We start from the raw sequence: 72089 nt of genomic DNA on the forward strand, positions 1-72089 counted from the left end.
CTGAGCTGTCTGCTCCTCCCTGTAAAGGAGTAGCTAAGGAGTAGCCTATATATGTGCCTATTTAATAGACATTTGTATATTCTTGGAAGGCCATATTTAGAGAGACAACACAGGACAGGAGGGTTAAAAGAGCAATGCTGCTCCCAGATACAATTATTCTGCACTGTAATTTTGAGGCGTAAACGTTGCAGCTTCTGATGGTATTTGGTTTGCATCTTGATTGCTTTAATTGGGTGTGGACAGGCAGTGCACGTTCATGCTTTCTGATTAGTGTCCCAAATGTTTAAAACCGTTCTCAAAAACACTAATTGGGTCATTTTAAACAACCTTGAGAGCTTACTTTTTGGCTACCATCAGTCACATTTTCCACACGGCTGGCAAATTATTGGAACAAATAGGTCTTGTGGCTTTACAAGTGGCCCCCGCCATGTAACTCCAACTTGGTTTACATGGAGAAATTGATTCCAACTCTGGTGTGAAAATGTCAAATTAAATGAGGGCCAGATTAGGGTTGTAGAGCCTGGGGTTTAAAAATTCATTTGGCTTGTAATGGCATAAGGTGTTGACGTAACACTGATTTCACATAATGGCCACCTTTCCAGCCAAATACTTTCTAATGCACCCTGAATGATGGATGTTTTGAGAATATCCTCAGGCAGAAAATGGCATGTTCCCTGCTGATCACAGTGTCAATTGCATGTCTGCTTTTCACGTTTACAAGTCCAAATCTTACATCTGCAAACATGCAATCTGCTCCCTCAAGCCCTCCCTCCACCCTGCTGCAAGCGGTGTTTCATTTCTAACAAATAAACAGTTAATTGTCTGATAAAGCAGATGCCGTTCCTGCAAAAGGCTTGGAGCTAAATAGCTCTAGTCCTTCCAGGAGCAAACAAACGTAACGAATGCGAAGGAATAAAACCTTAATGACAAACACCCCTCTGTCGGAACAGGCCAAACCCACAAATTAACTCTCCTGGAAGCAGTGCGCGAGGAGAGTGAGCGATGGATGAACCAGCCAGTGCAGGGAAAGGAGAGCTTTGTTCCATTATTATCCACACAAAGTTTTCACGTCACAAGATCTACAAGCTCACAACGTGTCATAACGCAACAAGAGCTTGTAGATCTGCTACTGATGTGCTATCTTTTGTGTTTGCAAAATTGCAGGGTTCTTCAGGGTTTTTCAGGGCAAGGACCCCTTAGCTGAGAGAGAGAGAGTAAGCAGGTATACGGTACCTAACCTTTTCAGATTTCATACAGTAGCTTCATAGACTTGTTTTGATGTTGGATTCATGTTAATGTGTATTTAACAGTTAACATTTTAAACCCTCAATATTTGGTGAACTTGACCGTTGGCTGTGTACTTGATCTGTTCTTTGACTCTTTTCCCATCCATCTTCAACCGCTTATCCATAGTCGAGTTGCGGGGGCAACAGCTCCACCAGAGTGCTCCAGACTTCCCTCTCCAGAGCAACATTAATGACTTCCTCCTGGGGGATCCCGAGACCGAGAGGCATCCTAACCAGATGCCCGAACCACCTAAACTGGCTCCTTTCCAGGCGAAGGAGCATCGGTTCTATTTCGAGTCTCTCTCGTGTGACTGAACTTCTCACCCTATCGCTAAGGGAGATGCCGCCGGCCCGCCACGCATTTCGGCCGCTTGTATTCGCGACCTTATTCTTTCGGTCATGACCCACACTTCATGACCATAGCTGAGAGTAGGAACGAAGATTGCTCGGTAGACAGAGAGCTTTGCCTTCTGGCTCAACTCTCTTTTCGTCACAACAGTGCGGTACAGTGACTGTTCTTTTCCCCTCCACACAAAATCTCTGAAAATAGCCAATCTACAAGCTCACAATGCGTCACAGTGCGAGGCGTTGTGATCTCGTAGATCTGCTATTTTTGGCTTAAGTTTCCCATCACACAAAGATGTGTTGGCCCCCCTGTAGTTACTCTGAGGACCCCTTAGGGGTCCCGGATCCCCTAGATAATTAAAATGTGAAATTATCTTTACATTGTATGAGCTCACTGTTTCTTTTTTGTGTGTGTTGCACATACCTGAGGTTCCCATCATCACTGCAATGTAGATCGCAGTATCGCTGCACAGGCAGTCATGATATTAGTGAGGTTGTGATGTTGATATAATGTAGCCTATATGTAAAAATAAATCAGTGTTCTATAAATGCTACAAACTGTTGTGCTGTGGTGGTACAGCAAACAAAGAAATTACATGTCAGTCCAATCCAAAGAAAAATGCTATTTATTTTTTAAATATTAAGATGAAACAGAGCTGTCTGGAGGCTGTCAACAAATCACCATCATGTGTAGTTGGTGTAGCTCCAACATCACCATACCAGACCGGTCAGAAAGCCTCTGTGATTAATGGCGTGCTTCGACCCGTTGAAACACTTGTACAGCCGTGACATCCAGAGACCGTCTGTGATGGAGATATGGAAGCGAGTGAGTGAGTGAGAACAGAGGCTTGAGGCGAGGTAATTGGCAGATTAAGATAAAAGAGATGCTATTGATGGACTCCTGTGAATTTCCATTCTCCAGGGAAGGGCCTTGGCAAATGTTTAGGTAAGAGTTAACAGGGGTCACAGCAGGTAACATTAAGTTCAATTCGGAGGAAAAGGCAAACTTATATATCGGTTATAACTTGAGCAAATAAACTTGGCCCGACCTTAATTAAAGTGATTACATGACTGACTCATTCATAATGTGTTTGCACAAGCTGTTAGTAGAAGGTACTTCCCCCGTTAAATGAAAATAAACACAAATAAACAATAATTATACAGGTCTCTCTACCCCTGCATAGGTCTTGCTGCTCATGTCCTTTCGAATCACTACCTCAGATAAACCCCAAAAGAACATAGCTGGGGACCTCTGGGTTGCTGGCTCATGGGACTCATTACAGTCAATGAGAGGGTTCATCAGAAGTAAGCTGTGGTGGCATTCAAGTGGCATTTTATGAATGTTACCTCTGTTTATTGTGCAAACGATTATGAAGAACTCATGCTCTCTACATGAGTGCTGGTTCTCAAAAACTTTTTTTTATTATTTTTATTCAAGGACCCCCATAACTGAAAGTGTACGAAAATGGAACCAAATGTACCCATTACAGACCATTAATTTAAGGCGCCATTTGGGAACCCTGCTGTACCCCACTTTGCAAATTAGGATCACAATGGAAACAAGCTCCTATAGTGCTTTTTGTGTTATTCTTTTAGCGTCATTGTACTATTGTATGCAAGCTGTAAAAAAGTTGGCTATTTTGTATTGATATTTTAAAATCACTGAATATGGAGTAAATTAATAGTAAATTAAATTTGCAGTTTGCAGACAGTTTGCAGACAGGCAAAAGATGGCTATATGTTGAAACAAAGCTTTGCCATAGAGCGCATTGTGAATAATACCGAGGCGCTGCATGCATGCCACCTGTGCTATATATATTACGTATTGTCTGGACGTTAACGCATAACTCATGCGGATCCTCATGGTTTGCGAGAGAGGAGCTGTCAGACCTGGTCTTGTATCGCCGCTTATTGCTCAAGAACTAACCCCCCTTCCCTCCAAGAGTAATAGAATCCAAAATAAGTTGAGCCGAGCAGCACTAAACTGCCTCAGGTCCAATGCTGGACAGATGGAAGTTGTCCAGACCGGGAGGATTCTCATTCTACCTATACGCTGCAGCCAGAGTCGGGGAGGGAACACGCATTAAACATGAACTTTATGTTCGCAAGCTCGGGCCCTGTGCAAGGAAACATGAGAAGGGTGAGATATTCAGAGTCCCGGGTCCGGCTGAATAAAGAGGAGAGGCGAGCGTGGTGCGTGTTGGTTTGAGCTGAGGATCTCCGAACGGGAGCATGTGTGTGAGCAGGGAATGAGGAATACAGCAGAGAGACGCACGACTGGAGGGGCGCGCAACAGGTAGGAGTCTGAGAACAGGAATACAATATACAAATCGCCGTTACTTTTGTGTCGATGTTAAAATAACTTGTTCCAACGGAGGCGTCCGATTATCCGGTTATTATTGAATATTATATCCAGTATAACATTGTTAATAATTTGTTCCGTAAGGCACTTCAGTATAGGCTACCTATATCACAATGCTCGTACATATAAATATATCCCGTGATTGGAGTTAAACTCAGTCATGATGCAGGTTTAGGCTTATAGATGTTGTAAATGAAGGAGGAAACGCAGAGTTGTGCCGTGCATGGTAGCTCAGTAGCAACTGGTTGTTCGTATGAAAACATACTGTTGAGCAACCAAAATAAACTGTTTGGATGAGACAGAGATGTGTGTTTACTACATGTTTACGCTAGATATTTCAACCTGTGATGGAATGCGTCGCAGCTCCTCATTCAGACAATGTCATCATTCCGCACATGCAGTATAGCCTATGGGTGGACCATGCAGTATATTGCATTTTTACACTTTAACGGAATAATTCAGTGCACGGTGTTTATTCTTTCATGCAACCATGCAGTATTTGCCTGTGCCTTTGAATTGACATTATTACCTACTCATTGAGCGATTTAATAAATACATTAATGTTACTCGAGTAGGCTAAATGGCACTCATTTTCTGTAGAGTTCTCCGGTTACCATATACATGAGCTGTGCAATTGGTCCACTCTGCAGCGCTCTGTCAAGTGTGTTTATAATCTTATAATCAATAAAGACTGTAGGCTATAGTTGTTTAGGCTATTAAAATAACGCATCCTTATTCCACTTGCTTTCCCAGGACAGACACACCGTGGCAGCGTGAATGAGCGCGCTGTGAGTGAGTGACCGTCCTTTTTTTACGCAGCAGCTAGAAGAGAACACGAAGGATTCGGAATATCTATCTGTCCAAAGATGAATACAATTGTGTTCAACAAGTTAAGCAGCCAGGTCCTATTCGAGGAGAAGGCGAAGGAAGTCGAGAGGAGCAGCAGAAATTATCTAGAAGTAATAGAGGGGCAACATCCAGACCTGCTCTCCAGCAATCATCAAGTCATCAAAGACAACGCAGCCATCAGACACAGACGGTCAGGGTATGTGGATAATAATCAATTTACACACTGTCTGTGTCAGAATTAGGACAGCGTGTAGTGAAGTCAATTTAAACACTGCGTCATCAGACACAGAAGGACATGTCCTGATATATGTGGACGATTCCATTTAAAACGTGCACCGTGCAAGCTCAGTGTGGGGCAGGGTATAGCCTTATATGTGTGTGTCACCTTGCACCTGACAAAAGCTACAATACAACTTGTACTCTGATTGTGCTGTGCTGCGTACAGGCTAGACCCAAATTAGAATAATTCAATATCCACCTGAAATGCCATATAGCTAAAATTCAGGAATGACTTTCTCCATGAAACTGACTAAAATGATTATCAGTGATTTAGTAACCTGTGCGTAATGCCCTTTACGCACAACCATGCAATCTACAGTAACAGCAACGTTATCCACTTGTTTTGAATTCCGATGGAGTTAATTTGCAACATGGTTTCCTGTTCCAAAATTAAAGTATACGGAAATAAGTGATAAGGTAAATTAAGGTAAATTGATCAAAGCCGAGACTTGGAGTGTAATCTTTCTTGCTGCGCAATCTTATTTACTACTAAATAATTACATTCAGTTGTAACTTGTAACGCTCCCCATCCTCATGTGCGTGTTGATGATGTCCACGGCTCATCTAGGAATTAATAAGTGGGTCATCTGACTTTGTTGCTTTTTGAAGGTCGACTCCATCTGTTTCCAATAGGGACTACATTTGCCCCTGAGCTATATGTGTGGTCTAGTCAGTCATATAGACCCTCTATGTTATTCTTTATTCAGAGAAGGCTGTAGAAAACGGCATGTTATGGCGTTATTTGCGTATTTATTTTAGACTGTATAGTATACAGACCGTAGTCTACAGTAGTGCCTTTGCTCGAATGTGCAACAACATCGAATCAAACGGGATCCTGTGAAACGTAAGTCCACTTATGCAAACATAGGCTAACTCGGCTTGGAACGATTGAACTTGGTGTGTGTGCGTGTGTGCGCGCGCGCCGCCGTGATACCGGATAACACGGTGGCCGTAAGGTGCCACCTCAGGGGGAGTATCGGTGCTAATGAAGATTATTAAATTTAGAAGGGCGTGCGTGCGGTAGGCTGGCTGACTGTGAATGTGTGCGTGTTGCCAGGAGTCAGACGAACACGGGAGTCAAAATGTTCTTTAGGATGTTCATGCAGATCTAGATTACAAGGAAAATATTTGTAGAACACGAACCTCAGGCAGGCTTGAGGTTAGGAGAAAATATGTGACATCTGCAGCAGGAGCCTTTTTGGGTTAGATAGACGGAGAGAGTCAGCGCGGAGCATTACTGACATCTACAGGTTCACCAACTGGAGGCAGCAGGTGAAACTTAATAATAATAATAATATTAATAGTAATATATGCTAATAATCATAAATAATATTATTGACGATGTTAACTTTATAGAAGACTATGTTGGAAGTTTGTCTTTTTTTTTTAAGGCAAACGTGGTTACAAAGTGTTTTGCATCAGCATCCAAAAACTCAGCTCAAAATTGAATCTTTTATAGCTTGATAACCACAATCCTATCAATATCAAGAGGCATACACAAACACTATTTCATAGCACTCTGATAGACTAGTGCTGTGCCTATGCTGCATAATAGACCTACATTTAGAAGAACACAATATCCGGCTGAAAGGCATAGCTAAAATTCAGGGATTACTTTCCTCATGAAACTGACTAAAATGATTTGAGTGATTTGAAGAGCAGCTTAGCTCGGTGATTTTCACCATGCCCTTGTGTCTTTATGTGATCAAGTACAATGTTCTTGAGAGATTTGTGGGCTTGTTTATTTTTTTGTTTTTGTTTTTGCGATTTAACCAAAAAAAGAATTTGACCAAGAAGAAAGAAAATTGCCCCTAAACATAAATGTTTTGTTTGTCTGTTTCCTTGGGACGTGTTTCTGGTTTGTGGGACACATTGCGAAGAAAAGATGACATGCGACCATCTATTTCGCCACACACACACACACACACACACACACACACACACACACACACACACACACACACACACACACACACACACACACACACACAGTCTTTCAACTTAATTATAGCGTTTTTGGTGAGAAAATTGTATGGTGTAAGAATGTTAATTTAACGTACTGTATCATGACCCTGGCTTGACGGGTGAATTCTGAAAACATCCCACTTCACTTTGGTTCTGTACAACTTGGTTATGTTGAAAGTAGACTACTTCATTAAATGACCTGATCTTAACAGCCTTTAAAATATAACTTAAATATGTCATTTCTTTACAAAATGTTTAGCAGACTTTGATTGAAATATTTATTTGGCAAGCAGATCATAGCCTTTACAGTGAAGGCAAAGGCATTGCTAACAATTGTGTTGGCAAGATTTATAGAAAATAAATAGCCTACACAAAGGTTGACATTATAAAAGGCTGATTAGGTTGTAGCTGTGCTTATCTCAGACTTCAATTGAACAACAGCAGAGCTGGTGGAGAATAGTAAACACATTACAACATGTTATAGGTGCATACACCATGTAATAAAGGCATTACATTTTATGTTTCATGAATGACCTGATTCTATTAGTTATGTCGAAGTCTATATCTGACAGGTAATATGTCAAAAAGCAACCCTTTCCAGCCTCCCCTTAGTTGCTTTGAAGGGAATATGAATTTTATTAGACATTTACCCAATGAAATGGACAGGGTTTTAGTGTTTGTTTTGCCTGAAACACCTGTTCCTGTGTTCCAGGGGTCGTCCAAACAGTGGGAAAGTGCGACACAAGCGCCAGGCACTGCAGGACATGGCGCGGCCGTTGAAACAGTGGCTGTACAAGCACAGAGACAACCCGTACCCCACTAAAACAGAGAAAATACTGCTGGCCCTCGGCTCCCAAATGACCCTGGTCCAGGTAATGCCTAAAGTTTTACTTGCTCGCGTTGTGATTTGTAGACTGTCAGCATTCGAATCCATCATGTAACAAAGAATAAATCAGGCTTCTGTCTTCATCCCCAGCCTGCCCTTTCCAAATATTGTCTTCAGCCAGATCTGTTGTGACAATCTCTCTCTCTCTAGCTAACTGAAAACAGAATAGTGACAATGAACTCACACAATGCTTTTTGAATGGCTGAGGAATAAAAACACTGGTTTAATATTCTCTGTAAAGTTTACCTTTTTTCTTTAGACCTGTCTTATGTCATCTTTAATTGTTTGTACATTTCTCAAGTGTGCATAATTACTTTGAGGCATTGTTGATATTATTTAGATAATTGTTTACAACTTCATTCATAAAAAAGAGTAGTGTAGTGTGTGTGCTTGTCCTATAATGTTTAATGTTGAATTATTAGACATTAAAGCATTTTGGACAATATGTTCTTATACAAGCCCAAGAGCAAAATATGACCTGATTAAGCAATTGACATTCACAGCTACAGAAAGGGCGTGCGTGCGTGCGTGCGTGCGTGCATATCTATGTTCTGCCTGGCACATGCTGCTGCATACAAACAGTATCATCTGGCTGACGAGGTCAGTGATATGGCCAAGATGGCTCTGGCTGCTATTTCAGGCCACTGTGCCTAATCTGCTTCTCATTTTGGTCCTAATGAAGCCGTTTGTTTTGGTGAGGGTGAGCATAGTGTGGAGGAATGCTTTATACTGGACACCGGGATGCTGTCCTGTGTGCCAGTGTGTGTGCACGCACGCACGCACACACACACACACACACTGCATGCATAAATTCAGACATCACCACCAATCAATCAGCATAATACCAGCAAAGACCGTGTCGACACCGTGCAAAATAGTGTCGAAGGTCATGCTCAGTGGACGGTTTAGTTCAAACGGAGCTGGGACGATGCAAGACAGGCACCCCGTCTTCCGTCACATTTTCCCCAACAACTGGGAAGTGCTTGATCATTTGCGCTAACAGGTATGCGCCATGCCCGCTTCACCCTCGCTAAACACCACCACCGCCAGGCCACGCTGTAACGCCCCTGGCCTGTCTGCCAGACGCCGCCTCCATGCAGAACAGACTGGTTTGGCCCGCCAAGTCATCTTTTTTGATATCTGCGGGCGTCATGAGCAAGTGTTCCATTATTCCTCTCTCTCTCCCCCTCTTACAGTCTCCCTCAGTCACATTGACTGCCATCTTTCCTCCTGCCCTCCCTCATTAGCAGCACACGCTGTCCCTACGCCCGGCCCGGCTCGGCCTCTGCTCCCATCCAAGCCACATGTATTAGTGGGGGCGACCCCAGCCATGCAGCCTGCAGTGTGCTGCAGCTCCGGCCTGGGGACAAAGGGGACATGGGACTGTCTTGTTTCTTAATGAGAAACACAATATTGAAATGAGAGAATGGGACGGGGGGAAAGAATTAAGTACTGTAGCATGAGTGTCCCGTCTCGTCTCTTAACCCTTAACCCCCCCCCCCCCCCCCTTCTCCCTTCATAAGCCGCTTGAAGTCTATTGAGCATGAAAAGTTATTCTAGTATAACATCTAATGGTGTCCCTTCCCCAGCTCAAATGTCCTTTTTATTGCCTCTTGAAGACAGCGCGTGGAAAAAAAATATTATTGGAGGGAGGCTCTCCGCGTCCAGAGTAAGCACGGAGGGGACACACATCTCGGTCGGAACATTAGTTAATGAAACGTTGCGTTCGCCGGGCCATCCAGCCGGGCTGGTTTGCGGGGTGTTAAATGTTTCTGAATGTCTTTGTTGCAGACTGCATGCTATCTCCCGTCTCCCTCTCTGTCTGTCTCTCCTCCCACTCCCCCCTCCTTCTTTTTCTCCCTGTGTGTGTATGTTGTGTGTGAGTGTCTTTCTCTCTGTCTGTCTTCCTATCTGCCTCTCAGTTTCCCCCTCTCTCCCTCTGTGTGTGTGTGTGAGTGTCTCTCTCTCTCTCTCTGCCTGTCTCCCTCATCCTCTCTCTTTCTCCCTCTCTCTCTACAGTAGGAACCATTTCCACACAATACGTCTGGGATTGTTTCTTATAGCATTGACGTTCAGGGAGTTGGGTACAGCATCAGGGTATGCTCCTTGCTCACTTCTCTGTAATGTGACCTCTCTCTCTCTCTCTCTCTCTCTCTCTCTCTCTCTCTCTCTCTTGGTTGGGACCAGACATTTTTGTTTTGTCATGGGACGTACTGTAGAGGTGTTTGGAATCAAAACAGTAACAGCTGACCGTATTTGCTATGTATTCTCTTCCCCGCCTCTCTCCCTCTGTCTCCATCTCACACTCTCGCTCTATTTCTATCTCTTTTAACTCTCGCTCTATTTCCGTCTATTTCTGTCTATGTCTCTCTCTCTTTCTGTCTATCTCTATATATATCTCTACTATTCCCGTCTATTTCTGTCTATCTCGGCTTCTGTCTATCGTTTCACTCTCTCGCTTCACTTCTATTTCTCTTTCTATCTCCTTCACTCTGTTTCCATCTCTTTCTCTCTATTTCTGTATCTTTCTCTCTCTTTCACTCTGTTTCTACCGCTTTCTCTCTATTTCTGTATCTTTCTCTCTCTTTCACTCTGTTTCTATCTCTTTCTCTCTATTTCTGTATCTTTCTCTCTCTTTCACTCTGTTTCTATCTCTTTCTCTCTATTTCTGTATCTTTCTCTCTCTTTCACTCTGTTTCTATCTCTTTCTCTCTATTTCTGTATCTTTCTCTCTCTTGCTATTTCTCCCTCTCTCTGTCTCTCACTCGCACTCTCAGGTCTCCAACTGGTTTGCCAATGCACGGCGGCGGTTGAAGAACACGGTGAGGCAGCCTGACCTGAGCTGGGCGCTGAGGATCAAGCTGTACAACAAATACGTGCAGGGCAACGCCGAGAGGCTGAGCATCAGCAGCGACGACAGCTGCTCAGACGGTACGGCTCTGCATCCATGCTGACATGGCATATGATATGAATGTAATTACTTGTGCAAGCAGAGCGCGCAAATACTGTAATGAGCTGGGGATGTCAGTGGTGTCCACCGGCCAAAAGGGGACCACCGTTCTTGATGACGTAACTAAGGTACGTTTGGTGATTGGCTGGGTATGTGTGTCTCAGTTTAATAGACATTAGTTAGTAGCAGTACTTGCGCGCTCTGATTGTGTGCAAGGCGCAAGGTGGCACCTCGACAGAGTGCATTTCTAGTTAACTGTTGATCAGCTTTTATTATTGCAAGCAGAGCGCGCAAGTATTGTGGTCGGCTGAGAGGTTTGTGTGTGTGTGTGTGTGTGTGTGTGTGTGTGTGTGTGTGTGTGTGTGTGTGTGTGTGTGTGTGTGTGTGTGTGTGTGTGTGTGTGTGTGTGTGTGTGTGTGTGTGTGTGTGTGTGTGTGTGTGTGTGTAAGAATGGTGGTCCCTTATTGGCTGTTGATGGTGACGTAACTAAGGTACGCTTCTAGGTATGTAGGTATGTACAGTATGTAGGTAGGTATGTTTGGGTTGCGGACCAATTTATGCCCAGCTTTCCGGCTGGCTTGTGATTGGCTGATCACCTCATGGCGATGATTTGATTGGCTGAGAAAAGTACATATTGAAGATGAAAGTGAGGGCATTAAATTGAGGAAAAGTGATGGCGCAAAGATGGTATATGATGTAAATATCCCTTTTTTTCATGTCCTACTTTTTAAGAGCGTAAACAAAGCGTTTAAGAAGTAGTGAAAATAGCAGATTTACACGTGCACAATGTGACACATTTTGTGCTTATAAATCTGCTATATTCAGTAGTTAGTTTGGGTCCCCAGGCTGTGGCATGCAAATGAAGCATGCATTTAAATTAAAAATGAACAATTAGCCTATTAGGTTACACGTGGAATTCGTTAAACAGTTAATTATAGTTGTATAGCCTTAAGGTCCTTGCAGACTGCTGCATTTTCTTTTCTGCGTTTTTCGCAGGCCCATGCAGCAGTCTGCATGGACCTTTACTGTTTTCTCCTTCTCTTACAGTGGTTGATTGGCAGCATTTGGCGTAGATCCGGGTTGACGATTCACAGTGGAAAGCCAAATGTCAAATCCAAATTCCCGTCTCCCATAGCCTCCCTCCTTGCCTTGTTCCCATCTTTTCACTCAGCTCCCGTTAAGCATATGCAGTTCTTGTCCCTTTTATATCCATATATGGAGATCGCTGATTTGTTTGCTCCTGATGCATTACCGACACATTGATGTTAGACAACACACTCCATATTTGGGCATAGCTGCATTAGGAACTATAGTTATGGCTGAGTCATAGTGACATGAGCGTGACAACGTGGTTTGCGTTGTCCCTCCAGCCGACCTCCCTTAAGCCAATTTTAATATACTAGACCGGTGCCCGACTGTAGAGCACCGAGTCGGTAACGATGGAAGTTGGAGATCCATGCCCCACCCGGCTATGCAATACCTGTTGTACCCGTGTCAGAGTACCTGTTCCACCCATCTGTCTGTGTCCCTTTTATGCCCATATATGGAGATTTCTGTATCCCTTTATTCCTATATATGGAGTTCTGTGTCAGGCATGCCCAAATATGGAGTGTTGTGATGTCAGAACAGGCCAACTCCATATATGGAGCATGGGCAGGGGCCCTGTCCAGAGCCCGGGCAGAGGCCTTTTGTGGCGGTTCTGGACAACCGTGAGTCCGACCGACTCACCACCGGGCACTGCACTCCCTGTGGGGGTGTGGAACGCGTGTGTCGAATTTGAAGTCGGTGGGGCGAACGGTTCTCGAGTTACGTGCATTACAGCCGTACACACTTACATACAGACGTACAGAGACATGCAGTGCATTTATAGATAGATATTGTCACATTAGAAAGCATTCACAATTGCCCATGCAAACCTTTATGTCAAAGTAAAGATGAGAATGGCTTCGCTGTTCCGACTGCCAGGCGCCCTGACACAAACTTGTGACTAGTTCTGTCCATGCATCGTGACCTTGAAAAACTCCTTACAACACATTTCTGGCGATCCCATTTTATCCAGTCTTGTCACTGACAGCAGGCCAACTGCCTGTCCACCCTTTATCTCACACTCTGTCCATTCTTAGCATCCGGTGGTGCCTCCGAAGAAGGCTGCAGCTATGCAGGGCCACGCTCTGGGTTTATAAATGGAGCGTGTGTGTCCCAGCTGAGGAACACAGAGGCCCATGGGCTGTGACACGCTGTCATTAAGACACCCCGCTGGGCCAACCTCCGTCTCTCAGCCTGCAATTGGAAATGAGTGGCTCTCTGTCAGCTGTGTATTTATTGCAAACACGCAAACAAATTCTCAGGGAGCTTTTCCTCTCTCTCTCTCTCTCTCTCTCTCTCTCTCTCTCGCTCTGTCTCTATCTCTCTCTCTATCTCTCCTCACTCTCTCTCCCTCTTTCAATCTCTAACTCTGTCTCTATCTGAGCATAGGATGGGCTGGAGATTAAATATTCAGTCACACAACAACAGTGAGAGATAGAGAGATACAGAAAGAGTGATCGAGAAGAAGGAAGAGCACTGCGGTGTCACTCAATGCTCCCTAATTACGTTTTTGAGGAGGAGAGACAGGGAGTGTGGCCAGTAGAAGAATGTGTGCATGGTGCTTGCATTGTGTCCGTCACCATCCACCACACCACCGGAGGCGGTATATCTCCCTGACTCATCTCCCTGTCACATTGTGGCCGTGAGGCCGTCCGCAGCTTGCTCCCTGTCCTAACCTTTGCGCTGAAGACCCTCCATTATTTTTTTAAGACTATGTTTTAGCTCCACAAGCTCTTTACAGGGCCAAACCTGCATGACCCCAGTGAACTTTCCTCTCACTGTCCTGAAATGGTCCTGCAATGCACCGCACTACCTTGTCTGCAGCTCGCTCGTTGGCGGCAGCTACCTTGTCTGCAGCTCGTGTGTTGGCGGCAGCTCACTCGTTGGCTACAGTTCGCTCGTTGACATGCAGCTAGCTTGTTGTCTGCAGCTGGCACGTTGGCGGGAGCTTGCTCATTGTCTTTAGCTAGCTTGTTTGAAGCAGCTAGCTAGTTGGCGGGGGCTTGCTCATTGTCTTTCGCTAGCATCTTTGAAACAGCTAGCGTGTTGGCGGGAGATCGCTCATTGTCCGTAACTATCTTGTTTTCAGCAACGAGCTTGTTGTCTGCAGCTATCTGGTTGTCTGCAGCTATCTGGTCACTCGTTGGCGGCGTTTGACACGTTTGCGGGTCTGGAGGTCCCTGTGTTCAACCTGTCACTGTGGCTTAAAATGTGCATACGTCCTACAGAGCGAGGGTGCAGACCTGGATACAGTATTGCCCAATGACAGACATGAAGCAAAACATTGTCAAAGGATTTTAATGACAGATTTACTTTATTCTCTTTTCGTACATGTCACCGGGGAGGGGGTTAGTTGTGGTTTCACCAGAAGCGATATCCATTAAAAGGAATATCTACCTCAGACGGCAACTACATCCATGTGGTTCTGATATGTGGAAACTATATAATTATAATTTGGCCCGGGACAGAATCAAAAGCCCAACCTGCCCAAATTACCCAATTACAGTCTTGGCTGGGACAGTATCTACAATGAAGTTCCCCCTGATTTCCCTCCCCCCGGAGGATATCTGTTTTTTCAGCACCATGTTTTATCTTTCCCCCAGTTTCTTTCATCAGGTAGGGGCCAATGTTTTAATTCAATCTCTCCGGCCTCGTAGAGAGCTCCCTGGAAATGTTTCATTTCTGCAGAAGGATGGAGGCAGGGGGCAATGTGCTTTTGATGGAGAGGAAATGGGCTACCATCCGTTCTGGTTTGGTATTGTGTCCTCATCGGGCCTGCTGCTATGGCAGAGACGCCAACTGAAGGGCAGAGGGCCCGGAACTTCCCTATCCTGCCATTCAGTTGAAATATTTAAGTCTTGCAGCGCCTACAACTTTGACATTAATCCTCATGGGGAGATTGTTCTAGATTAGTGTAAGAAGAGTTCTACAATGCAAAATCCTGTCAGCTACAAGTGCAGCTATAAAAAAATGATATCTAGGGTCGACTTGCATGAATATAAATATTCCATTGTCTTTATTGAACTGACTGATTGATTTATTTTCTGTCCGTGGTGGGCACTTGCAGACGGCGACAACCCTCAGAGGACCCAGAGCAGCCCGGGAGAGTTCAGCAAGCCCATGATGTACCAGAGCGTCATCAAGAAGGAAGGCTCCGCCATGGTGGGCATGGCCATGGGCATGGGGATGGGCATGGGGATGGGCATGGGCATGGGAATGGGGATGGGCATGGGCATCGGGATGCCGGTCGGCCTTCGGACGGCCGCTGAGGCCGCCTCGTTGGCCGAGGACTACGTGTCTCCGCCCAAGTACAAGAGCAGCTTGCTGCACCGCTACCTGAACGACTCGCTACGCCACGTGATGGTCGCCAACGCCGTCATGGACGCCCGCAAGAGGAACCACTCGGGCTCGTTCAGCTCCAACGAGTACGACGACGAGCTGCTCTCGCCCTCGTCCTCCGAGGCCGAAGGGAACTTTGTTTACCGCGCCGGTAAGCCCAGAGCCACATGTCTCACATTCTTTCCCTTTAAAAGTCACACTTGCACTGCCTCTCTCTCTCTCTCTCTCTCTCTCTCTCTCTCTCTCTCTCTCTCTCTCTCTCTCTCTCTCTCTCGCCTTCTTCCCCCCCCCCCCCCCCCCCACACACACACACACTCACACACCCTTCCATCTGCACATTTTGTTTTAATTCCTGCATCTGGCCCCGTCATCTGTCTGTGTGTTCCACTGCTGCTGTCTGGTTGATCCCCTCCCTTGCACCTCATCCAGCATGTTTGCAGGTCAATGTGATACTCTCTCCTGAAACAGAGATCCAATATGAAGGGGCCTCAGTCCACTCAGTCCTTACAAAGACTCTTATATTAGATTTAAGACCCCTGTGTGCACACACACAAACACACTCTCTCCTTCCCTGTATCCAATACACACACACACACACATGGTTCATCTCGCTCAATCAAGCACAGAGAGGAATTCCCTCCAGTCTATCCAGGGTTTAACCGGCCAGACACAACAAGGCCATGTGTAACATGCTCTCTCTTTGACTACTGTTTGGCATGCCTTTGATCCTGCCATGAGGTCTAACTGAGACGTGTGTGTGTGTGTGTGTGTGTGTGTGTGTGTGTGTGTGTGTGTGTGTGTGTGTGTGTGTGTGTGTGTGTGTGTGTGTGTGTGTGTGTGTGTGTGTGTGTGTGTGTGTGTGTGTGTGTGTGTGTGTGTGTGTGTGTGTGTGTGTGTGTGTGCGTGCGTGCGTGCGTGCGTGCGTGCGTGCGTGCGTGCGTGCGTGCGTGCGTGCGTGCGTGCGTGCGTGCGTGCGTGCGTGCGTGCGTGCGTGCGTGCGTGCGTGCGTGCGTGCGTGCGTGCGTGCGTGCGTGCGTGCGTGCGTGCGTGCGTGCGTGCGTGCGTGCGTGCGTGCGTGCGTGCGTGCGTGCGTGCGTGCGTGCGTGCGTGTGCGTGCGTGCACACACATGTGTGTTTGCTGATATGAACTGCATATCTGATGCATGTATCTTATGGAAGCCCAAATGAGCCTCAAATAAGAAAAATCTAGTCTAACCAACTAGGCAGTGTAACGAGTCGAGAATGTTGTGTTCTTAGATAAGAAATCTCTATTCTTCGTACTTCAGGCAGGCAAAGTGAGTTGTACTTGAATTCTAAATAGTAAACAAAAGGCAAGGAAATAAATCTCTATAAATACTGTAAGTATCATCCAGTCTTCTAGATACGACGTGCAACACTAATGTTGCCCAATCTCCCATACTACCAGTCGGAACCCTGCTGGAAATCTCATGGAAAACAAGTTGAATTCTCTAGGTTCCCCTGCCTGGATTACCTTGTCCTCGCCCGTTTTTATTGCCTCTGGCCAGGACTCGTTGCTGTTGTAATGCGTGCCATTTCATACGCAACGTGCAGGTGCTGCGACCAAATCGGAGGGAGGTGGGGGGGGGGGGGGGGTCTAATCTCTCCGAGCTTGCTGTGAGAGTCCTTCCTAGGATACGAACACTAGGCCTTTGTTCAGCATGCAGGACTTCATAACTGGTTGTAATGTTTTCACTCTTTTCGCCTGTCTAGCACATATAGAAGTGCCTGGGGGGGCCGACAAGGAGGTTTTATGAGAGCGAGGTGGTGGAGTGATAGAAGTTTTTCATCAGGGCAAGACTAGAACGTTTTTCTTTTCTTTATTTTTTCTTATTATTGGTTCATTCAAAATTCTGCTTACAGACAAATGTGTTTTAAATTATGTGAGAAGATGAGGGAGAGGTGTTTTCACAAGCGCACTGGCGATCGTGACTGTTTACAATCATCCTCACGATCGAAAATCTTTAAAACCCTCCTCCGTGGCCGGGATTAAGATCTCTCCCCCGCCACACCTGGGGCCTGGCCGAGGAAGGGAGGGAAGGAGAGACAAAAATAGAGAGATTTAGAAAAAGAGAGAGGGATAGACCAAGAGAGGCTTAAAGCTCTTTCTCTATCCAGTTGAATAAGTGACCCCCCCCACACCCCCCTCTATGTCTAATCTCATTCCTTGGCACTGTCAACCCCTACTCTTAGATTTCTTGGAGCTCTGGCGTAGAGATGTACTGATACCATTTTTTCCTTCTCGATACCGATTCCGTTTACTTGCGTATCAGTCAATACCGAGTAGCCTACTGATCCAATACCACCGTGAAATTTAAACAAAACATTTAAACAGGACATTGGTTCGCAAAGTAGGGTCCAGGGACAATCTGGATTCTTTGATGGGGTTTAAAATGGAGCCTTACAGACCTTCGTCTGGATCCCGAAACGTTGTAATAAACTACTGCTGTAGGCTAAGTGTAGTACAGTACAGTATAGTACAGTTAGAGTATAAAGCAGTTCAAACTGAAGTATAAAGCATCAACTGAAGCAATCAAAATATTACTGTAAATTAAATATCGTGATACATTGCGTGGCATCGGATTGGCATATGGCATTACTCGCTGATACGGATACCAGCATTTTAGGCAGTATCGGCATCGGAACAACTCTACTCTGTCGTCTGCAGAGGACCTCTCTTGATTTCGCCGCGCAGAAAGTTATCTCAAGGCGTCGACACCAGGTGCTCACATGAACACCTGCCGAGGACCCCCCCCCCTCCCCCCAATCTTGGAGATAAAATAAAAGTAGAAAATTACCTTTTTGAATCAACTCATTGAGGTAGAGGACGGAGAGGAAGTCGTCAGGACGAAGAAAAATCACAACAGGACTTTTTAAGCTCAGGGCTTTGCATCATTTCCTGTCTGTACATTCCAGATATTTTTGTAGTGAACAAATTCCTCAGCCTTTTTACAATTACAGTGTCTGAAATTTCAGGCCCGAGTTGGACGAGAAAGAGAGAGAGACAGAGTCAGACAGACTCGTCAAAAGAGAGTGGGAAGGTGAGCGAGTGAGTGGGAGAAAGACACAGACAGACAGACAGACAGACAGAGGTGGGGGTGGACTGGACATAACAAGAGTGTGAACAGTGTCTCCCGGGTTCTTTTCTTTTTTTCCCGCATAAGCCCTAACTCTGCCTTGCTTGCGATTGGATTGGCTTAAGCACGAGTGGCGTGCCTGACGACCGCCAGCCCATTGGCTAAGCGTCCATTAATGGGACAATTGGCGATGGCTGCTCTGGCAGCGGCCAGAGCCCAGTGTTATCTCTGACTACAGAGGGCAGTCAGACGTGGCAGGAGATGCTGAGGGTAGATTTACCCAGTCCACACAGTGGAAAGTAAAACACGCGCACGCACACACACACACACACACACACACATGCACACACACACACACACACACACACACACACACACCTCTACTACACATGGTTGGAGTGTAGATACATGCCCTTTCACAACCACAGACACACTCACACACTCGCACTAGAGTCAAAACCCTGTGGGGAATTTCATTGAAAACAAGGAACAGTAGAATTCCAACGTACATGCCAGGGGTTTCATGCCAAATTACCCTTTAATGGGATATTAAATGGCAGGAATCTGGCTCCAGTGTTTTTCTTCTTGCTCGGTACCAGATTTCACCCCGTCCGATATGATATAGATCATTATACGCCAAATAATTCCAAACGTTTTTTGGGGACGGGAGAGCGCGAGATCTCAGGTTTAGACGTTTAACACAAGGCTGACAGTATGGCCCCCGTTTTCTCAGGTTCCCTATTTGACAGAGTCCAGCGCTGAGCTGAGTCCAGAGGGCCCTCAACAAATGAGTTATTATGGAGAGACTTTCCGAAGACTTATGCATCCACGCGTAAATGGAACTCGGCTTTCACATCAAAACAATTGATGAGTTAAAAGTACTGTTTGAGAGGCGAGCTGGTACGTTCCAGCAAGTTTTCCAAAGATTCGATTTTATGTGGCTTTCATTTTTAGAAAACGCATCTAGTAAACCAAGATAATGAACAGTTATTTCTCTCTGATGAAAGGACCCTCGCTTACTGTTTATTCCCCATGCAGTGTTTATTCAATATGTATTACTGCCTCAAATATCTTCCAGCTGTAGCCGAGCTAAAATACAGTTTATGTGTCTGTGATATTGTTCGGCTCCAGAATCACATAATTAAGGTTTTTTTTTCTTTGTCTTTGCGAACACTGTGTTCCACATCAGTTCCACACCACATAAGATATGCAGTACCTCGGCCACACAAGGCAGCAGAGCTCACCCCCACTGTGTAGCATTCAGCTTGTTGGGGGACATTTATTTATAATACGTTGTGTCGACTCAGGACGTATGCTAGTATAAGTGAAACCAGTAGTGTTTGACGGGGCCGCGGAGGACCGTAAGGGCCTTTTGAATTAGGTCACTGCGAGTGCCAGACAGCTATTGAATCCTGGAGAATTTTCGGGCCCGCTTAAAGAGAGCTCAGGAGTCATCCCCGGTAATTGGAAAGAGGTCTCTTACCCAAAAAAGTAATCTTAGAACGGAAAACTGCAAGTGTTTGTTTTTCTTGTCTTTAGCTAATTTCTCTCCGCGGTTTTCAACCCAAGGCTCCTAGACAGGTGGAGAGAGGGGAGATCTGTAGATGGTCAGTCGTGACTCAGAGATCACTATGGGAGCTGTTTCCATATTCTTTAGGCTATAACGTGCTTTATACTGAAACAGATTTCCTATACCGTTGATGCTGTCAATTTCCAGAGAGATAAACCCTCCTGGCTGGGCTGATTTATACATCGGTGCATGCGGCTGTGAGGTTGGAACCCAGCATTCTGATTTAAGACACCCGATGTCACAGCGTGGACTGGCCTGGCTGACCGACGAGGGACAGGGTGATTTACTGTAGCTCCTGTAGCCGGTAGGAAGGCCACAGCCCAGTGGGAAGACAATGCTTAACTGGGGCCCACTCGGTGACAACGAGCTACTCATGGACAGTGATGGATGAGGACTCCTCAATCCTCCACCCTAGGAATCCACAGCGTTTGGACCCGACTGGCCACAGGCCTCTGTTTCCACAGCTTCATAGGAAAGGGGAAGGGGGGGGACAGAGAAAGGGAGAGATGTTGTTCCAAGGGAAATGTCCTGGCCAAGACTCACTGGGCCCCAGCTTGGGCTTTAGGAACCAGTGTGGAAGGGATGAGAGGGAAGGGAGGTAGGGCCCCGCTCCCAGATCAAGGGATGTGTTTCTGTAGTGGTGGAGGGGGCCCGCTGGGAGAAGAAAAGAAACGCTGGTCACAATGAGTAAGAGACCGAGAGATCATGGCTGGAAGAAATGACTATAATTCCTATGTGTGTGTTTACATCAGGTACGGCATGTGTGTTCCTTCCTGCCTCTTTCTATTCAAGTGATGAAGATGTGACCCCTTCCCTATATATTCAACCTGATTTCACACACTCACCATTGCTGCCTAGAGATTTCTTGTACTTGAAAGTCGAAACATGTTGCAGGATTTAAAGCCAATTGTTTGTTTGTTTGTTTGCCTAAACAAATGTAGTAAAAATAGCTGTTTGGAGGTATTGTATCTATTCTTTTCCATTATACAGTGGTCTCCCTCCCCAATTGTATTTTTTGCATTGGATTCTTGCCTACTTGGGAACCCTAGGACTCTACTTCTTTGTGTGTGTGGCACCTTATTTAGTGAAACGTATTACATTCTATTCCTTATTGCACTCTGTCTCAGTGAAGCAGAGTCTGCCGTGATGATAATCCAGGACGCTTGTATGTATGTGTCTCTTTGGGTGCGGCTGCTGGTACCATGGTGGGAACGGCTTGGAAGTTGGCAGAAGTGAAGTATAATAATCCTGGCAATCACACACTGTGGTGATGCTTCATGCGAATGGAAAAGGTGGGATGTGAGAGACGCTGCACGAGAGGCACGGCAGACAACCCCGATGGCTGCAGGGTATTCCCATTCAAAGATAGGACAGTTTCCGTGGCCTGTGAGCGTGACCACTAAAAACAGAGGCTGGCTGTGTGAGGTCAAATGGAGAAGCAGAGGGTGTTCATTCAAACCGTGACTCTGTGGAGTGTTAACATCGGCTCAGACGCTGTTTACAAAACAGCTGCCTAACATAGAATGGGGAGAGTGCAGAATAATGAGCGAGGCTCGTTCTCAACCTGATCGTTTTAAAATCGTCGGCAGGCCGGGTTTTTTTTCACAGGCACGCTTGAGCACACACGCACGTACACACACGAGACAATCAGCTCATCAGATTCAGAAAACACAGCTGTCCTGCCTAGGCTAGTAAGGGAAACCGAGGCGCTCGCTCGGGCACGCACTACATAAAACACAAATGGTTTCCATTTTAAAAAGTCAAGCCGCGTCTAGAACAATGGGCTGCCATTGTGTTCCCACGGGATAAAGGCGGGTGCACACAGTGAGAGAGGTTTAATGAGAGACCAGAGGTGTGACCTAGCAAAGGCGGTCAAGTGCCTCGCTCACACACGCGTGCACTTGCGCGCGCGCACACACACACACACACACACACAGCACACAGCACACACACACACAGCACACACAGAACCCCCACCGCCACCATGTGTGGGAGAGGGTGATTCAACCTACCAACATAATGATGCAGTGCAGCACAAACATGTTATTTGGCCTCTGAAGCCAGAAAAGGGATATTTTTGGTCCAAATTATGTTTACCCAAGGTTTGCACTTTCATTCTAATGCGTGCTCTTGCATATAAGACTAACACGAAACGATGGCCATCGGTCCTCTGGAAATACACTAGGAAATGGCAATGGAGCGTTTTCTTCTTGTTAACTTATTTTTCTTGTTCTTGTACATGTTGTGTCAAAGCAGGGACAACAGGGAGACAAGCCGGCATGTGATGGAATAGGTTAGCCCCGGGTCACTGTGAAGTCCACCATTATACACCGTCAGCGTATAATGTGACACACAGCCATGAGATTGCCTTGAAATACGTTCACTGATCTCAGATACTAATACAAATTAGTCTCACTCTTGAAACCGAGACTCTTGTCTCCCTCTTTGTCTCTTGTTTGTCTCTCCCTCTCGTTGTATCTGTCTCTCTCGTTTGTCCTTTCCATCCATCTCTTCCTCTGTGTGCTCTTTTCACGTTCCTCTCTTTCAGTCGCTCTTCTTTACGTTTCCATGCCAACCATCTGCGGAGGACATGTTTAAAGCTTTGTCACGCCAAACTCAAACCAAGGCCCCTGATTCGTTGTCATCCAAAATGACTTGCAGAAGAGATTTCCTTCTCTCTCTCTCTCTCTCTCCCTCTCTCTCTCTCTCTCTCTCTCTCTCTCTCTCTCGCCCCGTGATGCACAGACGCACGCTTAGAAAGAGCAGATGAGCCTCAGCCCCTTAACAGCATTATTTATGCTTTCTACACGAGAAGCTCCTCTCATTTCGGGGTGATTTACAGGGTCCCTGATTAGCGTGTGTTTACAGCCACTCGTAAACACAGCGGCCCCGGCCATGTTTAAACGGTCTGAAGCGTCTGTTATTATTTCTTCATCTCCCGGGATGCCAAACGTGATCCTCGTTTCTGGATCCTTATTATCTTTCCTCACCCAGTGGCTGTGGTGCAGACACGCCACCGCGTCATCTGCCCAGCAGACGGCCCGGAAAGAACAAATGGTGTGAATTGGGAAGGGGGAGAAGCAATGGTACAATGCTTCTGTGTGTGTGTGTGTGTGTGTGTGTGTGTGTGTGTGTGTGTGTGTGTGTGTGTGTGTGTGTGTGTGTGTGTGTGTGTGTGTGTGTGTGTGTGTGTGTGTGTGTGTGTGTGTGTGTGTGTGTGTGTGTGTGTGTGTACACTTCCACACAGCGTTGAAGTTCATTATCCATTCCTTCTCTTTATTTTCCGATCTGAAGTGATGACACATACTTGTCACTGAACAGACAGATCTGTGACGTCTTTGACAGTGTTGACGTAGGAATGTCAGTTTGGGTCTTCCAAGGACCCAGAGTCTTAACTTTCTCTCTCACCACCCATAGAGTGGAAGAGAGAGAGAGAGAGAGTGTGTGTCGGAGAAAGTCAAGCGAGACAGAAAGTAGACTTGAAACGGCTGGGAGGGGCGGTCTAAAGCTGGGGTTGGCAGAGTGGGAGTTCGGAGTGTGCCAAGGCATCTCTTAACTTCATTCACAGACTCTCCTTGCCATTATAAAAAGCACAGGTCGTTAAATTAAAAAAATAATGTGAAAAATAGGAGCCGCAGGCAAAGCCAAGACCAAGAGTGCAAGTGATAGTTCTGTGTCAGGGCTGGTTTCAAATGAAAGATAGCATCAGTAGACATCGTAATATATGGTGGTTGGAGGAATTAGTCATTTCCTGATCGTTGAAACCAAAGACGCTTTGGCAGAAAGTAACCTGTAACCTGTCCAACTTTATATCTGCCCATTGAGCTGTTTTGTCACGAGTGTATATCCGGTAAGCTATGTGTCATAATATACGTTTTGCTGGATCTTTAAATTTTCCCGCGTGTAAACGGTTTTATGGTCTGACGCAGCGTTTTGACTCATCTGGGGCTGACTGTAAACCCCTTGAGTCATCGGCCCGAATTGGTCCTCAGCGGACGGCAAGGGTCACATGTCGTTACGGTGACGCCACCATATCCTCGTCCGGATTGGCTGGTGTACCCGCGTCGTCTTGTCATCGCCGTAGGATTCACTGACGAGCAACTTGTCACATCTGCCATGTTGAATTCTCTTTGGCTTCAGGCTTCAGGAGTTAAGTGAGGAAATAGGCTTAGCTCATTCCCTTTACTGCATCGGTACGTGTCTGTCTATGCAGGTGTGTGTGTGTGTGTGTGTGTGTGTGTGTGTGTGTGTGTGTGTGTGTGTGTGTGTGTGTGTGTGTGTGTGTGTGTGTGTGTGTGTGTGTGTGTGTGTGTGTGTGTGTGTGTGTGTGTGTGTGTGTGTGTGTGTGTGTGTGTGTGTGTGTGTGTGTGTGTGTGTGTGTGTGTGTGTGTGTGTGTGTGTTTATTTGCCTCTTAATTCGGCCCAGCCTTTGGTTTGTGCAACAGGGCCTGCCGTGTTTATTGTTGTGTGTTGCTAGCAACAGCTCCAGATGGTAATAATGATAGTCAGTCACTCATCTCCTCTCTCCACGTCCCACTCTTGAGCAGGTGTACCCAATTCCCCTGTCTCATTTGTCAGCTCCCGCTTGTTTTGCCTTGTTTTTCCCCATGTGTTGTTTTTGCAAGTGTTTTTTTTCTTTTTCTCTCTCTCGCTCTCATCTTTTCTGTGTTCACTTGCTTCCCCCATCACCCCCCCATCACCCCGCGGTGACGTTAAGTGAGCTAGTATTTTCGGCCTTTCAACGCGACGCCAGAAACCATCAGACTTCTTAGCTTTCCCCTTTGGCGGTCCATGAAAACCCACTGTCAGCGGAGCCCGAAGGCAAACAGCGAAATTGACTGACTTTCAGTAGCAAAAAGTAGTAAAGACAAAAAAATTAAAAAGCAAAAGGGGGAAAAAAACGAATGAGAAAATAATAAAAGGCCCCGCTATGATTTATCGATGATTTATAGTTACTTTGGCATGGGCCTTGTTTTAAAAAATCTGAGTTTTAGATGTTTTAGGCACAGGGCTTTGGAAATAAGGGTTTTTCTTGCGTGCGGTGGTTCGATTCCAGATCATGGGGTCCACCGGTCCCTAGAGCGGGGTGGGGGGGGGGGGGGGGCATTTCTGGCCATGGCCACGCCTCCACCTGCGGGAGCCCTCACACAAACTCAGTCTTTATGGGCCTGAATGGAGCATCTGGACGGTGGCTGCAGCGAAATGCTGGCAACACTGGAACTGTGGGTGGAAACGCTATCAGTACTGATGCTGCACTCTCACTTGTCGTTACCTCACAAGACTTACAACCAGTAAGGACTCATTGATACCACAGTGTAGAAATAGCCTAGATCAGGGGTGCCCAAAAGGTAGATCGCGATCTACCAGTAGATCACACAGGCTGTGCAGGTAGATCACATGACATGACCCTTTTATATTTCATGTAAATATAAAAATATAAATATTTTTTGGATCTGACCACTTGAATTAAGGTGACTTGATTGTTTGACATCAAAAGGGCCTGTCAGCTCAAATCCACAATGCAATACTTTGTTTTCAAGAGTGTTGCTGTGCACAAAAACGTCTGTAGCATTACAAATTAAATACAAAAAAACCCTATACCTATTCAATTTCTCCCCCTCTATTTCCCATTCCAAGAGCATTTGTCTTATATGTAATGCCAGCTCCATTATTCCAAAGCCCCCTCAGGTACATATTTAAACTATTTTCAGCAATGGTATAATAATTGCGGTAGGTAGATCCTGTTGAGCTTCTCATTTTGAAAGTAGCTCTCAAGTCAAAAATGTGTGGGCACCCCTGGCCTAGATACTCTGTTACAAGTAAAAGTGCTGAAGTGGTTAATGCATGTACTGTATGTTTTGTAATAATACAAAAGATCTTCAAGTAACTGGAAACTAAAGTTTTCAAATAAATGTAGTAGAGTAAAGTATTGGAAATTGGAAGTAGTCCAGTAAAGTAAAAATACCTCAAAATTGTACTGAATTACCGTGCTTGAGTATGTGTAGCCTACTTTATACCACTGACTACAACAAAGAACATGTCTGCAGATCACAGTATTATCATCCTCAGTGTTGCCCTCCTCATTGTTGTCCTTGCACTAATATCCAGACAAATAATGAAATAATATATACCATTACAACAACACAGCACATGAAAGCACTGCAATTAGGAAGAAACGATTACTCCTGACATTTAACAGACGCGGTTTTCGTCCTCGTAAGAAAGGGGGAAAGAGTGAAAACAGTGCATTTGTTTTGGCCGCACAGCATGAGAGCGGTCAGTCTTGCGTACCTGAATCTCAGGGTATATTAACGGCAAATCACTCAATGAGAGAGGTGAATGGGAGGAGGGGAGATGGGATGACAGGGCCGATAAGGCGATGGGGAGGGTAAAAACAGGGGGTGAGGACTCCTAGATAAGAACCTCGATAATGTCTAACGGAAAGATAAGGGAGAGGAGGCAGAGACAGGAGAGGAGAGCGTGGTGATTTAGCTGGAATGCTTTGGTGGAACAGAACCTTGAAATCTCAACATGGCAGTTTGTTCTACACGGCTATCACATCCTCATCGCTTACTTTTCTATCACACACACACACACACACACACACACACACACACACACACACACACACACACACACACACACACACACACACACACACACGTGAGCAGAGCACGCTCAAACACACAACCTTGAGAGAAGGCTCATATAGTAAGCACAGACTTGCTTAACTTTTGCTTCCTTCTGCAAACGATGAGCAAGAAGTTAATTGGGGAGAGCAAGGTCCATCTCCCTCTGCAGAGTATCCAGCGATTAGAGAGCAAATGGGAAACAGCAGGAAGCATCATAATCAGGCTCCGCGTCGCCCCAGGGCCACGCACGGAGCCCAGGTACTGTCAGCAGAGGTCACACAGCGGTGTATGCAAAAGTTTTTTTGGAAAACAGGGGGGGCGTTGGGAATTAATTAACCCTACTTGTTGCGCCTTGCACAACGTCTGGACGTGCCGGATCCCGTTTTTTCCGGAAGGACATGGGTGAGAGGCGATGACGCGTGGCGCCACAATCCGTCTGGGTTGTCCGCAGAGAGAGAGGCCGGGGGCAGGGAGGGATGGGGAGGGGGGGTTTTGGGAGTCCAGGGGAGGCAGAGCCGTGACGGGGTTTTCTTTTTCTTTTTTTCGCAGCTGCACTTTACCTCACGTGCACCGCCGTGTCCCTGTCCAACCCCACCCATCACTTCTAACAAGTGTGGGAATTAAATTCCAGTGGAAATAAAAGACAAACATGGCGAGTTCATTTTCATTAGTGGGAAGGGGAAGTGGCAGTGTGTTGCGGCGGCTGCGAGCGGCAGCTCATTAAAAGAACCAACCGTTAAACCTTCAGACGTGTGCTTTTATTGGATGTCTGTCGTGTGGGCCGGGCCGGGCCGAGCCGAGCAGGAGAAGTTGGAGTACCCAGAGATGTGCACGGGGCAGTGTTTCTGTGGCGGGACGTCTGGGAGGGATAGTCGGCCCAATATGAAAGCATCGGACCCTGGCTTCAATCAGGGCACCGGAGGTCCAGTGTTTCTGACCGACCGCAAAACAGATGCCACTTCAAGGGCACGAAGTGGCAGGTTGCATTATTGCACGTTCAAACCAGTAAACACAGACGCGAATTATTCTCTGTGTACTCGTGGCTTTTTTGGAAAACGGGAATTGTCAATGGCGCAGGGTCCTCTATACCTGCTTGAGGCTGCCTTCTTATAAGCTTATATGGGGCCTTAACTGTGTGTTTAGCTAACTTAAAGGGTGTGCCTGGAGACTTTATGGCCTAATCCAGATGCTCTGGTCTCTTTTAATGCCTCGCGGGCTGCCAAGCTTGTGTCATCATCTTTACTGTGGAGTAAAACTCACCTAGAGTCGGAGCCGAGACACAAGACAGGTCCTAAACAACGCTGTGCAACACGCCCACACACACGCATACTGTTGTTACTGTCTGCCCGTGAGCTCAGTCCACAGCATGGAGTAAACAGTGTGGGTAAACACGGCGGTTGGCCTGAAGAGAAGTCGGTTTCATCGTTTAATGACTGCTATTCTTCTCTAATGTTTTACATATGAGCAGCATAGAGGTTTGCTCCCATTTGAACAGAAAGAGAGCAGAGCTCAGCAGACATCACTCTTTTGCGGCCTGACTCACTCCGTGCGTTTCTTTCTCCCATCGAATTTTCTATGCTCGCTCGCAGTTTTTTTCTTCTCTTTGCGGACAACTCACTTTTGTTCTCCGGACAACTCAATTACGTTGGCGGGGCCCCATTTGTTTTTGAACAAAATATTGGAGAATGGAGCTTATGAGTCATATGAAACATCTTTCAGTTCGATACGATTAGTCACCTTGTTCCTTGAAGACCACTCACAGTAGTGTGTCCATTTATCTAGCATCTGAATCAAGAGGGAAAGCAGAGCAGCACATGTTTGCTATGGAGTGGGTGTTCCGACCTCACACAAGTATTTATCCATATGCGGAATATGTGCACACGTGCATACATACGCGCACACACGCATAAACATGAACACACACAAATACTCCATTTCTCATGCAGACATGAGCAAACACACACACACACACACACACACACACACACACACACACACACACACACACACACACACCCCCCTCCGGAGCTTTAAAGTGTGACAGGTCTTAATTAATCCTCATTGACCCCATAGAGCTTTGGAAAATTAACCTCTCTCTCTCTCTCTCTCTCTCTCATGCCTTCAGAGACCAGGGACCATGGTTCAAGTAAATGTGACAAGTGAGTATTCCATGTTTTTTTTTTTTTACTACACGCCATGCACCCCTTAATGTGCAGTGCACTCCTTAATTACATACAGTAAACATAGTGTGATCTACAAGCTCATAATGTGTCCATTGTGTGTTGTGTTAAGAGTAGCTATTTTCACCATTTGTTGAATGAAGACATTTATAGATCCCACATACTCTTAACTCAATGTTCTGTGTGTGTGTGTGTGTGTGTGTGTGTGTGTGTGCGTGTGTACGTGTGATCATCAGTGTGAGTGTCGGCGGCATGCAGAAGGTGAAGGGCAAGGACGAGACGTACTGGAGGGAGATCAACGCCGCCATGGCCCTGACCAACTTGGCACAGGGAAAGGACAGCCCCTCCGGGACCACCAGCTGCATCATACAGAAGTCCTCCCATATAGCAGAGATTAAGACTGTCAAAGTGCCGATGATGCAGAAGTATTAAGGCTCATTCATAGTCTGGATTTTCGGTGGTGAGGTGACCACCGAACTACAACATGACGTCACGGAGCCGCGGTGAAGAGCAAACCACCACCACCGCCCCAGCCCTTCTCTCTGTTTTTACTCACCACCGCTCCACGTTATTTCAGCTACGGTGGTCACCTCACAACCAGAGCGGCGGTCACCTCACCACCGAAAATCTAGACTATGAATGGGCCTTTAGTCCCCTCGCTGCCATGATGCCATCCTCCCCCCCACCCCCCACTCTATGCAAACAAACAAACAACAAAGAACTAAACAAGACACAAACAGTCCAGTTTGTATCCGAGAGTGGTTTGTGTCCCTGGGAGACTGACATTTTTTTGGGGGGGAGGGGCGGCGTTGAGAGGAATAATGGAACAGAAAGTGAACTTTCTTTCGTTTTTATTTTTTTTATTTTTTTTATCTGTGTCTGTAAAAGTGCGAAAGAGTACTTGAGCATCCTATATATCTTTTTTTTTTTCTTGACTTGTTGGCCTGCACACATAGCAGTCAAATGTTGATGACCGCTTCGCTGCAGTATTGCCCGAACGAGACACTTTTGTAATGTTAAATTATTTTGATGACTGATTTGTTTCTTATTGACTTTTTTTTTAAATTGTATACACCATATATATGTTATATTTATATGTATCGTCTTGGTCGGGTGGAAACCTCATATGTCCAAAACGGTTACTTTTCAGGATTCAAATTCAAAAACGGCAAAAGTTTTGCTGATGTTCTACTTTTGCTGCTTTTGTGTAACGCAGTAGTATGTATCAAATAGGGCGTTCGTTTACGAAAATCGCAAAAAGTTTGAATGTTGAGATAAGAGGTTTCTGCCCGACATTGACGACATAACATATATATGTATATATGTACGTATATATTCAACGAAATCTTTATTTTTGCCAAAGTGCCTTGATTTTTCAAATGAACCACACACACACACACACACACACACACACACACACACACACACACACGTACTGAAGTTAATGCAAAGTACAGATATACTATCGTGCCTCTTTGGAATTTGTGAAGGATTGTTTAACTAAAAGGCTACAAACAGAGAGTCCTGGGCGTGATTCAGGAAAAACTATGAGAGAACTCCCCCATGCATCGTGTGCCTTACCAAGAGAAAGAGCTCACCGTCTGCGCCACGAATGAACTCTAATAGCTTACACACACACGCACATGCACACACACACACACACACACACACAGTCACAGTCACACACACACACACACACACATGCCCAGCAATATTTTCCCTGATGGCATTGCGCTCTGTTTTGTCTGACGTCTTCATTTTGACTGTAAATTGAACAGTGTTATGTCTCAGTCGGACGCACACTGCCGTCTAGCCAACAATAACGGTGAACACACACGTGACACGTGAGTTCACTCCGGGACCAGCGTTGGCGTTAATGTGAGCAGTGGATCGATAAGCAGCCAGCGCTTCTCAGCTCGGCTCCAACAGACTTTTCCTTGCCACGGCTTAAAGATTTCAATCTTTTTCCAGGAAAGGACTCGGTGCTTTTAGGCAGTGAACTTCACCTCAGCTGTTCAGCTGGGACCCGAGTGAAGGTTAAGTCACACACGCATGCACGCACGCATGTGCACACCCACACACACACACACACACACACACACACACACACACACACACACACACACACACGTTAAGGTTGTGTAAGGTATTTCGTGTAACCACTTCAGCCCTTATGCCTTCGTTGTGCGGCAAATAGTGAAAGTAGTCGATCTACAAAGCTCACAACGTGTTGTGAGCTTGTAGTTGTAGATGTGATATTTTTGAAAATGTTTGAAACTGTTTCGGCCTATACACTGACATGCCCAAAATAATAGGGTCACCAGGGTTAAAGTGGTTAAACACAAGGTCGTGTCTAACAGTAAAAGGGATGTTGTTCTGTTTGCCTTATCAGTGTTATGTTACGTGGACAGCTTGTGTTTGCACTCAGAACAAGGTGGTGCATTGAAGACAACCACGCCACTATACCAGCTCACCAACCCGCTCCTTTGATCCTCTCGCTTCTCAGCTGTTTAGAATTACATTCAAATTGTTGTTTACAAGAAGCTTGCAGAGGACAGACGTAAAAGTTTGACTTTCTCTCCTAACTTTATTTTCCTTTTCCTCTTTTTTTTTTTTTTGTTATTCCGAAATTGCCTTTCAGTATTATCTCTCTGTCGGCCAGCAAGTGTTTCAAAGTGTTTGTTATTGTCAGTTTGTATATGTGCGGTCATTCCGTTTTTTAATCAGTTTGTACTTGGTTTTACTTAACTGCACCGCATTAAGAACTCTTGGTGATCCAATGGAAAGAAATCTTCCTTTGAACGCCTATAAAGTATGTACAGCGCATATGTTATTTACATTGTAGCGTCCTATGCCAAGTACACAACTGAGAAAAATCAACTTGGACTTTTGGGAATAACCGAAGTTGGCTGTCTTTGTATGAATATCTTCAAGGTACTGTTTGTGCGTGTCAAAATGTACACGCTTTGCTCAACGACCAGTTTTGCCTGTATGTTTGACAACCCAGAATGTGCTTGTGGTCAAGGACTTATGGAGGCAAGCTGCACAGTGACTTTTCGATCTGTGATTATTTTCTTTTTGTGTGTCCTGAATTTGCAAACTGTAAGAAAAAACGAAACGACAAAAACTAAAAAAGCTGCACTTACACACAGCCTCTTGAAAATGTGTAGGACAGAAGAGGGGGGCTTTAAAACACAATTTGTTGATTTTTTACAAAAGGTGAACCTAAAAGGAGAAAAAAAGAAGGAAACCCCTATATTATTCCTGTTAGCGTGCCTATGGAAGCATAATAAAAGAAATCGCACTGGCCAATCCCCAGGCGCTATTTGCTTATGTGGGGGTAGGTATGAGGGGGTGGGCAGTGGGCGGTGGGCTCCACATGTGTTTTTTATACACATTATCCAGGCTGGCTAGCTGCAGGGTAGGCTAAAACGTGCTCCTCGTGTTTCTAATAGCCGTCCTGAACCCCTGGACCACTTTGAGCCCTCACACCTCACACGGAACCCGCTTTGCCGAGAGGAGAGAAGGAGAAGGAGAGACGGGAACATGGTGAAGAAAGCTTCAAAAGCACAGAGCTACCATTGTTGTTCCTACCTGCAGCGTTTGTTCCAGAGCCAGTCCATGGACAAATACCACACTGATAGAAGAACTGGGTTTCTGCTGCCAAAATGTAGGTACTGTACATTTGTCAGCACAAACCCTGCTTTCACACGGAAAGCAAATTACTTTTTTTGACACGTTATGAAATTATAAATTATTGTGGAGTGTAAAAAACTAAACGCGGTGACTAGTTTTTTTTTATTATTGTTTATTAAGTTATATGAATTGAGACCTTTTTTTTGATAGAGACTGGATTTTTATCCAATGACCAAATGCATATCTCATTATATTGTCTGATTTCATTTGTTTTTTGTTTTTTTTAAACATTGCTACTTCCTCAAAACAATGAATAAACCTTTGAATGAATGCATTTGATTTGTTTCTTTTTTCTTACAATAGACTTAACCTTTTTAAGGGTTTGTTAAACTTAAATTGTTCAGTCAGTAGCCTATCTTCCAATTCACTAAGAAAAAAACCTTTCAACCACCTCAGCATCTGAGGTTCCTCCCACACCTTGTTTGATGGATAACCAGCAACAGTGTGGAAAGATATTGACTCGCTCCGAAATGCTGTCCAATTTGGGGAAAAATACATTGAACATTTGAAATTCATCTTTCAGCATTTGAAATACCCAGTTGATTCAATTAGGGGAAAGAAAATACATTAATAGTGAATCAAAATGTCGGGTTGCTTTCAGAGCACATGTTTTTCGAGTGATGCAAGTCTCCAGTAAGGTAGATCTTCCTTTAATCTGGCATCTGTCCGATTCCATCAAATTCAAACCAAAGATTTTCTTCTGAAAAATGTGAATACAGACATACAGTTAAACATAACAGTAGGCCTATAAAAATATAGGCCTAAAGACAATAATGAATTTGCCAATAAACATAAGTAGGCCTAAAGACAATAATTAATTGCGAGAATTTGCGACTCATCTTTAAAATGTTGCTTTTGCTGTCTGTAGACACTTTTAACTTCATTTAAAAAATAATTCCATTGTTGTGCTGTTTTTCTGCTTGTGGCTATTTTTAACTTCATTTCTGCAACCAGCAATTTTGAAACACAAAGAGCAATGTAATTTGCTTTGAACTAAATATATGTCACTGCTAAGCCCTTCACTTTGCGCATAGGTCGATCTGTCGACACTGATCGCAATGTGGGAGATGTTTATTTGCGATACACAAGGCGCGGTGGTTTCTAAGAGCTAAACAAGCAAATCAAGACAAGCATTTGGAACAGCTGAATGTATACAGTACATCAGTGGGGCCTGCATCAGCCACAAACCACACATTAGTGGTCTGGGTCTGGGCCTCAGAGTTTACTATCTCCTGTGTATTTTTGCTACCTTCAGTAGGATGTTTGGCATTTCACTTTATTTTCCTGACCTGCAGTTAACCGGGATGAGCTCGGGCCTAGATGTCAGAGATGGTGGCGGCAAGTGATAAATGCATCTAAGAAAATAAATAATTGTCATAAAGTTGGGGTTCACGTATCCGCTGCTCTAATGTGGAAATAGATATAGTCTGGAATTTCACACATTCAGTCAAACACTTAGGGTATTAAGGTAGTGTGTGATACTGTCTATACTAGACAACTGAGCCATTGTGCAGTATGAGTTTGTCTGAGGAGGAAGAGTGAATTCATGGCTCATAGACTCTAGGTGTGTCCTTGTATCCGCGGGGCTTGGGCTTAGCGTCCGCGGCCCACTCCCTTCGTCCATGCGTCTAGTAATGGCTCTACCATGCCACGGCTAGTCCCGAACCTGAGCTGTGCCACAGAGCTGAGGCCAAAGCCCTTCTCACGCCAAGAAGAAAGAGAGGAGAGGTGGTGCAAGAGAGGGGAAAGCGAGAGAGGAACAGCATGAGAGGAACAAAGAGGGAGACAGCAGGCTTTATCCCCGGCCAATATCAGCGAACACCACAAGCTGCTGGTGCTGCCCGGGCGCTGGACGGCCCAGGGCCATGTGTTTCCATGTGTCAGTCGGAACCAATCAGGTTGCAGATTGCTGAACGGCCAAAGGTCTGACGGGAGGAGGTTGCGGTGGATCCGCCGGCTGCATGCCCGAGTGGATCTCAAATGTGGCCCTGTGAGATACCTCACCCTGACACTTCCCAAAATAATCCTATCAGGTTTGACCCCGGCCCGTTCCTCCTGTCCCTCATTTCACTGAGCTCGCATTGAGCCATATTTTCCATTGAAAAACTTAAGTGATATTCCATACAGTTGGGCTCACTCCCCCCCCCCCCTCCCCCCCCCCCCCCAAACTTCATTTGTGCCTCCTCACTGTTCCGCTGAAAGATTCAAAAAGGGGTCGTGGAACCACACTGTTATCTCGGTGCAGGAGACGGACAAGTGGAGATCCTCGCTTGGCGCGGCGCACGGCTTGACAGACTCCAGACTTCACCTTGGCCATTTGGGCCCCGCCAAGGAACTCGACTGTGCCGCTGCAGTTCGAAAAACGCACGGAACGAAATCCAAGAGTGCAGATCGCTCTGAAAATCATTTCCCATTTGATGAGGGAACACGACTCCCGTGGCATGCTGAAGTAATTAGCCGCTTTGCCGTGAAGGATGCTCCTGAGGGCCCGGTTCATTAGAGCCAGGACTTTGTCTTCTGCCGATTCCTGCCCTTGGACACAAATAACGAGGCCTAATTGTTAGATTCCTGAAAGAATTGACTGATTAAAACTCAGCCTGGCCTTGCAATCATCTCAGGTCCAGGGCTGTTTTGGATCAGCGGGAACTTCATGGCTGTTGGGAGTGGAGGAGACGATGTGCGCGCAGGCGCAGACCGAGGCTAATCACACGGGAGTCGAAGGGTCACAGACGTGTTATTCTATTGCACAGACAAATTCCACCCAAAGATTAGCATATTGCCCTTGCAGACACGTCTCTATAGATGAGTGCAGTTTGAGCTTTGCTTGACAGCAGGAGCTTTTCATTGGCCCTTTGGACTAATACAGTGGATGAATTGCAGCAAGCATGCCTTGAGACGTTGCTGAACAGATAAATTAGTTCAATAAAGCTGTTATGCAATGTGTACAAAGTGTTATTTCAGTGTTAGCATTCGCTTCTGAACTTCTACCAAGGAATACTAAAACACTTGGATATACATGTGTCTGGAAAACCGAGAACGTGTTGATTGAAGCCATTTTAATCTGAAATTAGAATTAGATGATTCATTTATATGACTATACCACTGGTGCTACAGTTGGGATACGTTTGTTGTTTTAAACCTTTGTTTCATAATGGATTGTTTCCTTAACCATTGCTCATGCTAATTCTAAATTGTAGGATAAATCCTGCCATTGTTCCACTTTCTTTATTCTGTTATAAAGCTGCGTTTGTTCAACTCTGTTCTTGGACTCTTTGGATTTTGTCCACTCCTTGCACTGCTAACCTAAGGCAGTTGAAAAATATTTCCTGCATTCATTCCTCATCATAATAAACTTCCCCCCAAACCACCAGAAACAGAGTTGCGGGAAGGCTGCGCTTACAAGAAAGAAACCACAAGAAAATGCTCAGTTTGGCCAAATGAGGACATGCTGGGTGTTATTCCAGGTGGACATCATCTTCTCGAATGGGCCTCTGTCTTTAAGCACTGGGGGAAAATGTGACACATGCCAGCATTAAACAAAAAGGGTCAATTGCACTTATAGGAACAGTATGTGGAGGCATGCACATTGTTCTGACTTGAGCAATTTGGGAAAATGGACAACTGTGGATGGATCGAGAACACTCCATTAAAGACATCTTGCCATGGGAAAAATCTTCTCACAAAAAAGCGAGAACCACTTTCCATAATGAAACGAGAATGGTTAGGGTGGAGTCGAAACAGACAAAGCAGGAAATATCTGCTTTGGTACCTGGCATATAAAGTTTTGATTTTCGTGTACATGATTTCATCGACCGCATTATGCTCGTACATGCCCTGTGCCTTGTTCTCGGTCAGACAAAAGTATACACGGACTCCAGCCACTCAACATTTCCTCCTCTCTGTCATAACCTGACATAATCCTTCTTACGATCTCACCACAATGCCTTGTAGCACAAAGGGCCTCGTACAGTTCACTCTGCGGGGTGTGTAGTCCACGGCCAACATGTAAACAGGCCTGCTGTGTACAGCCAAACGCAGTGCATCACTCTGGTTGTTTACTGGAGGATAATGCCTGTTAATTTCTCCCTCGATCCCACATCTCAACCAGGCCAAGAATCACAGCGGACCAGTGGCTGACACGCACGCACGCACGCACGCACGCACGCACGCACGCACGCACGCACGCACGCACGCACGCACGCAGAGTGAGATTGGTGGACAAGGAGACAGTCTAGCTGCTTGCTTCTCAGCTGTAAACAGACCTTAGTAATTGGCCTTTCTCTAGGCTCCTGAGACGGAGGGATAAACAGCTGCTACAGACAAAGACCACGCGCGTCCAGTGGGACAATGAGTCTGAGCCCAGGCCATGGCTGCCAGCATGGGGATGAAGACAAAAGTAGAAAAACCAGTCGACTCCAGATTGTGACGGGCGAAAGCCGGGAAGTCAGGGCTCCGATGCCGCAGCCGTCGCTTGTGGCAGTTTGTTGATGTTCTGCTGGTGCGAGCAAAATACACAACGGCTCCCTTGTGTGTAGTTAGGGATCGAAACGCTACAATGCTGGCATGTTCTCCCATGAGTCTTTTGGCTGAGCGAGTTTTCTAAAACCCTAACGTTCTTTCTCAATCAGCAACCAGCTCCATCATGGTCATTGGTTGGAACGCTAACACTGGGAGCCGTCTATAGATTTGGCCCATGGAAGTGTGGTGCCATGTTTGGTTTCGGGCTGGAGCCCCCGACATTGAAAAGACACCATGGTCCTATCATCAACTTTTGCAGGATGAGCTTGGGAGGGGGTTCCTCGGTTTCAGCCGGCTGACGCGGCAGAATTCAAAAATAACAATCACTGTATAGCGCTGCTGCATGCCACGGTCAGACACATGATTGTTGTTTTTGAATCCTGCGGCGTCACCGCGCCACTCCACCCTGTGTGGTTCGTACTCTAAAGCTGATAAACCTGCCTGCCATTCTCCCGGAGCTAAACTGTCAGCTTTAGCCCAAGAGATTGGACCGAAAAATGTAATGCGATCTCGTGAGGTTTTGCAATATACACTGACGGTGCCACTCTGACAATTGCGCTCCCTTCTATCCTCACTATAGTATTTCTCAGTTTCCATCTCAAAACGGCCTACCCACCGCGCCTCTCCCCTCTACTTTCAAACCATATTTGGCATTCCACGTCCACATTATGACATGGTTGTCCTGTGAGGTCATAACATACCGCCTTTCTTCACCGGCGGCGGTGGTTGTAAGTAGCGTCAGCGACAGCGTTGGGCAGGACCCAGAGCAGAACAGAAGCTACAGCCTCTCATAACATAATGACAGCCGGGGGATCACAAATAAGACGTAGTGGTGCGCCGGGGGCCCTGTGTAGAGCTGTGTAATATTTCATCAGAGAAAAAGCTAAATAAATTCCTCAGTACAGTGAAGCAAAACCACGTCAATGCTGCAGATGTAAGAAATGGCAGCTGCCGGAGGAATGCGGTTTGGCAGCAGACGGTGCGGGGCTGCGAGGAGGCTGGAAGGTCCTCTCACGTTAACACTGCGTTTGGGAACACAAAGATACATTGTTGACGGATGGAGCAGGCTTCATTCGCATGTCTGCCTGCGCTGGAGGGTAGAAGATCACTCTGACCGGTGCATGGAAAAACCATGCACAAAGCTGTCCATGTGCAAGCCCACTGAAACTCACAGTTCATACTTTAAAGGGATTGTGTTAAGGGAACATTAGTGGTATTAAAGAGGAAATGTGAACATAGAAATAACTACACACGCACACGCACGCGCATGCGCACGCACACACACACACACACACACACACACACACACACACACACACACACACACACACGCACACGCACACACACACACAAGAAACACTTCACTCCTGTAAAGACCATGATATATTAACCACACAGGATCCGTCTGAAAGGAGAGAACGAGAAAGACAAAGTGAGAGAGAAAGACAAAGTGAGAGAGAAAGATAAACTGAGAGAGAGAGAGAGAGAGAGTAGGGGACAATCTGACCCATGGCTGGCAGACAGTACGGCACACGTGTGGCAGCCATTTTTCAGGGCCAGCAAATAAATACACCTCACATTGCTCCAGCCTGAAGCCACGGCCAAAACTGTAATGTTACCATAAATCTGGAATCAAATGGGCACAGGCAGCCAGCGCGCGAGCCCATTCCTCCAGATGTTGGCCATGGGACTCCCTTATTTATGTATTTTCTTCTCCTCCTCCGATAAATATATACATGTGTCCCGTGTAAAACAGTGCGGTAGAGACGTCTGGATTCATCATCCCTCTATGGGAGATTCACAGTGCGAAGCCTCGTTCTGACGCTATACAACGGCCCTCAGCCGCAGCCTGTACTCTAGGAGCTCATCATCCACTCGTACATCACATCCTTTTCAATGGAGGAATCCCGAGGAGCTATACTGTAGTGTAGATCAATGTTTCCCAAACAACGTTTTATGGGTCGTGACCCATAAAGATTTTCTTTTCCTACATTTAAACAAATATATATTTTTTTCTATATTTTTTAAAGATTTGTGTACATTAACAAATAATAACTAGTGAAAATAGCCTCTCTACAGAGGGATCTACAAGCTCACAACCTATAGGCCAGGTAGCTAATCAGTGCTGCAGTGTAAAACTGCGCTTAATGGTACACCGCCTGCAGCTATGGCCGTGGATTCACCTATAGTTAACACAGCTAAAGTGTTTTGGACTGGTATATCGAGTTGAAGCCTATAGTTTGGCATGTTAAGCCAATTAAGGCATTGGGAGTGAGGTGAGGAAGTACACGGCAATCTCAAGTGTTTTTGTTTTGATTGGCTGTAGCAAATGTTTGTTATGTGAGGCTAAAAGCTAGCCATCGTAGATGCTTTGGCCTCTCTATCTGTCTCTCTCTGTCTCTGCCCCCCCCCCCCCCCCCCCCTTTCTCTTTCCAGTTGCAGACTCTGGCTCTTCATCTTCTTCCATGCTTGCCCCCCTCCCCCTATCTCTCTCTCTCTCTCTCTCTATCACACCCCCCCTTCCTCTCCAGTGGTAGTCTCTGGCTCTTCATCATCTTCCATGGCTCATCTGCCTCGGCAGAGACCACAGGACTGTGTACAGTAGCGCTACACCGCCTGCTGCATGACTCCATGCAGGACCATTAGCCTATACCACAGGGAACTCTGTAAACCCTTTAACACAGTCAGTTCACTACATGCAGAGAACACACTGCCCTACTTCTGATCTTCAGAGAAAAATAACAAGAAAAAAAAAACATAATAAAACAAATGAAATCAACTTAAAGAAAAGGCGATGGGTACGTGATAAGTTAACAGGTAGAATGGATAGGGTATATACCTGTGACATTTTGACAACACTATGCTATTTTTATGGTCTGGCTGCACGTGGTGCTGTATAGTAGCCATCTAGGAGAGAGAGAGAGAGAGAGAGAGAGAGAGAGAGAGAGAGAGAGAGAGGTCAAAGCATGGAAGACAGACAGACAGACAGACAGACAGACAGACAGATAAACAGATAGGCAAAGGATAGAAGTATCCGTTTAAGTCAACACTTTTGACTGTATCTCTCTATGGGCAGTATTATGCGTGTCTTAAGTACCAGGTCTTATTACTTAACTTAAGACCTGGAGGCGTGGTCAATGCTGTTTGGCCACTCAGAATAGCCAAATGGCATTGATCACGCCTCCAGGTCTTAAGTTAAGTAATAAGACCTGGTACTTAAGACACGCATAATACTGCCCTATGTCTCTACGGTGGAGGTGGTATAAGCAGGCGATGCACTCACCCAAGCATTTATTATGTGCTGCTGTTTGATTGGATGAATGTAAATATTTGAGCATTGAGCATGCCGCCCTCTGTGATGCCATGCCAAAGCATCCATGAGCATGGGAGCCTCTCTCTCTCCCGCCGGGGCCTGTGGTTGAGGAAGCCAATGTTGGGCCCCATTGGGAAGCAGAACCACGCTATAGCCACACACTGCTGTTACTGTATCTGTTCTCTGCCCCAGGGGGGCCCTGCCGAGGACAGATGGGAGACTCAGGTCTTTTATTACAGAGCCGCTCCTGTGGCCATGGTGTTAGTGAAAGCTGATGTAAAGCGAGATCGAGATGGGGAGAGTGTTTTGGAGCCAGTGCCACTGTTAAGCGAGGTTTGAGCCCAGCAGGATAATAACCTGGGCCATATTGACACACAATGTGGGACCGGGGTGTAGACAAAATAGCCACCACACACACACACACACACACACACACACACACCCCCCGCTGCCTCCACACACACACACCCCGCTACCTCCACACACAACCCACAGTATATACACCCGCTTGTCTGGTTGGCAAATCAAAACCATTTGCAGGTGTCAGTTAAAACTGCCACATCTGTCACAAACACATTAAAATAAAACATTTCTCTTGTTGTCTAAAGCAGTGGTTCCCAAACTGTGGTGCGTGCACCCCTTGTGGTGTGCAAACGCCCTCTAGGGGGCATGAAAAGGGTAATGGCGGTTTTATGGTGTTATTTTACACAAACTGCAAAATCTGGTAAACACTGTTATAAGGAGAGCAGCTGTGTGAGTATACAGCAGTAGTGTGTCTCTCAATGCAGTGATATTCTGTGATTATTTGGCATAATCATATTAATAAATGTATAATTTTCGGCCAAATGTAACGAGATTGAGCGTTGGGGTGGTGCGTTAGCTAGGTCAGAAGGTAACGGGGTGCACGGCCAAAAGAGTTTGGGGACCGCTGGTCTAAAGTAACATGGTAAACTGTCTCAGCACTGCGAACTACAGAATCATAATGGAATGTTGGTGCTAGATAAATTAATAGAACTATGTATTATACTAGTAAGACGCCTGAGAAGCGACCTCGCCCTAAAGGGCGCCTCCGCCTGGGTGACAGCAGACTGCTGGGCGAGCGCTGGCGCTTTGGAATGGGGGGTCAGATCAACATATCCTCCTGGGTGACAGCAGACTGCTTTGGCATGGTGGGCCTGTTGAGAACTCTAGTTTTTCGCCGGCTGCCGGGCGAGGCTGCACTAATAACTTTGGGGCAGACCCGTCTAGAGTTTGAATGGACAGGTATCAGGCCAAAGGGAAACATTGAAGAGGAAGGATCGATGGGGAAGGAAGGATCAATATGGAATGTCAGAACAGGTCAGCTTCTTATAACACAGATATGCTTTAACTAAGCTATTCATGTCAACATGCTCTCTGAGTCTCAATAATAAGTAACTGCTGTTTAATGTAGCAGAAGAGGCAATTAATTGAACACAGTTTGGCACAATTTTAACATCCCAGATCGATTGAAATATGAATCTACTGTGCTGACTATAGCAGGTCCGTAGCCCTAATGCCAGAGCTAGACTACACCATGATATATTAAATAACTTTGCATTGTGAATAAAAAGGTAGCCACAGTGTGGTTGCAGTGTAATGCTAAAGGTTTAATCACAGGGCTGTCTGCTTCATGTATTATGATTAAAAGTGCATTCTGGTATTATTGTGAAAAACATCAGAGGGGTTTGAACCATAGAGTATATATATAATAGAGACTGAACTAGCGCGAAGCTCCGCCCCCCCAGCTATTCATGTCAGTGGAAGTTGCTCAGTGGCGTTTTGAAGCACCCGGAAGACTGCCGGAAGTCCCTCCCAGGACCTCAACTTTGAGGTCCTGAGTGACGTAGGGCAACTGAGCGCTCAACGTTAAAGCCCAGCTGCACGGGGTTTCCCGGTCATGAATCCACGGGTCCGCCTGTAGTCCCTCCTCGTACCACTAGGACCCAGAGCTTCAACGTTGGAAAGCCTGCCTGCCCCCTTGGTTTGAACCAATGAAATTACAAAGTTCAGATTCAAAGTTGGATGTCTAGACCGCTAGACCACTGAGGACACTGCCACGTTGGGGACCAATGTCTGTATTGACTATTTAAGCTGTGACGTAACCACTTCCGGGTCTTACTCAGGGTCTTACTCAGGGAAGCTTCCACATCATATATTTTCTTTTACTTGTATAGTTAGATTAATAATTCTACTCGGGTTGGAAGCATTAAGACCCATTTTAACCATCAATGGCTTCCTTTCTGAAAAATAACGTCATTGTAAAAAGATTCACGCGTTGCGCTAGTATCAATGAGAAGCGGACGGGAGCTGGTGCCTACTAGTACCCGGATGTAACGTAGTAGGACTACAAATGACTACAACAAACGCGCGGGAAAAACTCAAACTCGCGGGGAAAACTCGTGGGCGGAGCCTCACACCGGAAGGAAGTGACGCCCCCCCTCAAATACGACGCAGACGCAGCGATGCGGGTTTGGTTTGATCACAGTTTGTTGAAAGTGCCACGTCACACATCGTGCTCGTCGTCTGCAGGTAAATAATTAATGTTACTTTAATGCTGTTTTTGTTGTTGTTACTTGTTATGTTGTTTATATATATACAATTTGTCCACCATTTAAAACATGTTCCTGTAGTGGACTGGTTAGAATCCCCGCTTTGTAAACAACAAGGCCGGGGTTCACGTCCCGGTCGAGGCATTAGTCTTTTTGCTTTTTACCAACCAAACAAACGAAATACATTTCACATCTGGTCAAAAGGTCCATTGTATTCAGCATTTGAGCCACGGACAACCCATTTGATGACATTTAAAGACTCACAATGGTGGTCAGTGGCTCAAATGGGTATGATGTTTGTTTGGTTGGTAAAAAGGAAAAACACGTATGCCTCGACGGCGACAAGAACTCAGACCCTGTGTTTGCAAGGCACTGACTCTAACCATTCGACTATAAGAGTAGTATAAGAAATATCACAATTAGACAATCTAGAAGAATTTGTGTGTAATCTGCCGAATTAGTTTATGTTACTGTACGATTTGTTAGTGTCGGCGGTCTATTTACATGAGGACCCGGGATCGATTCCCGCCAATTAAATTGCTCTGTATTGTGACAGTAATCATTGCTATTGATTGATTGATTGAAGAATTTATTAACAGTTTGCAGAATTACAGTACATTTCAAGCACAAACTCAATACAAAGGATGTTAACTGTGAGTGGACGACCCAATTAAGCATTACACTTGTTTCCAATAGGGTCCACCATGTTCAAATCATCAAAACATTTAGAGACGTACAAATAGACACTTCTATAGACAGAACAGGAATTCATCATAAAGGAGGTAAAAAAGGAAAAGAAACATAAACAGTGAGGGGGAAAAAAAGGGGTGGGCGGTGGGGGGGGTTCACGTTCAGCTCCGTTAATTTGTTTGTTTTCCTTGGAGGAGCTGCGTTGGGTCCCCAAGTCGGCTCCGTGGCCGTACCTTGAGTTGGCTGTGTGGCCGTGACCGTCTCTTGTGTTGTCCTTGCGTTGGGTCCCCAAGTCGGCTCAGTGGCCATACCTTGAGTTGGCTGTGTGGCCGCGACCGTCTCTTGTGTTGTCCTTGCGTTCGTGTTTGAGGGATTCCGATTTTACAGGGGCCAGTTTCGAATTGCAGCCGTCCGTAGGTGCCCTTTGAGAGCGGTTTTGAAAGAGTCAAGGGATTCGCATGCTATAGTAAATGGTAAATGGTAAATGGTGCATTTATATAGCGCCTTTATCCAAGGCGCTTTACATAGATTGTGCATTACATTCACCCATTCACACACATTCATACACCGATTGCGGCGGAAGCCATGCAAGGTACCAACCAGCACATCGGGAGCAATTTGGGGTTCAGTGGCTTGCCCAAGGACACTTCGACATGTAGCCAGGAGGAGCCGGGATTCGAACCGCCGACCCATGGATCATTGGACGACCTGCTCTACCTCTTGAGCCACAGTCGATAGTGTGTGACTGTGTGTTCAGTAACAGTGTTAAATAGCTCTATAGTGTGACCATAATCATTGCATCATGAACGCAGTCAGGATACAGATTAAACAAGTGGAATTGTAATGTAACATACAAAATGAGAACTGGAACATTAAGCTCATAAATAGCTACTTGCTCCTGATTTTTGTCACCAGGTTTTTTTTTAACCCTTTTCTATTTATTAAAGAGCTGGAGAGACAGGAATATTCCTGTTACTGAACACACACTATAGCAATGATTACTGTCACAATATAGAGCTATTTAACACTGTTACTGAACACACTCTATAGCAATGATTACTGTCACAATATAGAGCTATTTAACACTGTTACTGAACACACTCTATAGCAATGATTACTGTCACAATATAAAGCTATTTAACACTGTTACTGAACACACACTCTATAGCAATGATTACTGTCACAATATCTATTTAACACTGTTACATTTGAGCTGACAGGCCTTTTTTATGTCAATCAATCAAGTCACCTTAATTCAAGTGATAGATTATATACAGGGGTAGCCTGGCTAATAAGCCAGACTAATATCACACAACACTGTCGCGGTATATCAGTCTGGGCTGGCTCCACATGGATTTCATTTCCCGGGGAACATTTTCTCTTTGACGCAATTGGTCAGAGTGAAGTATAAAAACTCCAAAGAGAGACTGCTTTTCTCTCTATAAAGCCCATGAACAAACCTCTAATACTTAGGCAAAAGTACTCAGGATAAACGCGGAGGCAGACAGATGAATGAAGGTTTCAGAGTCCAGGTTTATTTTCAGAGTTCAATACAGCATCAGATGCATGGCCGGAGCCATGCATGCACCCAGCCTGACGGCAGGACACACTACCACAGATTCAACATTTGAGTGGAGTTTTATACAAGCTCAAATCCCAATACACATTTGAAACAGACAGTCGTTAACACCCAAACCAAATTGTCTGGACAGGTCACAGGAAGCACAACAGGAGACCTCTGGTCTGAATGCTCCTGCATCAAAGTAGGCCTAGCTATTTAGCATAGGTGCCAGCTGTGAAGAATGGTGACTGAATGTCTAGTCTTTTGGTCCTGTAGGTGAGACCTCCTAGTATTATCAGGCTTACTTAATTTTAGATGTGAATTTAGTCTGTCTAGTGACATGATTTAGGCTATATTGATGAAATGTGGTTCCACCAGATACCACATTCCTCCCTGGATAAACGTACTACACGTTTATCACAAAATAAAAGGAACCACATTTGGACCTCCTCCCTTGACACTAAGAAAAGATAAAAATAAAAACAACAGATAGGCCTAAGACAAACAAACAATTACATTAGAATTCAAATGGTTACAGAGACAAACGGAATCAAGGTTACATAACTTCTTCAGGCGATCCTCATTACACACTTTACACATAACTAAATTTCGGTTCAGCCTAAGTAGAATCTTTTAGTGTTCTATTAAAATCTAATCTGAAATGTTGATACTAGATACATTACATACTAGACACCACTATAAAGCGAAAAAACATCCTCACTGCTTAATTTAGGACATGCTATAACATATACGTTTATAATGCTTTAAATAAAACTCTGCTCCACTAAGGCAGTTCAGGTATAAATACGTTAACAGGCCAGAGTCTAAGCAATACTCAACTAATATTCTCTACACGTCTCTAGGAAATTACCTCATTGTTCCATAAGTAGGCTACTCATGACTCAACTTATCAAATTATACGACAAAAACATACAATCAACATAATGCCTACTAATTCATGTTGAAAACAATATACTTTTCTCTTCCAATTTGTCTAGTATGCAATTAAAAATCACTTTCACAACAATACCTATAACCTCTCTGTCCATCAGTCACCACGCACGGGCAGTCAAGGCTGCAGATCCTCGACGCGCCGCCACGGAGATGTCTTTTTTCGGCCCGTGCCGTGCACAATGTGTGATCAGTACATTGCATACTACACGGCCGCTGTTTGACACTGTCCTCTTGTCCATTTCGAAATGAATTCTACACACCTCCTCCTCCCTTCAGTCATGAATCACAGCACATGACTGACAAAACGAATTCACGAGAACCGCAGATGGTCACCAAAGCAGACCGGAGCGAGCCCGTATAAGCTGCCTCGCCTCGCCGTCGCCGAGCAGAGCAGATGAAGCGGGTCCTCCGCCTCCCTCCGACCGCTGATCGCCGAGTAGATGAAGCCAAGGATCCCCCTCGAATCGCCGCCGAGCATCGCCGCTCCTCGGGTTGGAGATCCGCTGCTCCCCGCCGAGACGTGAAGAGAAGCACGGTCCCCGTTGACGCGCTGTGGAGGGCCTCTCCCTCCAGCTGTAGACGAACGCCGCATCGCCAAAAAATCAAACCAACCACCAACCGCCAAAATTAGACTGAAATATCCAAAAAGCCCCGCCGGTTCTCTTCTGCCTGACGCAAAAAAATGCATCAAAGACACCGGTTACGACGCACCAATTGAAGTATAAAAACTCCAAAGAGAGACTGCTTTTCTCTCTATAAAGCCCATGAACAAACCTCTAATACTTAGGCAAAAGTACTCAGGATAAACGCGGAGGCAGACAGATGAATGAAGGTTTCGGAGTCCAGGTTTATTTTCAGAGTTCAATACAGCATCAGATGCATGGCCGGAGCCATGCATGCACCCAGCCTGACGGCAGGACACACTACCACAGATTCAACATTTGAGTGGAGTTTTATACAAGCTCAAATCCCAATACACATTTGAAACAGACAGTCGTTAACACCCAAACCAAATTGTCTGGACAGGTCACAGGAAGCACAACAGGAGACCTCTGGTCTGAATGCTCCTGCATCAAAGTAGGCCTAGCTATTTAGCATAGGTGCCAGCTGTGAAGAATGGTGACTGAATGTCTAGCCTTTTGGTCCTGTAGGTGAGACCTCCTAGTATTATCAGGCTTACTTAATTTTAGATGTGAATTTAGTCTGTCTAGTGACATGATTTAGGCTATATTGATGAAATGTGGTTCCACCAGATACCACAAGAGCTACTGTCAGTCAAAGGTCTCAAGCATTGAACGTCACTGTACCAAAGCCCGCCTATATTGCATACCGTGTCCCGATTGGTCCGACCTGTTCTCTGCTGTAGGAAAGAGGCGTGCTACTGAGCCTCGCCAGACCGTAATCCGCTGGTAGGCAACTTTTTTTTGCCAACGGCTGATTCGGTCTGGTTTATTAACCAGGCTAATACAGGGGCATGCCATGTGGTCTACCTGCACAGCCTTTGTGATCTACTGGTAGATCACAATGTACCTTTTGGGCACCTGCAATACAGGATTCCTGTCCAGAATTGTTTTATTAAATATAGAGGGTTTAAGTCGAATTTATGTGTGTTTCTTTTTCTGTCTTTCTTTCTTAGGACGGAGATCAAGGTAGACGCCGTTGGAAGGCTCTAGCCAGCAAGCCCGCTCAGTCAGCCAACGCAGCCAGCCAGCCCCGCCAGTCAGCCAGTGTAGAAAGTCAGGCTGCCAAGCCAGCGCACTTCAGCCATTGCAGTCAGCCATTGCAGCCAAGGGTTAGGGTTAGTCAGCTCAGCCAGGCCTCTCTGTCTGCCTGGCCTGGTCTGCCCCGCCCTGCCTTGCAGCAACAGAACCAGCCCGCCTGGCAAGCCAGCCAGCTCAGAATGCGAGCCCCAGCAAGCCAGCACAGCGAACATTTTTACAAGCCTTGCCTGCTTGCCTCAGTCTGCCACAAACTGTCTGTCCTGCCTGTCTGAAACTGGCTTGCCTGACTGCGTGCTTGCCTGCCTGCGTTCTTGCCTGTGGGCTTGCCTGACTGCTTGCCTCATGCCTCAGCTGCCTGCGTGCTTGCCTCGCCTCTGCCTGCTTGCGTGCCTGCCCCTGCCTGGCTGCCTGCCTCGGCCGTCCTACCTGCGTGCCTGCGTCGGCCTGCTTGCTTGCTTGCCTGTCTCGTCCTGCCTGCCTGTCTCGTCCTGCCTGCCTGCCTGCCTGCATGCATGCCTGCATGCCTGCAAGCCTGCCTGACTGCCTGCCTGCAACTTGAATGAGGTGTGTAAACATTTATTTCACGGGTGTGGGTGTTGACCTTGGCTTTTGTGTTCTCCAGGGTGTCCTGTCCAGTGTAACTCCAAGTTACATGGGGTGGGTATGGTTGGAGAGGTTGTGACCATCCCAAGTACGCTCAGTTCTTTTTTCGCGTCTCGGTTCCTCAGGTGGAAGCTGCATAGTTGGGTTTTTGATGGGTTGGGTTTCAGGTGGTTGTATTGTAGTAGCTTGACATTTCTTGGAGGGCACTTTCAAGGACAGACTCAATCTTCTGGAAGTCTGCTTGTTGGATGGTAATGCAGAGGTCGTCGGCATGGATGAAACGCTGGCATTCTGTGGGTAGTGGCTGGTCGTTTGTGTAGATATTGAAAAGGAGAGGGGCTTTCCATTTACTCCTCTGGTCATTTAACTGGACATAGAAGCGTGTTGGACAGTGTCATAGGCAGCAGAGAGATCTCTGAATGCTGCTCCAGTTATTTGTTTTCCCTCAAACCCATCCTCAATGTGTTGGGTGAGGTTGAGCTCTGTCCAGCACAGGAGCGGCCGGGACGGAAACCAGCTTGGTCTTTAGTCAGCTTGGTGTCTGAGTGGCATGAGGTGTTGGAGTAGCAGCCTCTCATAGAGCTTGTAGGTGATGCAGAGGAGGGAAATGGGTCGGTAGCTCTTTGGGGATGATGGGTCTTTGCCAGGGTTGTGGCTTGTAACCACTCTGGCCTTTCTCCAGACAGAAGGGATGGTTTTCTGTGCCATGCATGTGTTCAGCATCCCCACGAGGCAGGTCTTTGCGTTAGGTCCCAGGTGCTGTATCATTTCTGCCAGTATGTCATCAATCCCTGCTGCTTTTCCGGGTTTCAACTTTCCCATTGCAGTTTCGAGTTCTTCTAGGTTGAAGGGTTTAGTTTGAGGGCTGGCTGATTGTGGTTCGTCTGATACCACTGTGCGATGGTATTCTCCTGTGGGTCGACGGCGGTGTTGGTTACAACTGTTGGCCACCAGTTGTGATGCAACAGAGTTTGCTGTCACCGTTTTGATTATGGGTTGCTCCCTGAGGTCCCTGATGGGTCCCCATGGGGTCCAACAGTGGTCATTGAAGCGTGCACACACACACACACGCACGCACACACACATGCACCTACACACGCACAGGCGTACATGCACATGCACACGCTAACCAAATCCAAATGTAACTCTGAGAGTGTAACACATGTAACCAAATGGACCCTTACAGGTCTGTCATTCTGAGAGAGTAACACATGTAACCAAATGGACCATCCATTACATGTCTGTAACTCTGAGAGTGTAACACATGTAACCAAATGGACCATCCAGTACATGTCTGTAACTCTGAGAGTGTAACACATGCAGTGGCGTGCACAGATAGACACTAGGGGGTGCTAGAGCACCCCCTGCCCTTTTGGCAATGTGCCCTTTTGAAAAAAAAAAAAAAAAAATCTTTTTTTTTTCTTTTTCAAAAATAGCAGACCTACAAGCTCGTAGCGCGCCACTCGGTGGCGCGCTATGAGCTTGTAGATCTGCTATTTTTCAATAGCTAAAGCATAACATAATGCTAACACCAAAAGGGGTTCCCGCCCAAAATAGATTAAGGCAACCGGCCGGTTCCACGCGCTGCACAAGGTGCCCTTTTTTAACTTGAGCACCTGCCCCTCTAAATGTCTGTGCACGCCACTGAACACATGTAACCAAATGGACACTTACAGGTCTATAACTCTGAGAGCGTAACACATGGAACCAAATGGACCCTTACAGGTCTCTAACTCTGAGAGTGTAACACATGTAACCAAATGGACCATCCATTAAATGTCTAACTCTGAGAGTGTAACACATGTAACCAAATGGACCCTTACAGGTCTGTAACTCTGAGAATATATAGGGTGGCCGACTGGCACATACAGGTCTAGTGTAACCAAATGGACCATTTGGTCCATGTCTGTAAGTCAGAGTGTAACACATGTAACCAAATGGACCCTTACAGGTCCAACACTGGTTATCGAAGCGTACGCACACACGTGTAACCAAATGGATCCTTACAGGTACAACACTGTTTTTTGTTAATCATCGAATGAAATGTGGGAGGCAAGAGAAAGTTTAAAAAATCAAAGCAAATACCGGTAATTCGAAAATGTTATTTTTGTGCTTCTGTGTTTTTCTTCTTTATATATTACTTTACTGTTGAAATGTAAAATTTACATTTCAACGAAAGGACCTGTAAATGACAACAACACAAAAACTAAGGCACTGGTGTCGTACTTCTGGTTTACCGGAACGGGGTTCAACTCCCTGCAGTGCCCTGCTCAATTTGTTGTATTTACATGGTTCATTGGTCCATGGTCTTTTTTACGATTTTGGAGGATTTGAAAAAAAGGTGAAAATCGCGGAAAAGCGAAAGGCTATAGTCCATGGTGTCGGAGGGCATACTATAGTATGTCGTTTTTTACGATTTCAGAGGATTTGAAAAAAAGGTGAAAATCGTGGAAAAGCGAAAGGCTATAGTCCATGCTGTCGGAGGGCATACTATAGTATGTTGTTTTTTACGATTTCGGAGGATTTGAAAAAAGGTGAAAATCGCGGAAAAGCGAAAGGCTATAGTCCATGCTGTCGGAGGGCATACTATAGTATGTTGTTTTTTACGATTTCGGAGGATTTGAAAAAAGGTGAAAATCGCGGAAAAGCGAAAGGCTATAGTCCATGGTCTCGGAGGGCATACTAGTATAGTATGTTGTTTTTCATGATTTCGGAGATTTGAAAAAAAGGTGAAAATCGCGGAAAAGCGAAAGGCTATAGTCCATGGTGTCGGAGGGCATACTATAGTATGTCGTTTTTCACGATTTCGGAGGATTTGAGAAAAGGTGAAAATCGCGGAAAAGCGAAAGGCTATAGTCCATGGTCTCGGAGGGCATACTAGTATTGTTCTGCCCTTACTATACGTTGGTGTATGGCTTGGCAGACAGTTAACATAATTCCCAATAAAGTTCCTTAGGCAGTGGCGTGGTTTAACTTCTTTACTGGTGAATAAATTGTAAAACTGCAATACAGAAAAATAGAAAACAGACATTTGTGTCAAACCAAACCCATTTCTTTTGTATGCATCACAAGTTACTATTCAAATAATCAAATTACAAACATTATAGAAAGATTAAACAACTTACAAGCATATTGTTTTAAGAGCTATAAAGTTAAACTAAACTTACAGACTTATCCTGTCCAAGGCCTGAGAGAAAGGGTTAACTCAACATGCAGTGAGCTCTTGACAGTGTGCTGGCTTGAACTGAACTGACTCTGACCAAACTAATCACCTCATTATCTACCCTGGTGAGTGGAGAGGCTGCCCAGGTGAGGAGAATTACTAATTAGTCAAAGGAACATTGGTCTCCATTACACATACAAGGCTTAAAGGTAAACTACATAGAAAGTAAACAGCACACTCCCCGCATGGTATAATTGGTTATACCACTATACAGTCTCTTTTTGAAGAAGAAGAACAACTTCTGACACGGGTCTAGAGTACACTTTGGGAGTACCTTGTCGGATGACCTTCACGTCGACTTTCCTCACTTTTTTGTCGTGACTGGGAACAGCCTTGACGATGAGCCCTGTGGGCCATTCATTCCTTGTCACCTGAGAGTCCTTTAATAGCACGACGTCTCCAACTTGCAGGTTGGGCTTTTCGGCCTGCCATTTCCTCCTAGGCTGTAGAGTTGCCAGGTATTCCTGCTTCCATCTCTTCCAGAAGCTATCGGAGAGGACCTGTACTTGACGCCATTGTTTTACATAGAGATCTTTCAGGCTGAAGTCTCCTGAAGGTGCAGAAACTGTATCCCTCTTCTGTGTCAGCAACATAGCAGGAGTGAGTATTGCAGGCATCTCAGGATCGGCTGAGACAGGGACAAGTGGCCTTGCATTTATAATAGCCATGACCTCGGCCATGAGGGTGGAGAGGACCTCATGAGAAAGGTGAGTGCTGCCCTCTTTAAGGAGCATGGCGTCCAAAATGCGGCGAGTAACACCAATCATCCTTTCCCACACTCCCCCCATGTGGGAGGAGTGTGGCGGATTGAAGATCCAGGTGCACCCCTGATCGTGAAGGTAGGTTTTCAACTCTGGATCTTGTGTGTTGATTTTTAGTTCTTGACAGGCCCCAACAAAGTTGGTGCCTCGATCTGAGCGAAACAGCCTGACAGGCCCCCTTATGGCTGTGAAACGCCTTAGAGCATTTATGAAGCTAGAGGATGACATGCTTTCTATGACTTCAATGTGAACTGCCCTTGTGCTGAGACATGTGAACAGAATAGCCCATCGTTTGCTCTCAGCTAGACCCCCTCTTGTACGGCGAGAAGTGACATGCCATGGGCCAAAGGCATCCAACCCGACATGGGTGAATGGTGGATCCACAGAAAGTCTGTCTGCAGGTAAATCAGCCATTTTCTGAACTTCCATGCTCCCTCTTAGTTTCTTGCATGTGAAGCACTTGTGCAGTACACTGGACACGAGTCTCTTACCACCCAGAATCCACAACCCAGCTGCACGGATTGCACCCTCTGTGAAGTGACGACCCTGGTGAGCGACTTTTTCATGATAGTGTCTCGTCAGTAACATGGCAATGTGATGGTTCCTGGGAATTATGAGTGGGTGTTTTTCTTCCCAAGGCATCCCCACTAATGCCGTACGACCCCCGATTCTCACCAGACCCTCCTTGTCCAGAATCGGGTTCAGCTTTCTAAGGGAGCTGTTTTTTGAGACTTGTTCTCCCTTCATCAGACACTTGATTTCATCTTTGAAGCTCTCCTGTTGTACACACTTCAATATGGTTGTTTTAGCTTGCGTCATATCCGGTAAGATAAGGGCTGTAGTATCTGTGTCTCTTGAGATAGAAAGGGTTCTGGCTTTGTTGATGAGTTTAGCTATAGCTCTGGTGAGTGAATTCCAGCTGGAAAAACGCTCAAAACGGTGGGAGCCAAGCTGACTCTCTGCAACATTAGTAGAGAAGGTTCCAACACGTACCTCTGGATCAGAGTCTGGTTCCACAAGGTTGAAGGTCTCTGGCTTTGGAATGTCTACCTTGTCATCTCTGATTAGAAACCTTGGACCAGAGAACCAGTTGGTGGTTTCAAGGTCTGCCGCAGGTATGGGTCTGGTTCCGTGGTCAGCAGGGTTGTTCTTTGTGTCAATGTGATGCCACTGTTCTGGGCAAGTGGACTTCCTTATACGCGTCACTCTGTTAGAGACATACATATAGAAACGCCTTGAAGTGTTGTGGATGTAGCCCAAGACTATCGTGCTGTCTGTATAGAATGTTGTAGTGTTGATCTCTACATCCATCTCATCTATTATGAGGTCAGCCAGTTCCGTGGCTAAGACAGCTGCACAAAGTTCCAGACGTGGAACCGTATGTGCCGGTCTTGGGGCTAGCTTAGACTTTGCCATAACAAAGCCAACATGGCTATGTCCCTCCATGTCGACTACTCTCAGATAAGCTATGGCACATATAGCCATGGTGGATGCGTCTGCAAATACATGAAGTTCCCGGTGTTGAGTGGAAGACAAGGAGACAGGAACATAGGCTCGTTGAATTTGGAACTGCTCCAGTTCTGTCAAGGATTCCTTCCATAACTTCCACTGTTTCTCTTTATCTTCTGGTAACGGAGCATCCCATTCGCCTTGTTCGATGGAGAGCTCTCTCACCAAAGCCTTTCCCTGCATCGTTATTGGTGCAACGAACCCCAGAGGGTCATATAGACTGTTAACAGTAGACAGGATGCCTCTTCTGGTGAAGGGCTTGCAATCTCGTGACACACAGAAGGTGAAGCTGTCAGTCTTTAAATTCCAGCTGAGTCCTAGACTTCGCTGCAAAGGCAAGGGATCTACTCCTAGGTCCAAGTCCTTGAGGTCCTTAGCTCGATCCCCTGGTGGGAAGGCCTCCATGACTGTAGTGCTATTTGATGCAATCTTATGCAGGTTGATGTTTGATTCTGCTAACATCTCTTTTGTTCTTTTCAGGGTGTCGATGGCTTCTTCCGTGGTGGAGAAAGAGGTCAGTCCATCATCGACATAGAAGTTTTTCATGACAAACTCTTTAGCTTCAGTGCCATGTTCGCTCTCTCCTATGAGGGCTGCTTGTCTCAAGCCATATATGGCAACAGCAGGGGAGGGGCTATTACCAAATACATGGACTTTCATACGGTACTCAGCAACTGGGTTGTTGAGGTTATTGTCTTTGAACCACAGGAACCTGAGATAGTCGCGGTGGTCTTCGCGGACTGCGAAGCAGTAGAACATTTGCTGCACATCAGCCGAGACTGCAATAGGTTCCCTGCGGTAACGAATGAGAACGCCAAGAAGTGTATTGTTCATGTTTGGTCCACTCAGAAGGACATCGTTGAGGGATGCACCTTGGAATTTGGCACTGGAGTCAAATACCACGCGTATTTGGCTTGGCTTCTTAGGATGGTAAACGCCAAACATAGGCAGGTACCAACACTCCTGTCCCTTTTCCAGTGGTAGGGCCAGTTCGGCTTGATCTGAGTCAAACATCTTCTTCATGAAGTCAATAAATTGATCTTTCATTTCCGTTTTTCTCTCCAGCATGCGGCGAAGGGAAGCAAGACGTTTCATTGCCTGCTCTCGATTGTTCTGGAGACGTTGTCGAGGCGACCGGAAAGGTAGAGGGGCCACTAATGTGTTTGAATCATCTTGGAACATTTCCTTGTTCATTATTTGTAGGAAGGCTGCATCATCAGGAGACAACCCTGGCTTGTCATCGTTCTCTGTTCTTTGGAACACATGACTGCCGATGTCCATTTCTTGTAAATGGAAAGCCATCTCGTTTGAGCAATGCACACTGTTGCAAGGACTAGAGCAGCTGAACTTCTCATTGACATGGATGGTGTTAGAGCATGGGCTTAAGAAGGACTCACGGCCATTTTGGAGCACATTGGTCCTGAAGACGGAGATGTTGGCTGGCTTATGGGCTCCTCCCAGACACACTTCCCCAACTATGACCCACCCAAGGTCGAGACGTTGTGCATAGGGCGCATTGTCAGCTCCGTTGTATTGTTCCCTGACCTTATGCACTTGGATTACATCTCTGCCGAGAAGGAGAAGAATTGCTGCATTAGGGTCGACTGCTGGGATCTTGTCTGCCACTGGAGTAAGATGGGGATAATGCTGAGCAATCTCTGGTGATGGGATCTCTGACCTGTCGTCAGGCATCATGTCACACTCTATGAGTGTGGGGAGAGAGATAGTACTTTTCCCATCCATCGACTCCACAGTGAAGTTGAAAGCGCGTCGTCCTGTTGTGTCCATGACACCAGAGCATGTCTTCAAGGTGTAAGGTGCTGAACTTGCTTTGATGCCAAAGATGTCAAAGAAATCCGTTTTGGCCAGGGAACGGTTGCTTTGCTCATCCAGAACTGCATACATTTTGACCGCCTTTTCTCTGTGACCAGCAGGATAGACTCTGACTAAGCACATTTTGGAGCAGGATCTTGGGCTGACTGCATTGCCACATATCTCAGTACATTTAGAGGTTACTGATGGGGCGAGGTCTTCCTCATTCTCCCCGCAATGATCTTCCTCAGCTGATAAGCTTTCCGTTATGAATGGGGCTGGCCCAGGGTGAAGTACTGTAGGGTGTCTTGAGCTGCCACACTGTTTACACTGTAGCACCTCTCTGTCACACTCCCTTGCCATGTGTCTGGTAGATGCGCAGCATCTGTAACATATGTGGTGTTCTCTTAGATAAGCCTTCCGCTCTTCTAATGGTTTGTTTCTGAAGCCACGACATTTCCGAAGAGGATGAGGCTTATTGTGTATTGGACATGTTTTATCCAGATCTTCCTCCTTCTTTTCTGAGGAGCTGTTCTTGGCTTCAGGTTCTGTAGCGACCTCAGTTCTTTTAACCGACACTGGCATTCTATAGCTTTGTTGGCCCGGTCTTTCTGTCCTAAGGTTTGTTGAGCTGGCACTGGTGACACAAGCGAAGCTAGGATCATTGCGAATTTTGGCTTCTTTCCAAATGAAGTGTACAAAGAAGGAAAAGGGTGGGTAAGGAACACGGTTGTCACTCTTGTACCTTGAACCAGCTGTAACCCATTTTTCTTGGATGCGGTAGGGGAGCTTGGTTAGGATGGGACTAATGCCATGGGCTGTGTCGAGATGATAAAGACCAGGTAAGAGAACGTTCGATTTAGCTGCCTCTAGCTCGAGAAGAAGATCTCCAAACTCCCTCAGCCTTTCGTTATCATTGTTTGAAATCTTGGGAAAATCCTCAAGTTTTTTAAGCAGAGCATGCTCAATGATTTCAGGTGCTCCGAATAACTCCTCGAGCCTCCGCCACACCATCTCTAGGCCTGCTCCCGCATTGTGGACGAACACAGCTCTGATCCTCTTAGCATGCTCTGCTGACTTAGGCCCGAGCCATTTTGAGAGCAAATCCAATTCTTCTCTTTCTGTGAGGTTCAATTCTCTTGTAGAGCTGGTGAAAGATGCCTTCCAGGCCCAGTAGTTTTGTGGTTTGTCATCAAACTGCAAAAGACCGGAGCTAACCATCTCCTTGCGTATTAGGTACTTGGCCAGGTCTGATGCCCCACTAGCATCAAAGGAGGTGTCTCCTAATGGAAGTGAGTGAGAAGGTCGGAGGAAATGAAATGTTTCTCCCCTGGACGGTGTCACTCTTGGTGTTGTGTCCCTCCTTCGGTAAGTTTCACTTTCATGGCCTGTCGCCTGACTTTGTAGAGGAGTAGTGTAGTGTTGTCTGTTCGGGTGGAATGATAAGTCTCTAGCTGAGCCTATATCATGGTTTTGTGGAGAAGCAGCCATCGCTGACTGGTAGTGTGGTCTGCTTGATTGGAGAGGTACATACTCAGTGCCACAGTTGCTTTCTTCCGTGAGCTGTCGCTCACATTCTTCGTCACTGTCTATTGTTAGCTGGTGCATTGAAGAGGTAAGTATGGGCAGTTTTGCAGCATGGTGTGAATGTTTACTGTAGACTGCTTCATACTGTTGTCGCTGCTGCACTTCATACTGTTGTCGCTGCTGCGCTTCATGCTGTTGTCGCTGCTGCGCTTCATGCTGTTGTCGCTGCTGCGCTTCATGCTGTTGTCGCTGCTGCGCTTCATGCTGTTGTCGCTGCTGCGCTTCATACTGTTGTCGCTGCTGCGCTTCATACTGTTGTCGCTGCTGCGCGTCATGTTGTTGTCGCTGCTGCGCGTCATGTTGTTGTCGCTGCTGCGCGTCATGTTGTTGTCGCTGCTGCGCGTCATGTTGTTGTCGCTGCTGCGCGTCATGTTGTCGCTGCTGCGCTTCATGTTGTTGTCGCTGCTGCGCTTCATGTTGTTGTCGCTGCTGCGCTTCATGTTGTCGCTGCTGCGCTTCATGTTGTTGTCGCTCCAGCGTTATATAATGTTGCTGCTCCAGTGCTTTATACTGCTGCTGCTGCAGCGATTCATACTGTTGCTGCTGAAGCATTTCAGACTGTTGTTTCACGTACTCACTTGTGCGTTGAGCTGAGCTGAGTGACGGCAACTTAGTTTTGGTTTTGCTCCTGTGTGTTCCTTCACTTCCTTCTATAGCACCTGATTCTAGTGCATCTGCTTCAGCCGACGCAATTTCCGCAGCTTCCTCTGATTTTAGCAAGAGTAGATGAGCTTGTAGATCAGCTTGTTTTTTTATCATTTCTGCTTCCTTGTGTGCATAGGCGAGCTTGACACGTGCACCTTGCGCTTTAGCACGTGCTTTTGCTGCAGCAGTAGTGATTGATGAACGAGATGAGCTTGAGGCTTCTGAGACGGTTTTAAGCTCTTCGCCATCCTTTGAATGTGGCATGATGAAGCAAAAGGACTGCAGTGTTGAGCCACTTCTTTCTGCGAAGCCCGCTGAGCTTATAGTCTTTTTACTGTTCTGCCCTTACTATACGTTGGTGTATGGCTTGGCAGACAGTTAACATAATTCCCAATAAAGTTCCTTAGGCAGTGGCGTGGTTTAACTTCTTTACTGGTGAATAAATTGTAAAACTGCAATACAGAAAAATAGAAAACAGACATTTGTGTCAAACCAAACCCATTTCTTTTGTATGCATCACAAGTTACTATTCAAATAATCAAATTACAAACATTATAGAAAGATTAAACAACTTACAAGCATATTGTTTTAAGAGCTATAAAGTTAAACTAAACTTACAGACTTATCCTGTCCAAGGCCTGAGAGAAAGGGTTAACTCAACATGCAGTGAGCTCTTGACAGTGTGCTGGCTTGAACTGAACTGACTCTGACCAAACTAATCACCTCATTATCTACCCTGGTGAGTGGAGAGGCTGCCCAGGTGAGGAGAATTACTAATTAGTCAAAGGAACATTGGTCTCCATTACACATACAAGGCTTAAAGGTAAACTACATAGAAAGTAAACAGCACAAGTATAGTATGTTGTTTTTCATGATTTCGGAGATTTGAAAAAAAGGTGAAAAGCGAAAGGCTATAGTCCATGGTCACAGACCGCATACTGGTCAAGGTCAGTTTTACTGGTGAAGGTAATTTATACTGGTCAAGGTCATTTATACTAGTGAAGGTCATTTACTAGTCTCATGAAGGTCATTTATACTGGTCAAGGTCATTTATACTGGAGAAGGTCATGTATACTGGTCAAGGTCATTTATACTGGTCAAGGTCATTTATACTGTTCATTGTTGAGGATTTGGCATCTCGGAGGGCATACTATAGCATGTCACAAAAGCTAAAGTGATTTTCGTCTTTTTTCAAAAATGATGGAAAACGGCATGCTATAGTATGCCGTTCGAGACCATGGGCTATAGCCCATCGTCTCGGAGTGATTTTCGTCTTTTTTTCAAATCCTCAAAAATGATGAAAAACGGCATGCTATAGTATGCCGTCCGATATGGGCTATAGCCCATGGTCATAAATGATGAAAAACGAGGATTTGAGAAAAAGACGAAAATGACTCCGAGACGATGGGCTATAGCCCATTGTCTCGAGTGATTTTCGTCTTTTTTTCAAATCCTCAAAAATGATGGAAAACGGCATGCTATAGTATACCGTCCGATATGGGCTATAGCCCATGGTCATAAATGATGAAAAAGGAGGATTTGAAAAAAAGACGAAAATGACTCCGAGACGATGGGCTATAGCCCATGGTCTCGGAGTGATTTTCGTCTTTTTTTCAAATCCTCAAAAATGATGGAAAACGGCATGCTATAGTATGCCGTTCGAGACCATGGGCTATAGCCCATGGTCTCGGAGTGATTTTCGTCTTTTTTTCAAATCCTCAAAAATGATGAAAAACGGCATGCTATAGTATGCCGTCCGATATGGGCTATAGCCCATGGTCATAAATGATGAAAAACGAGGATTTGAGAAAAAGACAAAAGGCACTCCGAGACCATGGGCTATAGTCCATTGTCTCGAGTGATTTTCGTCTTTTTTTCAAATCCTCAAAAATGATGGAAAACGGCATGCTATAGTATGCCGTCCGATATGGGCTATAGCCCATGGTCATAAATGATGAAAAAGGAGGATTGGAAAAAAAGACGAAAATCACTCTTTCGTCTTTTTTTCAAATCCTCAAAAATGATGGAAAACGGCATGCTATAGTATTCCGTTCGAGACCATGGGCTATAGCCCATCGTCTCGGAGTGATTTTCGTCTTTTTTTCAAATCCTCAAAAATGATGAAAAACGGCATGCTATAGTATGCCGTCCGATATGGGCTATAGCCCATGGTCATAAATGATGAAAAAGGAGGATTTGAAAAAACGACGGGCTATAGCCCATGGTCTCGGAGTGATTTTCGTCTTTTTTTCAAATCCTCAAAAATGATGGAAAACGGCATGCTATAGTATGCCGTTCGAGACCATGGGCTATAGCCCATGGTCTCGGAGTGATTTTCGTCTTTTTTTCAAATCCTCAAAAATGATGAAAAACGGCATGCTATAGTATGCCGTCCGATATGGGCTATAGCCCATGGTCATAAATGATGAAAAACGAGGATTTGAGAAAAAGACAAAAGGCACTCCGAGACCATGGGCTATAGTCCATTGTCTCGAGTGATTTTCGTCTTTTTTTCAAATCCTCAAAAATGATGGAAAACGGCATGCTATAGTATGCCGTCCGATATGGGCTATAGCCCATGGTCATAAATGATGAAAAAGGAGGATTGGAAAAAAAGACGAAAATCACTCTTTCGTCTTTTTTTCAAATCCTCAAAAATGATGGAAAACGGCATGCTATAGTATTCCGTTCGAGACCATGGGCTATAGCCCATCGTCTCGGAGTGATTTTCGTCTTTTTTTCAAATCCTCAAAAATGATGAAAAACGGCATGCTATAGTATGCCGTCCGATATGGGCTATAGCCCATGGTCATAAATGATGAAAAAGGAGGATTTGAAAAAAAGACGAAAATGACTCCGAGACGATGGGCTATAGCCCATGGTCTCGGGGTGATTTTCGTTTTTTTTTCAAATCCTCAAAAATGATGGAAAACGGCATGCTATAGTATGCCGTTCGAGACCATGGGCTATAGCCCATGGTCATAAATGATGAAAAACGAGGATTTGAGAAAAAGACAAAAGGCACTCCGAGACCATGGGCTATAGTCCATTGTCTCGAGTGATTTTCGTCTTTTTTTCAAATCCTCAAAAATGATGGAAAACGGCATGCTATAGTATGCCGTCCGATATGGGCTATAGCCCATGGTCATAAATGATGAAAAAGGAGGATTTAAAAAAAAGACGAAAATGACTCCGAGACGATGGGCTATAGCCCATGGTCTCGGAGTGATTTTCGTCTTTTTTTCAAATCCTCAAAAATGATGGAAAACGGCATGCTATAGTATGCCGTTCGAGACCATGGGCTATAGCCCATGGGCTATAGCCCATGGTCTCGGAGTCATTTTCGTCTTTTTTTAAAATCCGCAAAAATGATGCAAAACGGCATGCTATAGTATGCCGTTCGAGACCATGGGATATAGCCCATCGTCTCGGAGTCATTTTCGTCTTTTTTTCAAATCCTCAAAAATGATGGAAAACGGCATGCTATAATATGCCGTTCGATATGGGCTATAGCCCATGGTCATAAATGATGAAAAAGGAGGATTTGAAAAAAAGACGAAAATCACTCCGAGACCATGGGCTATAGCCCATCGTCTCGGAGTCATTTTCGTCTTTTTTTCAAATCCTCAAAAATGATGGAAAACGGCATGCTATAATATGCCGTTCGAGACCATGGGCTATAGCCCATCGTCTCGGAGTGATTTTCGTCTTTTTTTCAAATCCTCAAAAATGATGAAAAACGGCATGCTATAGTATGCCGTCCGATATGGGCTATAGCCCATGGTCATAAATGATGAAAAAGGAGGATTTGAAAAAAAGACGAAAATCACTCCGAGACCATGGGCTATAGCCCATCATCTCGGAGTCATTTTCGTCTTTTTTTCAAATCCTCAAAAATGATGCAAAACGGCATGCTATAGTATGCCGTTCGAGACCATGGGATATAGCCCATCGTCTCGGAGTGATTTTCGTCTTTTTTTCAAATCCTCAAAAATGATGAAAAACGGCATGCTATAGTATGCCGTCCGATATGGGCTATAGCCCATGGTCATAAATTATGAAAAACGAGGATTTGAGAAAAAGACGAAAGGCACTCCGAGACCATGGGCTATAGTCCATTGTCTCGAGTGATTTTCGTCTTTTTTTCAAATCCTCAAAAATGATGAAAAACGGCATGCTATAGTATGCCGTCCGATATGGGCTATAGCCCATGGTCATAAATGATGAAAAAGGAGGATTTGAAAAAAAGACGAAAATCACTCCGAGACCATGGGCTATAGCCCATGGTCTCGGAGTCATTTTCGTCTTTTTTTAAAATCCGCAAAAATGATGCAAAACGGCATGCTATAGTATGCCGTTCGAGACCATGGGATATAGCCCATCGTCTCGGAGTCATTTTCGTCTTTTTTTCAAATCCTCAAAAATGATGGAAAACGGCATGCTATAATATGCCGTTCGAGACCATGGGCTATAGCCCATCGTCTCGGAGTGATTTTCGTCTTTTTTTCAAATCCTCAAAAATGATGAAAAACGGCATGCTATAGTATGCCGTCCGATATGGGCTATAGCCCATGGTCATAAATGATGAAAAAGGAGGATTTGAAAAAAAGACGAAAATCACTCCGAGACCATGGGCTATAGCCCATCATCTCGGAGTCATTTTCGTCTTTTTTTCAAATCCTCAAAAATGATGCAAAACGGCATGCTATAGTATGCCGTTCGAGACCATGGGATATAGCCCATCGTCTCGGAGTGATTTTCGTCTTTTTTTCAAATCCTCAAAAATGATGAAAAACGGCATGCTATAGTATGCCGTCCGATATGGGCTATAGCCCATGGTCATAAATTATGAAAAACGAGGATTTGAGAAAAAGACGAAAGGCACTCCGAGACCATGGGCTATAGTCCATTGTCTCGAGTGATTTTCGTCTTTTTTTCAAATCCTCAAAAATGATGAAAAACGGCATGCTATAGTATGCCGTCCGATATGGGCTATAGCCCATGGTCATAAATGATGAAAAAGGAGGATTTGAAAAAAAGACGAAAATCACTCCGAGACCATGGGCTATAGCCCATGGTCTCGGAGTCATTTTCGTCTTTTTTTAAAATCCGCAAAAATGATGCAAAACGGCATGCTATAGTATGCCGTTCGAGACCATGGGATATAGCCCATCGTCTCGGAGTGATTTTCGTCTTTTTTTCAAATCCTCAAAAATGATGAAAAACGGCATGCTATAGTATGCCGTCCGATATGGGCTATAGCCCATGGTCATAAATTATGAAAAACGAGGATTTGAGAAAAAGACGAAAGGCACTCCGAGACCATGGGCTATAGTCCATTGTCTCGAGTGATTTTCGTCTTTTTTTCAAATCCTCAAAAATGATGAAAAACGGCATGCTATAGTATGCCGTCCGATATGGGCTATAGCCCATGGTCATAAATGATGAAAAAGAAGGATTTGAAAAAAAGACGAAAATCACTCCGAGACCATGGGCTATAGCCCATCGTCTCGGAGTCATTTTCGTCTTTTTTTCAAATCCTCAAAAATGATGCAAAACGGCATGCTATAGTATGCCGTTCGAGACCATGGGCTATAGCCCATCGTCTCGGAGTGATTTACGTCTTTTTTTCAAATCCTCAAAAATGATGAAAAACGGCATGCTATAGTATGCCGTCCGATATGGGCTATAGCCCATGGTCATAAATTATGAAAAACGAGGATTTGAGAAAAAGACGAAAGGCACTCCGAGACCATGGGCTATAGTCCATTGTCTCGAGTGATTTTCGTCTTTTTTTCAAATCCTCAAAAATGATGAAAAACGGCATGCTATAGTATGCCGTCCGATATGGGCTATAGCCCATGGTCATAAATGATGAAAAAGGAGGATTTGAAAAAAAGACGAAAATAACTCAGACGATGGGCTATAGCCCATGGTCTCAGAGTGATTTTCGTCTTTTTTTCAAATCCTCAAAAATGATGGAAAACGGCATGCTATAATATGCCGTTCGAGACCATGGGCTATAGCCCATCGTCTCGGAGTGATTTTCGTCTTTTTTTCAAATCCTCAAAAATGATGAAAAACGGCATGCTATAGTATGCCGTCCGATATGGGCTATAGCCCATGGTCATAAATGATGAAAAAGGAGGATTGGAAAAAAAGACGAAAATCACTCCGAGACCATGGGCTATAGCCCATCGTCTCGGAGTCATTTTCGTCTTTTTTTCAAATCCTCAAAAATGATGGAAAACGGCATGCTATAATATGCCGTTCGAGACCATGGGCTATAGCCCATCGTCTCGGAGTGATTTTCGTCTTTTTTTCAAATCCTCAAAAATGATGAAAAACGGCATGCTATAGTATGCCGTCCGATATGGGCTATAGCCCATGGTCATAAATGATGAAAATCGAGGATTTGAGAAAAAGACAAAAGGCACTCCGAGACCATGGGCTATAGTCCATTGTCTCGAGTGATTTTCGTCTTTTTTTCAAATCCTCAAAAATGATGGAAAACGGCATGCTATAGTATGCCGTCCGATATGGGCTATAGCCCATGGTCATAAATGATGAAAAAGGAGGATTGGAAAAAAAGACGAAAATCACTCTTTCGTCTTTTTTTCAAATCCTCAAAAATGATGGAAAACGGCATGCTATAGTATTCCGTTCGAGACCATGGGCTATAGCCCATCGTCTCGGAGTGATTTTCGTCTTTTTTTCAAATCCTCAAAAATGATGAAAAACGGCATGCTATAGTATGCCGTCCGATATGGGCTATAGCCCATGGTCATAAATGATGAAAAAGGAGGATTTGAAAAAAAGACGAAAATGACTCCGAGACGATGGGCTATAGCCCATGGTCTCGGAGTGATTTTCGTTTTTTTTTTTCAAATCCTCAAAAATGATGGAAAACGGCATGCTATAGTATGCCGTTCGAGACCATGGGCTATAGCCCATCGTCTCGGAGTGATTTTCGTCTTTTTTTCAAATCCTCAAAAATGATGAAAAACGGCATGCTATAGTATGCCGTCCGATATGGGCTATAGCCCATGGTCATAAATGATGAAAAAGGAGGATTTGAAAAAAAGACGAAAATGACTCAGACGATGGGCTATAGCCCATGGTCTCGGAGTGATTTTCGTCTTTTTTTCAAATCCTCAAAAATGATGGAAAACGGCATGCTATAGTATGCCGTTCGAGACCATGGGCTATAGCCCATCGTCTCGGAGTGATTTTCGTCTTTTTTTCAAATCCTCAAAAATGATGAAAAACGGCATGCTATAGTATGCCGTCCGATATGGGCTATAGCCCATGGTCATAAATGATGAAAAAGGAGGATTTGAAAAAAAGACGAAAATGACTCCGAGACGATGGGCTATAGCCCATGGTCTCGGAGTGATTTTCGTCTTTTTTTCAAATCCTCAAAAATTATGAAAAACGGCATGCTATAGTATGCCGTCCGATATGGGCTATAGCCCATGGTCATAAATGATGAAAAACGAGGATTTGAGAAAAAGACAAAAGGCACTCCGAGACCATGGGCTATAGTCCATTGTCTCGAGTGATTTTCGTCTTTTTTTCAAATCCTCAAAAATGATGGAAAACGGCATGCTATAGTATGCCGTCCGATATGGGCTATAGCCCATGGTCATAAATGATGAAAAAGGAGGATTTGAAAAAAAGACGAAAATGACTCCGAGACGATGGGCTATAGCCCATGGTCTCGGAGTGATTTTCGTCTTTTTTTCAAATCCTCAAAAATGATGGAAAACGGCATGCTATAGTATGCCGTTCGAGACCATGGGCTATAGCCCATGGTCTCGGAGTGATTTTCGTCTTTTTTTCAAATCCTCAAAAATTATGAAAAACGGCATGCTATAGTATGCCGTTCGAGACCATGGGCTATAGCCCATCGTCTCGGAGTGATTTTCGTCTTTTTTTCAAATCCTCAAAAATGATGAAAAACGGCATGCTATAGTATGCCGTCCGATATGGGCTATAGCCCATGGTCATAATGATGAAAAAGGAGGATTTGAAAAAAAGACGAAAATGACTCCGAGACGATGGGCTATAGCCCATGGTCTCGGAGTGATTTTCGTCTTTTTTTCAAATCCTCAAAAATGATGGAAAACGGCATGCTATAATATGCCGTTCGAGACCATGGGCTATAGCCCATCGTCTCGGAGTGATTTTCGTCTTTTTTTCAAATCCTCAAAAAGGATGAAAAACGGCATGCTATAGTATGCCGTCCGATATGGGCTATAGCCCATGGTCATAAATGATGAAAAAGGAGGATTGGAAAAAAAGACGAAAATCACTCCGAGACCATGGGCTATAGCCCATCGTCTCGGAGTCATTTTCGTCTTTTTTTCAAATCCTCAAAAATGATGGAAAACGGCATGCTATAATATGCCGTTCGAGACCATGGGCTATAGCCCATCGTCTCGGAGTGATTTTCGTCTTTTTTTCAAATCCTCAAAAATGATGAAAAACGGCATGCTATAGTATGCCGTCCGATATGGGCTATAGCCCATGGTCATAAATGATGAAAAAGGAGGATTTGAAAAAAAGACGAAAATCACTCCGAGACCATCGTCTCGGAGTCATTTTCGTCTTTTTTTCAAATCCTCAAAAATGATGCAAAACGGCATGCTATAGTATGCCGTTCGAGACCATGGGATATAGCCCATCGTCTCGGAGTGATTTTCGTCTTTTTTTCAAATCCTCAAAAATGATGAAAAACGGCATGCTATAGTATGCCGTCCGATATGGGCTATAGCCCATGGTCATAAATTATGAAAAACGAGGATTTGAGAAAAAGACGAAAGGCACTCCGAGACCATGGGCTATAGTCCATTGTCTCGAGTGATTTTCGTCTTTTTTTCAAATCCTCAAAAATGATGAAAACTGGCATGCTATAGTATGCCGTCCGATATGGGCTATAGCCCATGGTCATAAATGATGAAAAAGGAGGATTTGAAAAAAAGACGAAAATCACTCCGAGACCATGGGCTATAGCCCATGGTCTCGGAGTCATTTTCGTCTTTTTTTCAAATCCTCAAAAATGATGCAAAACGGCATGCTATAGTATGCCGTTCGAGACCATGGGATATAGCCCATCGTCTCGGAGTGATTTTCGTCTTTTTTTCAAATCCTCAAAAATGATGAAAAACGGCATGCTATAGTATGCCGTCCGATATGGGCTATAGCCCATGGTCATAAATTATGAAAAACGAGGATTTGAGAAAAAGACGAAAGGCACTCCGAGACCATGGGCTATAGTCCATTGTCTCGAGTGATTTTCGTCTTTTTTTCAAATCCTCAAAAATGATGAAAAACGGCATGCTATAGTATGCCGTCCGATATGGGCTATAGCCCATGGTCATAAATTATGAAAAACGAGGATTTGAGAAAAAGACGAAAGGCACTCCGAGACCATGGGCTATAGTCCATTGTCTCGAGTGATTTTCGTCTTTTTTTCAAATCCTCAAAAATGATGAAAAACGGCATGCTATAGTATGCCGTCCGATATGGGCTATAGCCCATGGTCATAAATGATGAAAAAGGAGGATTTGAAAAAAAGACGAAAATCACTCCGAGACGATGGGCTATACAGCCCATGGTCTCGGAGTGATTTTCGTCTTTTTTTCAAATCCTCAAAAATGATGGAAAACGGCATGCTATAGTATGTCGTTCGAGACCATGGGCTATAGCCCATCGTCTCGGAGTCATTTTCGTCTTTTTTTCAAATCCTCAAAAATGATGCAAAACGGCATGCTATAGTATGCCGTTCGAGACCATGGGCTATAGCCCATCGTCTGAGTGATTTTCGTCTTTTTTTCAAATCCTCAAAAATGATGAAAAACGGCATGCTACGTCCGATATGGGCTATATCCCATGGTCATAAATGATGAAAAAGGAGGATTTGAAAAAAAGACGAAAATGACTCCGAGACGATGGGCTATAGCCCATGGTCTCGGAGTGATTTTCGTCTTTTTTTCAAATCCTCAAAAATGATGGAAAACGGCATGCTATAGTATGCCGTCCGATATGGGCTATAGCCCATGGTCATAAATGATGAAAAAGGAGGATTTGAAAAAAAGACGAAAATGACTCCGAGACGATGGGCTATAGCCCATGGTCTCGGAGTGATTTTCGTCTTTTTTTCAAATCCTCAAAAATGATGGAAAACGGCATGCTATAGTATGCCGTTCGAGACCATGGGCTATAGCCCATCGTCTCGAGTGATTTTCGTCTTTTTTTCAAATCCTCAAAAATGATGGAAAACGGCATGCTATAGTATGCCGTCCGATATGGGCTATAGCCCATGGTCATAAATGATGAAAAAGGAGGATTTGAAAAAAAGACGAAAATGACTCAGACGATGGGCTATAGCCCATGGTCTCGGAGTGATTTTCGTCTTTTTTTCAAATCCTCAAAAATGATGGAAAACGGAATGCTATAGTATGCCGTCCGATATGGGCTATAGCCCATGGTCATAAATGATGAAAAAGGAGGATTTGAAAAAAAGACGAAAATGACTCTGAGACGATGGGCTATAGCTATAGCCCATGGTCTCGGAGTGATTTTCGTCTTTTTTTCAAATCCTCAAAAATGATGGAAAACGGCATGCTATAGTATGCCGTTCGAGACCATGGGCTATAGCCCATCGTCTCGAGTGATTTTCGTCTTTTTTTCAAATCCTCAAAAATGATGGAAAACGGCATGCTATAGTATGCCGTCCGATATGGGCTATATCCCATGGTCATAAATGATGAAAAAGGAGGATTTGAAAAAAATACGAAAATGACTCAGACGATGGGCTATAGCCCATGGTCTCGGAGTGATTTTCGTCTTTTTTTCAAATCCTCAAAAATGATGGAAAACGGCATGCTATAGTATGCCGTTCGAGACCATGGGCTATAGCCCATCGTCTCGAGTGATTTTCGTCTTTTTTTCAAATCCTCAAAAATGATGGAAAACGGCATGCTATAGTATGCCGTCCGATATGGGCTATAGCCCATGGTCATAAATGATGAAAAAGGAGGATTTGAAAATAAGACGAAAATGACTCAGACGATGGGCTATAGCCCATGGTCTCGGAGTGATTTTCGTCTTTTTTTCAAATCCTCAAAAATGATGGAAAACGGCATGCTATAGTATGCCGTTCGAGACCATGGGCTATAGCCCATCGTCTCGGAGTGATTTTCGTCTTTTTTTCAAATCCTCAAAAATGATGAAAAACGGCATGCTATAGTATGCCGTCCGATATGGGCTATAGCCCATGGTCATAAATGATGAAAAAGGAGGATTTGAAAAAAAGACGAAAATGACTCAGAGACGATGGGCTATAGCCCATGGTCTCGGAGTGATTTTCGTCTTTTTTTCAAATCCACGATAACACTTTATTTTTTGATTGATTGAAATATTTATTAACAGTTTGCAGAATTACAGTACATTTCAAGTACAAACTCAATACAAAGGCTGTTAACTGTGAGTGGACGACCCAATTAAGCATTACACTTGTTTACAATAGGGTCCACCATGTTCAATTCATCAAAACATTTAGAGACGTACAAATAGACACTTCTTAAAAGCAGTAAAGACACATTTGATGCACAGCACCATTCAAATGCTCTGTACATGATCCCAAGGCCCCATTTGAAAAGTGACACCAAGAAGAACAACTTACAACCTAAAAATCACTGAGAGCTCAGTGGCACCCTTGTTTTCACTAGTTGGAATGAACACACCATTGTGGAAGGTTTAAAGATTTTATTGAATGAATGAATGAATGAATGAAGGGGAGGAGTGTGGGTTCCGGGGGGTTCGCCGACCCTGGAGTCTTTGGGGAAGGGGTCGTGTGGCGGCACACGCGAAGAATGAATCCCCCCCGGGAACTGCGAGGAAGGGAGGAGGTGGAGCAGTGGAGATGCTGCTGGCCTGAGGTGGTGATGGGGCTGGAGGCGGGATACGAAAAGCATAGAGGATTCTGGGTTGTATTGGGCAGGTATAAGTAGGCTCAGGTAGATTGGCGTGGAGGTATGGTCAAGGTGTGTTCCTCCACCTCCTGAACATCTGTTGTTCCAACTCCATTTCACTAGTTGGAATGAACACACCATTGTGGAAGGTTTAAAGATTTTATTGAATGAATGAATGAATGAATGAAGGGGAGGAGTGTGGGTTCCGGGGGGTTCGCCGACCCTGGAGTCTTTGGGGAAGGGGTCGTGTGGCGGTCAGTCCGCGGCACACGCGAAGAATGAATCCCCAAAAGGAAGAACGGGTTACGACCACTAGGCTAGGGAGTTGGGACTGTTGATGTCGTGGAGGGAGGAGTGGAAGTAGGTCGGGTGGTCCTGGAGGCCTCGGCTGGCGGCGGTGGAGGCGGAAGGAGTGGCCGGGGAATTGGCGGAGGTTGAGGAGGAGCTGGCGGAGACCCCAAAGAAGAGCCGGCAGTCAGGGTGGAGGGGGAGGGCCTTCGCCGGCGAGACGGATGGAGTTGGTGGTGCCGTCTAGGGTGGTGTACTGCGAGGGGAAGGGGGTGCTGCTTTGGTGGGGTGTTGGGGGCAGGTGGAGCGGGCATGGGCGCCCCCGCAGTGGGTGCAGACATGTAAAAAAGTGCAGGTGGCCATGGCGCAACCTATTTCATTAAAGTTGTTGCAGATGGCCGAGGATCCGCAGTACAGGACGGGGCGGCCACGTCTGTCGGTGGGATTTTGGGAAGTTGGGTAGGGTTGGGGGCGTGGCGGGGGCAAGCGGGCGGTGGCGAAGAGGGAGGGGGTGGGTTGGTTGGTGATGGGTTTGGCATCGGGGGTGCGGGGGGCGGCGTGGACGCACAAGCTGACGGGGTGGGCGGGGTTGCCGCATAAGTTGCAGGCGGTGGCTAGCCTTCCTGCAAAAATGCGGCAGTAGAGCTCGAGGTCCAGTTGGCCCCAGTAAGTGGCAGTGTTGAGCTGATGGAGTCTGGCTGCGGCTGTGTTGGCGAATTGGCGGTGGTACTCCTGGAAGAGGGAGCCGCCGAACCTCACGGCTAGGTCGAGTATTACCGTGAAGTAGTCGTCCAACTCCTGGCGCCGAGCTGGGTAGGCGGAGCATATGACGTCTCGATATATGGAGAACGCCAGGCCGAACTCGGCGACGGTTAGAATGGCGGAGCGTGAGGGGGTGGGGGTGGGGTTGCGGAGCTGTATGGAGATGTCTCCGCATTCGATGAAGCGGGAGTCGGAGTTGGTGGTGGAGGGGCGGAGGAGGGTGGCGAGGTCGATGTAGTTGCCTAGGAGGATCTGGTTGCGGAGGGCGGCGCTGATGTTCTGAGGGTTCCTGGCGGGGGCGTTCGGCGGGGCGACGGCCGGGGTAGCTGTGGAAAAAGAGAAGGAGGGGGGACGGGGGGGAAGGGGGTAGGAGGGGTCAGAAAGGACGCTGGGGAGCGCCAGCGTTGGGTGGGAGGGGGCGGAGGCGGGCAGAGCCTGGGGGAAGGCGGGCAGAGCCTGAGGGAAGGCGGACAGAGCCTGAGGGAAGGCGGACAGAGCCTGAGGGAAGGCGGACGGAGCCTGAGGGAAGGCGGACAGAGCCTGAGGGAAGGCGGACAGAGCCTGAGGGAAGGCGGACGGAGCCTGAGGGAAGGCGGACAGAGCCTGAGGGAAGGCGGGCAGAGCCTGAGGGAAAGTGGGCGGGGCCTGAGGGAAAGTGGGCGGGGCCGGATGGCATGTGGGCGGGGCCTGAGAGAAGGCGGGCAGAGCCTGGGAGGTGCCGGTGGTCAGTGCAGCCACGAGGGCGGGGGTGGTAGCGGCCTGCGGGACAAGGGAGGACAAAAGGGACATGAGGGACGAGAGGGTGTGGGGGGCAGGCACGGAGGTGGGGGGGTTTGGAGGGATGGCACTGGTTGGAGGGATTGTGCTGTTTGAAAGAATTGAGCTGTTAGGTGGAAGAAAGCTGGAAAGAAATGTGGCAGAAGTGGGGGGGAAAGAGGAGGTAGAGGGGGGGAAGGAGGAGGTAGAGGGGGGGGGAGGGAGAGAAGCTGGGTTGTTTTGGTCGGGCATGAGCTGGCTGAATCTGGACCGCCTGGAACGGCGGGTGACGTCATCGGCGGTTGCCGCGGCGGTAGC

The 72089-nt window shown here is 45.6% G+C and overlaps 1 protein-coding gene across 1 annotated transcript; it reads left to right on the forward strand.

Moving 5' to 3' along the window:
* Positions 1-3845: 3845 nt before the first annotated feature.
* mkxa (mohawk homeobox a) lies at positions 3846-29256 on the forward strand (the record flags this gene model as incomplete). Its single annotated transcript, XM_079489229.1, has 7 exons — positions 3846-3927; positions 4747-5038; positions 7799-7958; positions 10750-10903; positions 15076-15498; positions 28770-28803; positions 29061-29256. Exons 2-7 carry the CDS (start codon positions 4860-4862, stop codon positions 29254-29256), a joined length of 1146 nt encoding a protein of 381 aa, XP_079345355.1. The 5' UTR covers positions 3846-3927; positions 4747-4859.
* Positions 29257-72089: the final 42833 nt, after the last annotated feature.

The sequence above is a fragment of the Electrona antarctica genome (assembly GCF_951216825.1).
Source record: "Electrona antarctica genome assembly, chromosome: 20".
Classification (NCBI taxonomy): Eukaryota; Metazoa; Chordata; class Actinopteri; order Myctophiformes; family Myctophidae; genus Electrona; species Electrona antarctica.